Source organism: Perca fluviatilis, chromosome 9 (genome assembly GCF_010015445.1).
Source record: "Perca fluviatilis chromosome 9, GENO_Pfluv_1.0, whole genome shotgun sequence".
NCBI lineage: Eukaryota > Metazoa > Chordata > Actinopteri > Perciformes > Percidae > Perca > Perca fluviatilis.
In genome coordinates this window covers 13,775,233-13,839,222 of record NC_053120.1, presented here as the reverse complement: position 1 = coordinate 13,839,222, position 63,990 = coordinate 13,775,233, and the positions used below count along the sequence as shown (strand labels likewise).

Here is a 63,990-nt window from a genome sequence, read left to right as displayed (position 1 = left end):
TCTAAATTTTTCACAAGACTTAGACCTACTGCTTGCCTCAACTCCATCCACACAGCAGTGCCAGTCACGTGTTACTGCTGGGCCCAGATACCTAAAATATTCATAGTGTTCTTGTCAGAACACATTTATGCAGCCTTACTGAACAAATCTCTGTAGAATGAAAGAATGAAGGGGGCGCCAGAGTTTATATCTCTTGATTTTACTGTCACATGTGTATGATAAACAGAGCCATACTGACTGCTGTGGAGTAAAAATGCTGCTGACCATAAGGCACTGGTTCAACAGCTGTGCTACTATCGGCTATCCTAAGTTTAACTACTCAAGGTCAATGCCTAACGGGCTGCTTCGTAGGGCAGGTCTTGTCTAGAACTGCAGTGGGATCCATAATCCATAATAATAATCCATAACACATCCCTGGCTCCTCCACTTGCCTTCCTTCCTCACATCTTAGTTCGTCCCACGGAGGAAGCATAGGAGAGACGGAGGAAATCATGCGAGGAGAGAGGAAACGAGGAAATGTGTTATGCACTGCATCTCATATCGCTTAAATTGCATCCTTGACTCCTCCACTTGCCTCCCTTCATCACGTCTTAGTCCCTCCCACCGAGGAAACACAGGAGCAACGCAAGGAAATTATGGGAGGAGAGAGGAAACGGGCAAATGTGTTATAGAGGGATGAGACGTCCTTTCCTCTAAAGCATCACATGAATTCGTCAGCTGTATGGGCGGAGTTAGCAACCCTTTTAGCTGCACGGCTTCCGGGTAGGCTGCTCTAGTGTGTCCCTCTATGATGCTCGGTCCTTGGGTATACATAAGGGCTTTGAGATGGGGAAAGAACCACTTCCGGTTCAGCCGAGGAGCTAGGAGCGAGGAGCTATCAAGTAAGGGACATGGGATGTACCCATAGAGGGATGAGACATCCTTTCCTCTGAAGCATCATGTTCATTTGTCAGCTGTAAAGACGACGTTAGCTCAGCTGCACGGCTTCTGGGAAGGCTGCTCTCCTGTACCCTCGCTGATAGTTCCTTAGGAGACCCCTTTTCGATGCTCGCTCCTCTAGGCATTAATAAGAGCTTGGAGACGGCCTTCAAGAAGGAGGGGCAGAACAACTTCCAATTCAGTGGAGGACTGAGGAGCGAGGAGCTATCAAATAAGGGAAGTGAGATTCAGCCTATATTAGCTGGCTGATTCCAAGATGGCTCGCTCTCTCTCCCTCCTGGAACGCTGTTGCCTTTCTGGCACCCAACTTGGTTTTTTTTGGTTTGAAAATGTTTAGTTTATCCTTTATTTATGTTACAGGTGTTTAGTTAACATTTAACAATAATCATGTGTTTGGCAATCATGTAAAAGTTGCATAATGATGCATCAGTGATGGCATGCGCTGTATCTTACTTCAATTTTTTGTTGAAAACTTCTTTGGTGATATGACCTTAGAGCTGGTTGGTTTCCTGGCCCGTGTTTATACTGGCTCATTACTCTGCAATCCAGGCACACATAGACACAGCTACAAAAAAAATAGGGGTGAAATACAGTATGATGCAGGTGACCATCCTTGGAAATCAGCCTTTCATTTAATTGCCCATGAGCCAGCAGTAACTTCTTTCACCTTGTCAGGAATGTCACCCCCGCATGGATGGGGCTGTTATGAAGAGATTAGGTTGTGTTGATTGTGACGGCCCTGGGCCGTATGACTTCCTGATTTGGCCTGTCTCTGTTCCCTTTCTTAGTCGCCCCTGATTGACTGGTTCCTCCTACCTTGTTAAGGGATTGGCCTCTGTATATGAGCTGGGTGATTCCAAGATGGCTCGCTCTTTCTCCCCCCTGGAAACCTGTTGCCTTCCTGGCACCCAACTTGGTTTTGTTTGGTTTGATTGTGTTTAGTGTATTGTTTGTTTATGTTACAGGTGGTTAAGTTAACATTTACAGTTCAATACCTGGACGTAACAATAAGCATGTGTTTGGCAATCATGTAAAAGTTGCATAGTAATGCATCTGTGATGGCATGGACTGCATCTTTTTTTAATTTGTTTTGTTGAAAACATCCTTGGTGATATGACCTTAACGCTGGCTGGTTTCCTGGCCCGTGTTTATGGTGGCTCTCCCTCTGCAATCCAGGCACACATTGACACAGCTACAAAAAAGAAATAAGGGTGAAATATGATACAACGATCCTTGGAAACCAGCCATTTATTTCCTTGCCCATGAGCCAGCAATAACTTCTTTCACCATGTCAGGAATGTCGCCCCCACACGGATGGCAGCACAACATGTTGGGGTAATAATACCAGCACAAGAGCTGTTATGAAGAGATTACGTTGTGTTGATAAACCTAATCTGCGTTGACTGGACCCCTGGCTCTGGTTGTTAACACTTTGGTTCTCAACACAATGGTCACTGTGCTTTTAAGGCTATATGGCTAAATGCTCTTGCTGCTGCTGGAGACCATCCATGAGCCCATCGACTTCACACACACACACACACACACACACACACACACACACACACACACACACACACACACACACACACACACACACAACACCACACACAACACACTCCACTGCTCCATTCTTAATGTAATTACTGACGTACTTAAGTAGTACTAAGCTCCATTCAGTCAAGGCAGGTGCATGGGTCCTTCTTCCTAGATGACGTATGTGCAGTAGTGGAGAGGGTTTAACCTGGATGTACCTTCTTAATGGACATCAAACGACTTATCCCGGTATGCTGTCATGACTCACAGACACATGTACAGGAGAATATGACAAATGACGAGTAAATGTGGAAAAGTGGCAGCATAAATTGAATGGCTAATGCATTCAAAAGACAGGAGACACAAAATAAAAGATCTCCATACAGACATAAGACGCAAAAGGCAGAGGAGCCATTCTGGCCCCAGGTTCGACCAGGAGACTTGGTTAACTCAGCAAACATCCACCCTGCTGAAGTAGGTAGGTAGGTTTTTTCTTGTGCGTGGAGGATAGGTCAGGGCTTGTGCAATTTTCTAGCCATAAAGACAAACATGAGGGGAGGAGGTGGAGAAGGAGCCCCCTTGGGAGGACTGAAGGCAGCATGTGACCAATGTTTCATTTATTTTTTATTATAGGCTATTAGCAAAACAGAAAAAAATTATGTTGAATAAAATAAAATGAGTAGCACAGATAAAATAGATAAAATAAAAGAAAGCTAACAGAACTGAGCAAGGAGAGGCCTACATTGGTTATGTTGGTGGGGGGCGAGGGAGTGCCTGGCAAAAGAAAGTAATTAAATAACTGGATAAATAGATGAAAACACTGAATAAAATAACAATAGATGAGGTATGTAGAGTGGAAATGGGGTGAATGGAATGGCGTTAAAGAATGTAATCGTGGGTTGTAAATTGGCATTCTGATGGCTACGGTGGTTTGTTTTGGAGGATTATCGGGTGTTCCGGTGGCCCATTGTGCTTCCTGGATTAGCTGCGTCATTGCTGGGATGATGACTCTCTGAATGTAGTTTTTTGTGAGGATGATGTTTCTCTCTTGGATGAGTTTTAGTCTGGCCATTCTGTGGATGTAATGGGTAGGCTACTGTGGGATTCTGTACGCCATTTTTAATGCCTTGTTTTGGATGATTTGTAGTGCGTTGAATTGGTGTTATGAGGCTTTGGTCCAGGCTGGTGCTGCATATTCAAAAATGGATCTGATGTATTTTTGGTAGACCTTGATTTCTAGTGATGCTCTGTGTTTGTGGTTTCCTTGTTTTTTCAGATTATTGATGTGGAGGGTCCATGACATATGACCACTCTTTTTGTCATTAACTTTATTGTTTATATTCACACATACTGAATGTACAACTTGAGACAAGCCCATGAGCCACTCGTACACTGTATCATAGAGTCTCTATTAAACCCTCTCTGACTGTATTACATCCTGGATTTCATCACTTTCTGAGTAGGAGTAGGCGTTGTAGGACCGCCCACTGTTGGTTGCGTCACAGGGCGGCCGCACAGTTCTTACAGTGAGCGTGCTTTCCCGTCACCACAACCAGCCATTCTGTCAGATCTAGTCCAAACTAGACTGAGAGTGGACGTGCTATTTCCACAAAGGGGGAACAGACATCTAGCTACTACTAGCCTAACAACCCGTGCCTGTAGCCGCGTTGCGTCTTTGCTTTAACCCAATCCAACCAACTCTGAATTCGCATTAAATATGTCTAATATCGTTTGCTGTCAAACGCCTCAGGTAAGATTTGTTCTGTCTTCAAATCAAAAAGGAAATGCTGCTGTTTAACGTATTTGTCAAGTAACGTTAACGTGGCTGTTAAAATGTGGAGAAATCGTTTTTTTTCAATTTCAACAAATCTTGAGCTATAGCTAGATATTTATTTTGCGTTTAAGAATGAATGGTAACGGTAGTTAGCTGCTGTCTCTGTTCAGGCTGCGTGGAAACTGCTGGAAATACCTCGCTAGCTAGCTAGCTAGCTATTGTAACGTTAACGTTATTGGCGCTGACATATCACAAACCGTTCCCGCATACAGTTAGCGTTAACTATAATGACGCAGGTATTTGGCTCATATTACCAGCTAACGAAGTAACGTTAGTGAAGCTATTTCTCGCGTTGAGCACGGACGCTGGCAGACGACCGAATGTATTCAACAAGGTCCAATTTAATAAATCCAACTGGTGTGGCTGTCTCATGGGTTCTCATCCTAGCTAAGCAGCAGGTTGTCTAGCTAACGTTAGAAGGCTAACGTGCACTATCTTCCAGACCTTTCCGTTTCTCTTCAGGTTTCTAACTTTAGCTTGACACCAACTGGATGGCTAACATATTTCTGCTTTTGTAATCCGTGTACAAATCGAGCTAGCTAATCGGATTCTTCTCAGTTCCTTTCCCAGCTTCTGGTGGCGGGATGTAGCTATGTAACGTTAGACTAGCTCGCTGTAGTAAAGACTCCTGGCATCGCCAGACGACATGGCCCTGGTAACGTTACAGTACTCCACCAGAGGAGGCAGGCAGATGAATGGCATTGCTTTGCAGCGAATAGACAAACACAATATACTGGGTGGCAATTGTAAGACTTGCCCACTGGGCTATGGCATGATGTGGGTAACGTAGCATGGGTACATCCTGTCCTTTACTCAGCCTCCATTTAGTTCCGTATTGTGTCAGATTTAATGGTCTGTGACCAGTCTCCTTGGCCTAATATTGACGCGCCACTGTTTCTGTCGACATGGAGATTTATTGGTTCGATTGGTATCGATTTTCTAGTTAAAGGAAATTGCTTTAGTGTTATAACGTTATAGTGTCAGTCGGCTGCATGTTGCCTTACGCCATGCATAGTATTTGACCTACTGTGCTTTTAATCCGATTCTGAGGCTGGCAACCACGTGGGAAATTTCCAAATGACACACTGTAGATTAGTGATTTTATGAAAAGGGTGAAACAAACTATTTTAGGTATTATAGTATCTGAGTTCTGCTAGTGTTTCGATCAATGTTTGTATCTTTATAAACGCACACAACACATACAATATTCACTGCCTATTTAATTTTTTTTTATTGTCACACCCGTAATAGATTCCCTTGTTCAAGATGTGTTAAATTAAGCAGTACTTTACATTTCCGAGTGTTCCACACATAGACAGTAAAGAACTGGGTGAAATATCCAGCAATGCCTCTCTTCACCACTGGAGGGGTGTCTAACAGGCATTGATTGTTCAGTGTCAGGCCTGCACTTTTGTGACTGACTAATCAGGTGGAAAAATGGAGAGAGAGAAAATACATTCAGGGCTACCCTCTGTGACAACGTTGTGAACAATGTCACTTGTTCTCTTTGATGCCTTTGTTCTCTCTCCTTTTGTTGGCTGATTTTTAAGTGTATGACCCAATATCCACATTTGCAGCTCATGTCGGCCTGGCTTTTTTTTTTTTTTTGGTCTATACACAAATTCCAGATAAATAGCCAGACATCATTCCTGAATTGCTATTTGCAGGTTCCCAGAGTAACACTGGCCACGGCGTGAGATTGTCTTATCAGTTTACAGAAGATTATTTAATCACAGCTGTGATTTAAAACTGCTCTGTATTAAAGAATTATGCAGAGAGCTCAGGGCGTGGCTTGCCTGGCAGAGTGTTGGGTAAGTGTTAGGTGGAGAAATGAGAGGGGAACAAGGCAACAGGCGAGCACGGTGGACCCAATCGTGGAGGAGTTTTGGGCTTTTGTTCCTTCACAAGGAACTTTCTGCTAGATGTTGCATCACAACTCAAAACTGGGTCAGTGTTTCACACACACACACACACACACACACACACACACAGGCACACACATACAGGCTGAATTATAGCTATCCATGCTGTTCGGTACAATACAAATAGACCATATTCTAGCATGTGCCAAATCTATGGCACACCTCCCATCTGTCATAGCTTGGTAGTTTAACACATCCGCCTACACACCGCTTTGCCAAACCCGCAACAGTCGAACAGCACCTTATTGTTCCTTTGCATTGTGCTGTTTTTTTGTCAAAGGACCAATTTAAACAAAAACAAAAAACAACATGCAGTCTGAGGCTGCTACTGAATGTGCCACTGACAGCAGCTAGAGTCAGTACATTATATGCACAGCAGTTGCGTAAATCACAGCCTTTTCTAATGAGTTACAATCATTGCATGAGAGTTGGATACAGAACACAATCACAAAGCTGGGCTACCCAAGAAAGCCATGTCACATAGACTGTGGATACATTTTCAGACTATGGGCAGCTGCTGTGGTCTGTCTTGTCCTCTCTCCCCATATATGTATAGTAATAAAGCTGTTGGGACTGCAATTTATTTACTGAGCTTCAGATTGCAGATGGCATCATGGTTAGGCATGGGATTACATCAGTTGTGTACATTTTTGCTGTAAATATCGGTTTGGTACAAGTGAGCTCTGTTTTTGTTTGGCTCAGTATGGGCTGCCACAGGCTTTGCGGCTAGTGAAATCTAAACTCAGTAGCAGAATACATTCTTAAGATGGAGAGCTATGGGATGATCTCTAATAGCTGTGATGTGTGGGGGTGGGTGGGTGGGGCCTGTGATATATGGAGAACTATGATGGCCAACCACAATTTATAGCAACATATAACAGACCATCACTGTATCTCCGCAATTGACTGGCTGTGGAAACTCTTGTCACAAGATGTTCCCTCCTGCATTTTCCTTATAGGCCATTGCTTGAATGAAAGGGTTCATATAGGGAGGAGCCAGTCAAAGGGACTTATCACATAAGAGAGTTGGAGTGGCCTTGCTTCAGAGAGTGGAGACAGAGCTCAAGGCATGAAACGGATTAAACGGTTTTGCTCGGCCTGGTGAGACTGCATCAGCAGGTGCGGAGATTTAAAGCGATAACTGGAGGGTGTTGTAAGGGACGAGTATCAAAGACATGGGCTTAGCTACCAACACTGTATGCCTTTTGGTTTACAGCATATTGGGATGCTTAATTCCAGTTTTCTTTCTGATTTTGATGAGGATAAGCTGAATCAGATAATCTATTCTTGAATTTTGTATGCATGTGGGTAAAATGGAAACACTGTACTCTACCACTGCATGTTTTAGAAAATGGCTTGTGAAAAGGACGCTGGAAGAGGGGGTGGGGGGTGTTCTCTACTGCCTTCCCGTGCGCAAGTTTGCCTTGATTTACCACGTGGAACTGACTCATGCTAGCATTGCATGGGTGCCAAGAATAGGTCCTCTCTCCACTTAAAAGTAAACCCTTTTTTCTCCTTTTCTTCTAGGTTATAATGTATGACCAACACAGAATACGTACAACTCTATAGCCAACGGGATCCCGAGGACTTGATTACAGTCGCTTCAAGCCTGATAGTTTGTCCGTGCGGCTGCTCCCCTTCTCCCTGCTGCTCACGGCCATTAAGTCAACTGGCATTTCTTCTAACAACTTCCCATCCCTCTTCTTGGGTGAAGAAAACTTGAGTTCCACTGTGATCTCAGTCTGCTTTGCCTATTGCCTAACTTCGGTTCTACTCTCAGCAGTGTTGCTTCCCTGGATTTGCATTATTCTCTATTAGGTAAGGCCATGACTAATGCATAGGACAGATTATAATACACAATGCACATTACAGGCACCTAATCCTCTTTCTGGTCATCAATTAATAAAGACAGCTATAACAATGTTGCATGGCTGAAAGCATGTAAGAGAGGGCAAAAGACCAGCATGCTGGGTATTATTGCTTTACTTTTTTTTTTACCTTTCCTCTGCAGGCATAATATCAAAATTCACCAAGATGATTCCAAACGGCTATTTGATCTTTGAGGATGAGAGTTTCCTGGATTCCACCGTGGCCAAAATGAACGCTCTGAGAAAGAGTGGTCAGTTCTGTGATGTTAGACTGCAGGTATGGTTAATGCAAACACACACTCACATTTTTTCAGAGAAGCCACAGAGTCACTCTGTAAAGCATACAAGGGTATGGTGCACTGTAAGGGATAAAATGACAAACGTGTTTATGAATACGCAAAAGTTTGAGAGGTGCAAGATGTCAGGACAACCTGTAATTCTTGTAATTACTTTAGAAGTGACACGGCTAGGCATGGGCCGGTGACTGGTTTCAAGGTATACCGCGTTTAGAAAAAGTCACGGTTTCAAAACCACTACAATTATCAGTCATACCGTTCCTAAGGTATGAGCTGTTTATTATTATTATTATTATTATTATTATTTTTTTTTTTTTTTATTTTTTATTTTTTTGCCTTCAAGGACAGAGTGCACTTTAGAAATCCCACTCCCTGCCAGTGTGCAGTGTGTTGATGAAATGCATTGTGTTCGATGTTATTATTTTTTTTTTACCCAGACCTTTTAATTAAAATTAATAAATTTTAAAGCTGTAATTGCGAAACTGTGAACCGGTTCCCACCATTTTTTGTATAATACTGATCTCGGAGAAACCGGAATTGACATTTAAATATTGCTATTGAGGCACAGGGGAATCAAAATGGCTTTGATTTTTAGCTATTGATCATGTTGCTTTCATTATATTCTGTCAATCAATATTGTGTTTATTTCTTTAGTTCACTTGATGCTGAAACACTAATGTCATGTTTGGTAGTAGTTTCCCTTTTAACAAACTCATAGACCTCCTAATTGCTTGTCTTCTTCTTTCTCTTCATTTGTCCAGGTGTGTGGTCATGAGCTGATGGCTCACCGTGCTGTTCTGGCTTGCTGCAGTCCATACCTGTTTGAGATCTTTAATAGTGACATTGAGACTCACGGAGTCTCTCATGTCACTTTCCAGCTCTATGGGAGATGTCAGAGTTTTGGCCAAGGTGGATGCCTTCATCCAGGAACATCTACTGGAAGTGTCTGAACAAGAAGACTTCCTCAAACTTCCCCGCCTCAAGGTACTAGCTTAAGTTTGCACACATGCGATAATGTTTTTAAGTATTATATAGTCCGTTAAAGTGGTACTAATAAGTTATAGATGATTTGAAAGAGTTGGTGCCATTCTCTGATCATGAAGCTACAAGGCAACACAGGTTGAGAGTTGTCTATACTAGTCCCCCTTGACTCCTGCACTAAAACTAACCAGCGTTGGTGGTCTTAAATTGAAGGACACACGCTGGATTAAGCTTTTGTATTTTTAACTTTCTGACTTTGACATGAGATTGACAATACTTAGTATGTACGTGTGCATCTTAATAGATTTCCCTACTGCTAAAGCCTGCTGAGAATGTATTTAGGGCATTTTAAACATATGCAACAGTAAGGCCTAGTAGAGGGAGGTACAGTGTATAGGTTTTTATTCAACATGAGGACTGCATTAGGTACTTTACGAGATTAACTAGTTGAGGTTGTTCAAGTCAGATAAATTGAATGAAGTTGTTGGGTTGGTGCATGCTGTTTGGCCTTCATTGTGCATCAAACTGATTTAAGTATTGTACAATAGCTGGGAGTAGGTCTAGTGCTAAAATGATAAGTTGGTTGGTATGCCATACCATAAATCACTATCTGACAGTGAACTACTTTATCTATTAAATACTAAACTTTTGTTAATTACAACTTCTCAAAAGTGAAGATTTGCGAGTTCAATGTCATTGTAACATTAATACCTTGAGGCTATATATATATATATATATATATATATATATATATATATATATATATATATATATATATATATATATATATATATATATATATATATATATATATATATATATATATATATATTTCTCACTCACTCTGTTGGAACAATCGGTTAAATTCTCCTGAACTACAAACTTGACCTGTGCTGCGCGTTATCAAAAAATATTGATGGCTGGCAGCTATTTGGTCCATTAGCTAATTGCTGTTGTCCTATTTGAGTCACCTGTAAAAACACATTATTTAAGACAAGACATGAATTCAGAAAAGCAACCTGAGCCTTCAATATTTCTGTTTTTTCAAACCCATTTCCTGATGAATCCATGATTAGTGCAAACATGTATAAACACACCAGGAGCTTACTGGTTTAATTAGTGGTGTGACTGTTTCCCAACCAACTCAATATGATACAAAAGGTGAATCCTGCCATCATGGCCACATTAAGGGAATATACAGGTAATGAATCACATGTACCTAATTCTAAAGTAAATGATAATCAGCCATTAAGATCATGTTTTCCAGTGAACAATAAGGGTCATGGAATTTATTTTTTTCAGTAAAGCAGTCACTTTATTCCTACTGTGTGTAAATCTAACTCCTGTTCCATCCCCTTTGTGTGTTTACAGTTAGAAGTAATGCTAGAAGACAACCTGACCCTGCCCAGCAATGGCAAGCTCTACTCGAAGGTGCTCAACTGGGTGCAGCGTAGCCTTTGGGAGAATGGAGACCAACTGGAACGACTGATGGAGGAGGTCAGTACCAGGGCGTGCAGTCTAAACACTCAGACTGATCTTCATTCCCACCATGCCCCTTCCTTTCCCTCCGACTCCTGTTTTTGACATTAAGAAGTCATTAGGCGGGCTGAAGTAGAAATGGCATGACATTGTCATGCTGCTATATCAGGATTGTTCTTTTTTTCCCTCTGGTTTGTTGAGGTTTTTGCAGTAAGAAACTCTGTACCCCTGAACCATACTACAAATTAGAGGTGAGCCAAAAAGAGCTGCTGTTTGCTCTTGTTTGTTTCCACTGTTCTCTTTGGGTATGTGGTTGGTTTACATTCAACCCCATCTGAGTATTACAGTGCTCTTCTCCTCTGAAACACAAAAACACAGGTTCTCAAAGGTGTGACCCTTGATTCTACTGTCTCACTGCCACTTTACTATCTATCTGAACAGGTGCATGTTTTTTGCTCCAGCACTAACAGACACTCCTCCCCGTTGATTTATCTCTCCTGTAGGTTTATTAGCAGCAGCAGGAGACCAGACTGAAGAGCCGGGACTGAGCCGCCAGGGTAATGAGTCAGAGAAAAGAGAGGGAGGAGAGAAGCACTACTGCCTCTCAGCAGCCTCTCTTTGCAGCCAAGCAACCCTGTGCTCCCATCTGTCCATGCCACATATACAGATGCACCCCATTTTTTGCATTTACCAGAATACATTGCTCACAAACCTTAAGCAATAAATACATCTAATTGAATGCCCTTTACTGCACATAACAATATATCCTCATACAGGCATACTTCCACTGGCCATTCAAGAACCACTCAAATTGGGCATTGGACAGAAAACAGCATTGCACATAAGCATAGTGATTTGCTCAGTACAAATATTGAATTCCACTGGTCTATAAATTAATGATTAACCATCCAGGTAAAATTATAATTTTCAGCAACTTTCTATGAAAATTATAGCAGCCTTTTTTGCTTTTTTTTTTTTTTCTAAAATTTTCCCATCAGATGGGCAACTGAGTTGACTTGACTTCAACACATATTCCCATTGTATCCTCAACAGAACATGTGGCTTTGATTTCTTGGATTTAATCATATTAATGGGTAATGGTTAAGATTAGCTTAGCTTGATAGTTGTTAAAACAGCGCTACTGTCTTTAGTCATCTGGATTTGACTGCCCATTGTGGCTGCCATCACAAAGACCAACTTGTTTAGCTAAAGGACCGGTTTCCAAGCAGCAGAGGTGGAAAAAGGGTCACATGCAACCCCTCCTCCTCCTTCTCTTCATTCTTCACAGAAGAACTTTCCAGATGCAGCCTCTCATTCTTCACTGGCTCCCTCTTATTTTTATTTTTTTTTTTTTAAACATTTTTGTTTTTTTAGATGCAAATTAAGGAGAGCCACTGTCCGATACCTTCTTGAGTTCAAACACTTAAACCACTCTTTGCAGTGGCAGCAGCGTGTGTGTCTTTTTTAAAGGAAGCTTTCCATCCAAGTGACTGAAGATCCATGCTTTCGTCCCCCCCCCCCCTCTTCCTCTTCACAGCACTGCCCTCTTCTTCCTCCTCCCTCCCTCCTCTCCCCCTTATGCTGGGGTTCTCAGTGTGTTGCCATGGAGACAGCCACATGGGTGTGTTGTTCCTGTTTGTCTTTCAGGTGCAAACGCTGTACTACTCACCTGACCATAAGCTGGTGGATGGAGGGCTGGTGATTGATGGGCACAGTGAGATGTTTGGTGGCGAGGAGGACCACCTTCAGTTTGTGCAGGTACTCAACAGCTTGTGCCTGGCTTCACAAGTCTCTACCACATTTTGCTTGGCAGTGTGTAGCTTTATTGTACTTGCTGAAAACTTGTGCCTGGCCATGCAAAAAAATACTAAACAGCCTGTGCCTGGCAATAAGTACACATGGCTCATTTAATACCACAGTTTAGCCACAATGTAAAGACCAATGTCAATAGATTAGCAAGACGTGAGCTATGTTGCCTTCCTGGCTATGCTGGTGAGCATATGTTAAAACCGCACTTGGATTTTTGAAGCTAATCTCAACCAGTTGAACGCGTCCGTAATGGCTGTCTCAGCGTTTTACCCTCTATTTTGAGTTGTGACTCAACTGCGTGCTGTTAGATCTGACAGAGTGTGGTCTGAGACTGTAGTTTGCAGTGCTGTTGGCTTCAGATGGCGTGAGATTTCAATACTTACTCAATACAAACGGCTACATCAGCTGGATCAAAGTGTAGTTTGGGGTATGATTAGCTGGTTTTGTGGCCACTGGTGGGCCTGTGGTGCAAGCTTGGCTTCTGTAGCTGCACTGTGCTCTTGCAGAAGAAACCCGTACGTGAGAGCACCCAGAGACAGATGAGCTGCAGCTCCTCAGGAAGCCTGTCACCCTCCAACCAAGCAGCAAATGCCCAGAAACAGACCGGCAGGAGAGAGTGGAAGTACATCGCCTCTGAGAAGACCACAAGTAAGTGTGTGCATTAGCTACATACAATACAATCAGAACTATTTCTATTACAATATATTTAGTGCACACGTCTCATATGCTGCCCAATAAGTGTGAGATTTAAGTCAGAAGTCTGGCAGCTTCAAGACTTCAAAACTAACCCACTTTACTTGAAAGGACATGGCATCTGAATTCTGAGCTTAATCGCAAAACTATTTTTATTTTTTTTTTTTTATCCTCAACTCCAATGCCTCCTAACAATCTCCAATCTTACCTCTAGACAACACCTACCTGTGTCTGGCTGTGCTGGACAGTGTGTTGTGTGTGATCTTCTTGCACGGTCGCAGCAGCCCTCAGACCTCTCCCTCTGCCACCCCCTGCCTGATGAAGAGCCTCAGCTTCGAGGCCCAGCCCGAGGAGCTGGAGGAGCAGCCGCTCTCACCCATGCATTACGCTCGCTCTGGCCTGGGCACCGCAAGTTAATGGAAACATCATCGGCAGCGTTAGGTGTGTGTGTGTGTTGTGTGTGTGTGTGTGTGTGTGTGTTTTTTTTTTTTTTTTTTTGTGTGTGTGTGTGTGTGTGTGTGTGTGTGTGTGTGTGTGTGTGTGTGTGTGTTGTGGTGTGTTGTTGTGTGTGTGTGTGTGTGTGTGTGTGTGTGTGTGTGTGTGTGTGTGTGTGTGTGTGTGTGTGTGTGTGTGTGTGTGTGTGTGTGTGTGTGTAAGGAGGTTGGGATACACGGGACGCTACATGCTTCTGTCTTGGCTCAAGAGACAAAAATTACCTTCGAACGCTGAGTTTCTTTGTGTAGCCCAAGTACCATCAATGTCTACGCCAAACTTATCTGGACATTAGGGTCTTAAATACTTAATGTTTAAAATGGAGGTTGTGTAAAAAGGAAAAACCACAGAGCTCCACTGTAACCTTGATGTTTCTGCAGGAGGGTACAACAGAGAAGAGTGTCTGAGGACTGTGGAGTGTTATGACCCCAAAGAGGACCGCTGGACCTTCATCGCTCCCATGCGGACTCCAAGGGCTCGATTTCAGATGGCTGTGCTCATGGTACGGTTTACTCTTTATCTGATTTCTTTGACTCTACAATGAAATGACGTGTTGGATATTGGCCTAGGACGGCACCTATCCAGGTTTCAATAGTCTTGTGCAAATACTTGGGTGTTTCCCTATTACCTGTCCAAATAATTGGGTTTCTAAAGTCTGTTAACTTAATGTCAGTCGGTCCTTGTAGTTCAAAGTGTATGAGTCAACCAAAAACATAAATTAGTGTTTAGGTGTCAGGTTGATGCATCATCATCTAATGATTTGTCCATTTCCACCTTACAGGGTCAGCTGTACGTGATTGGAGGATCAAATGGACATTCTGACGAGCTGAGCTGCGGGGAGACGTACGATCCACATGCTGACGAGTGGGCTCAAGTGCCAGAGCTGAGGACCAACCGCTGCAATGCAGGTCAGTCCCTCCTGCAAGGATTAATAAGCTGATTATTGAATTTAAAGTGCTGCTTCTTTTTGGCTTATGATGCCGAAGGAAGATGTAACAGAAGTGAGATGCCTCACTCTGTAGCTAAAACTGAGAGCTCAACACACAACGTGAAAAGAGGAGCTGCAGCAATGTGCAGTACAACAAAAATATGGCTTTTTTAAAATTAAACCATGTAAACCTATTCTGATATAACTTCTAAATACAATTATGAACTTGAAAATGAGCATAATATGAGCTCTTTAATGATTTTTATCCAGGAATACACTTACATAAAGTAGCATCTGTTACCGACTTCAGGCTATTTTGCCTTTTTTACAGTAGCTCATTCCTGTCCTCTTTGTTTAAAGGTGTCTGCTCATTGAACAACAAACTCTTTGTTGTGGGAGGGTCGGACCCCTGCGGGCAGAAGGGCCTGAAGAACTGTGACGCTTTTGACCCTGTGACCAAAACCTGGTCCAACTGTGCCTCCCTTAACATCAGTACGTGTCCACACAGTCCCACATACACTCAGAGCCTTCCCTTTGACAGTTACAACATGGTCTAAAAGGCATAAAGCTGAATAATATCTTTTTCAGCGAGCTAACCACGATAGATAGATAGATAGATAGATAGATAGATTTAAATATATAAATAGATTTAAATATATAAATAAAAAAAAAAAGAAGCTTTAATTATTCCCTCTGGGAAATTGGATTGTTGGAGCAAAGAGTACATTATGCTTAAAAACGAGACCGAAAGTAGGATAACTATTCCTCAGAACAGCTCTTGTGATATTTGCAGCCTGGGGGGGAAACTAGGAGAGTTGTATTCATCAAAGCAAATTCTATTTCAGGGAGGCACCAGGCAGCAGTGTGTGAGTTGGAGGGCTTCATGTACGTGATTGGAGGGGCGGAGTCGTGGAACTGCCTGAACACTGTGGAACGCTACAACCCTGAGAACAACACCTGGACCCTGATAGCCCCCATGAATGTGGCTCGCAGGGGGGCCGCCGTTGCTGTCCATGCAGGTAAGCCCACAACCACAAACGGGGGTGTGAACGGTGCAATCAGCTGTGTGTATGTGTGTGTGTATGTGTGTCAAGAACATGAAGTTGTGTGGGAAACAAGATGTTGACAAGAAGCAAACTGTTATGAATTTCAGCGATTCTGTTGTCCTTCTGCTGATGAGGTCTCTCACTCTGTCCAGGCAAACTGTTTGTTGTTGGCGGCTTCGATGGCTCCCACGCGCTTCGCTGTGTGGAGGTGTACGACCCCGCCCGCAACGAGTGGAGGATGCTGGGTAGCATGACCTCTTCCCGCAGCAATGCGGGCGTGGCCATCCTGGGAGAAACCATCTACGCTGTGGGCGGCTTCGATGGAAACGAGTTCCTCAACACGATGGAGGTGTACAACCTCGAGACAGACGAGTGGGACGACTGCACCAAGGCCCTGTCTCCCCTCTCCGACTAAAGAGGGGGAAGACGAGGAGGAGGAGGAAGGGAGTTGGGGAGTTTCACAGTGCTTCACCTTTTCCAAACTAACAGGCTTAGTGACGTAATCGTGTTTCGTGATGTTCTGTATGTGTGTGTGTATGAGCGGATACGTGTGGGTGGGGATAGGGGTTGTTGGGATGAGGGGTCTTCAGTGAAGGCTGGCTTATATTTGGAGGGTGGGGAGTAGGGGTGGGGGTGGGGTGGGTTGCCCAGAGCAACATGAAGCCTTTGCATATTGCATACAATGTTTTTCGTGCTGTACATATTTTATTTCTTCCTCATTTTTTTGTCATATGCCAACATTTAATACACTTAGTGCTTTTCTTCTCTAGAGTTGAAAGATTTGTCACTTTGAGGGTTTTCAGATGAGCTAGCAGTTATTGGTCACTTGGAATGTGGCAGTATGGAGTGGTGACAATTGACTTTTAAAAGTTAAGTTTTATTTAAGAATTTTCTGTTGTGGAAATGTAATTTTGCTCACATATTTAAAGGTCAGTGGTTTGAAGCCTTACTCAAACTTGATAAACACCTCATGGCTTTTTTTAGTGTCATTTTTAAACCAGCTGGATTGCTTTATGAATCTTAAAATGATGGCCTTTTTTATATTTTTTTATACACTGCTGATTTACTGATAAAATAAAAAGTAGTAGCAGACAGCTTCAAGTCAACGAATCTAACCAGTGCCAGTTTTAGTAACTTTTTTTTTGTGCACACACCACACGCACAACCATGCTTCTGCTAACCAAACTTTTGTTATTGTAAATTTAACTAATTAATGTATGTAGAGATGCAGTTTACTGAAAATCCTTTTTTTTTCTTTTGTGTTTTTAAAGTGTCAGGCATGGGCAGATTCTTCTGGAAGAAATGTTGGAATGAGAATCACATTTATAACATTTCTTAATTAATAAATCATTTAAATCAGCTTTTTGTCTCCATGTATGTATTGAGTAATAACTGGTTTTACACCGTTAATGTTTAGATTTGTACCTTTTGCCACGACTGATTAACGGTTTTAACCGAGGAGGGTACTTGGAGAAGTAAATATTGAAGAGATGTCTGGCTGTGACAGCAGTGTGTCGTAGATCAGCAGCTGAACCAGGTGCTTCAAGCCTGGACTGAAGTTTCCAACAGCTGATTTGCTGACCCTAAATTTAGACTTTACTGCCACACCAACACCCCTCCCCTCCCCTCCCCTTCGTTCTGCTATTACTGTCGAGAAATTACTGCGCCCTGGTCACTGCTGTCCATTTTTCCCTGGGACTACCACACTAAGCTCCTCTAAGTGTCTTTTAGGAGAGATTATACTAAGCTGGCTAACAGACCTGTGCAGTAGGGGACGACGCCAGTCACTCTGGGAGTGTTGAGAGGGGACCAGCTGCATCTGCACGACCTCAGACATCCCTGACTGCCGACAATTTATTAAATCCCTACCCTGCACCCCTTCACAAGTTAGTCCGATAATCTCTGCTGATGCACCTGACAGTCGCAGCAACAAAAGCAGCAGATGGGCCATGTGCTACAGGAAGCAGGGACTACTAAATACTTGGACATGGATGAGTCTGTACTCTTAGATTTGCATGGCAAAAAAAAAACTACGTAGGCAAAAGTCCAATCCATTTTCTTTCTTGCACAGTTAATTGGGAACAAGTTTTGTTGACTTCCTCTTTGGATTTATACATCCTGTGGATGACAGACTAAACCCAAGAAGTGGTAAATTAACAAAGGCAAGGGCATAATCTATTGTCAATACGTTAAGGCGACTATGCATGCAAATAAGAGTATAAACATGTTTTATTTAGTCATTTTCCTGTTCACACATTCACAATTTACAACCAGCACAGGAAAACTATTTCAGACAAAAGCTTTCTGAAAACAAAAATGTAAGAGGATACAAAACTGGTGTTTTTCTTTTCTTTTTTCCTCTGTAGAAATTGAGAGACATTTCCATCACATCAACAATCTGGAATGAAAGCTGTTTCACTTCAGCCAAGCATTTGATTATACAGTATCTGAAGACAGAAAGGGTCTCTTTGACTCAAGGTGAGCTTTTAAATTGCAACCAGTTCCTTTGGCACAGACTGCTCAGGCAGGAAAATGGTTTGAACTTAGAAATGAAGTCAAATTTAAAATTCACACTTTTATAAACGATTACGTGGGAAAATGTATGATGCAGGAGACACATCAGGAACAAAAAGCCAAAGGTTAGAGTCCACTGAACATGTTCAATAACCACTGCGTCTGCGTCGTGTCCGACTCTGTGATGACTTAATGGGACAGGAAGTTCAGTGACCTCAGATCGTCGTCGGCCCTCGCAACCTGTTCTCCCTACACCTGCATGGCGGCTGATGCTTTGTCCTCGCTGTGCGTGTCACAGCAGCAGGTGTAATCGCAGCCAGTCTGCTGGCGTCACCTGCACTCTAATCCCCTTTGTCACCACACACACACACACACACACACACACACACACACACACACACACACACACACACACACACACACACACACACACACACACACACACACACACACACACACACACACACACACACACACAACAAACAAAAACACAAAACCGCGGACCCCCATGAACTCACACTCAGGCTGTCAATCACAGCACACATACCAGATTAGCCTGTCCTAAAAACTGCAGTAAATACCACAAGGAAAGAAGTTCTACAAGATTAAGTTAAGTCACTAATAACTGAGACTACATTCCTTTGGAAATCACTTATGAATCATAGCGTAAAGTTCTGGGCAGGTCACGGAGTCAAGCTCAGCTATCATCTCAGCCCATAGCTGACCGTTCCTAAACCAGCACACCAGCTGATGGCTCAGCTGTTTCAGCTGCTTTCCAAATAGCGCGCTCAATTTAAACTGCACTGCTGCTCTCCCCGCTTAAGGCTTTCCATACATGCACATGGAAGGGCAGGGGGGGGGGGGTGGTGCTCTCGATGCCTCATGCTTGTGTGGTCCTGACTTAACTACTCAAAGATCAGTGGAAGCAAGAAAAAGAAATCTCTCATAAGACAGAGCTTCAAAACATTTAATGTCTTGTTGTAAACATTCAAGTATGTTACATAAAATATATTTTGTGTTCTCAAATTATTTACATTTCTACTTAAAAAAAATCAACCAAAACCAGCAAAATCTGAGCACTCACTGGTTTTCCAACTAGACTCTATTAAAGTTTTGTTCTTTATCATTTATGATTATGCGTGACAACTCCACCAATAGCTTTAGTAAAAATAAATAAATAGCCATTTGGTTTCAGCTTCTCACTGGGACCGTGAGACAATCTGTCGGCTTTCAAAAATCATGATTTCGAAAAGAAGAAGCTCAAAAGATAGCCAGGCAAGTCAAACCTTACTCTCGGTCAGGTGTTATTGCTTTGGTTTTTATGCTCTTAGCTATATTTGCAGTCAGTTGTGTAAAGTCTAAAGCATTAATTTGGTAAAACGAACATGAAAAATATGAAGATGGTTAGCTTAGCGTAGCACAAATACTCTGAACAAGAAAGCGAATAAGCGCTATTTACCAAAAATGACGTACTATTTCTTTAAGCCCAGTGAACTGAAGCTTTCGGTGGAGTTGAACAATCATAAATAATGGGAACCAACTGCTAAATAGGGTCGGGGATGAAAAATAATGAAGAGACATTAAAATATAGTTAACTATTGTCATTAAAAGAAAGCTGTCTGTCAGTTGTCACAGTGGCCTGAGGGGTAAACCTAAAACTTCAGACATTGTTGCATCACCACACATTCATATCGTCTAAAACTATCACTAAATAAATATCTCAAAATTCTATGTTTGCACACTATGTAACAAACTGTGTTTCAAAAACAAATTTAAATGTTTAAATAATAATAATAATAATAATAATAATAATAATGAAAGCCAGCGCTGTGATTTAACTACCGGTAACAAAATAATACAATATGTTCTGTGCATAAATGTTACACTTACTAAACTGAAATATAAAATGATATATAAAATGCCCTGTGAAGGGTGAAAGGTGAGAAATCGCTGCTCAACTGTGATTTGGCAGGAGATATGACAACCAGGTGTAATGTAGCTGAATGAATATTGGAGGAACTCTAAACTCTTAATAATGTAAAATGTCAGATACAGAAAATACTGTACAAGCTCTGTTTAGCAAATGTAATGACAATGACGGAGAACATCCATACATGGAAATTAAAAAAGGGTAAACAGTTCCAGTCACCAGAGGCACACTATGAGCAGCAGACGTGCTTCAAATTCAAGTGTTTTACTTCAAGTAAAGGATATTGTTTATTCAGCGCATCTGTTTGGCTGATGTGCAGACTCCCTGATTCGGATCCAATCAGGGCAGCGATGTGGTAAAGGGGATTTGTTGACCTGAGGTCCCGACACAACGATCCAGGGCCTCTTTCAGCCCCATTAACTGGTTCCCTCCAACTCGCAGCTTCTCCCTGGGAACACAAGTCAAGAGAGAACGCAAAAACACAACAGTGAGCTTGACCAATGGACAAATGGCCTTAACGGCCCTAAAAATTACTTCCTCAATCGTCTCGGGGTCCTACACGAACACAAACATTTCTGCACAAGTTGGAACTCTGTATTTGTGTCTTTTGCTGCGGTCGATTTAAAGTGGGAGGAAAAAGGTGTTGTCACCTGCTTTAACCCTCATGTTGTCCCTGGGTCAAATTTGACCTGTTTTCAAAGTTTTTTTATGTTAGAAAATATGGGACATGCATAAAGCGCCAATAATGTAAAAAAAAAAAAGAAAAAACATTGAAAAAGTCACAAAAACATTGGGAAAAAAATTCAGAAAAAGCAATTAAAATGTTGAAAAAAGTGGCCAAAATAATGGGGGAAAAAAACACTAAAATGTAAAATACTAAACATTGAAAAAAGTGACTGAAACATTGTGACTAAACACAACATACACTGCCACCTACAGGTCTGGCATGCTCTTGACTGCATTGACGGCATATATACACGGGTACATATAAACAAAACGGAGAGGCTGAAATGTCCGTTTATGAAAATAGCCGGCCACGTGTAAACGTAGCATAAGCTTGCCACAGGACTGTTGTGTTTAGCACAAATTCTCAGGTACAGAGCAATGTTGGGCCTGTTTTTTTTTTTGTTTTTTGCTACGGCCCTATTTGGGGTGTTAGCAAAAGCCACAGCCTGTTGTTAGGGTTTTATATACCCTGGTTTTAGTTCAGTTTTTGTTTTATCCATTCTTACTAGCAGCTAAATGTTTTGAGTTGTGCAACCTCCCTTTGTGTGAACCTGGACGACTCCACACAGACATCTCGATGAGTTAACTTTCCACGTGCTGATCATGTTCAGCACAGAATGTCCCAAACAGACAAAAGAGCTTCTGTGTAGGCGGCTGCTTCCAGAAGCCCGCTGACAGCTTTTATTTCACACACTTTCCTCCAGTTCATTTACATGTTTCTGGTTACGACACTGCATACATCCATGCAGTTACAAATGCACAGACAAAAACACATGACCAGTTTTCACCGTGAGCACAAACAACATGCGCATATTGGCTGTCGGGGGTGTCTTGGCAACAGCTGCCTAGCAGCGGAGACACTGAGGGAGCTTGTTGCTTGTTTGTGTCCTCATCTGCTTTGTTTCCATTGGAACATTATGTAACTGCAGGGCGGAGAGAAGGAGGAAAGAAAGAACAGTGTTTGCCGGTTGTTGACGCCCCCTGTTTTCACCCTACATCCATCCATCCATCCACCTCCCCCTTCTTCATCCGAAGGTGCAGCTGTGTGTTTTTATAACCCATGGAAATCGCAGGTTGTGTTACGGACTCTTCACTCTTGCCAGGTTTAAGCTACTCCCAGATTGCGTTGGTCTGTCACAAATGATCTGGTTCTACATTCCAGCATGCTGCGTGGACAGAGGGACTGTGTGAAAGGCTTCCTGTCCCCGTGTTGACTTGGCTACAACTACGGCTTCATTCATTAGTGTGACACAGTGGTCTCGACAAAGAGCATGGAGCTCTTGCAGGAAGGATCTCTCAACGCAGTCACACAAAGTCAGTGACGCAAATGGATTGTGCAGAGTCACTGACCCAGACCCACAATGTACACACACAAAAGGGAGAGCTGTGCTGCTTCTGTGTGTGTGTTACATAACAGTCTATATGTGTTTGATATAATTAATGGATATCCCCAGGAGAGAGCAACGATTTGCACCAAATCGAATATAGAACCACATGATGCATTAGGATGACATAACTGATTGCTGTTCTTCTCAAGCCAATCACATTATGCTGCTATGGACACATGGATTATCTCCATGGTGACCAATTCTTGGTCTCCACAATCTACTTCTTAATATCAGAAGAAAAAAGAAGAACAATAGTAGGCCAATATGTGCAGGAGGGTTGCCTTTCTTTTTTTAATTAATGATTATTGATTATCTGGAAACATTAGCTGTATATTTTTTATTTCTTTTTTTGGTTGGACACATGCTTTGAGATTTTCTCTTGACGCTGTTAACATGAACAGTGTTTCCCTTCTTTCACCGTACACCAATTATGCTGTAAAGAATGAATCCTGTTGCACACGTTGACAATATGAACTAGCTAAGGATTTCTTTTAAGAGTTTTCCCGTTTGACGTTGATTTAAAAGCCTAAAAATTGACCTGACGAGTGTAAGTCAGTCGCACAGAAAGGCTTACAAAGGAAAGCCAGTTAATGATAACAAGGTGGCCCTGGGTTTGCTTAGGAAATGTTTGACCTACAATGGTTTGTGAGGGCTTTTGGTCCAGCCCAATTAGTAAATGATGAAACAGTATTATACTTCAGTAATATTATGGAATAGAGGATGAAAGAAAAGCTCTATTTCTAACATGGCTATAATCCATGTATAATTTAATCGTTGAAAAACAAAAAGATTGACTTGGTGAGAAACAACTGAGAGTGAATGATCTGTTTTTATCAAACACAAAGCAGTTTCTCTTCAGTGTAGCTTTCGAATCAAAAGAACAGAACATTCATTAATGAAAGGCTTTAGGCTTTCTTCAAATGTGCTGTTCCCCACAGGATGGTTAGTTTTATGAAAACAGCAGTACAGTGTTTCCCCCTGGTCATTCTGCTTAACTGAGTTATATAAAACCAATGTGTAAATATTATGATAGAAGACAATGCTGAAAAGGGCTGACTGCTATGGATAAGGAGCTGGTGTTTAAGGTTGTGTGTCTGAGTCAATTTATTGTACGAGAAATGGTATGCATGTTAAACACTGATGGTAACACGCCAACTTGACTTCACACACATACAATGTAAGAGAGAGGCGATATCTTACAACTGAGGTATTTGCTCTCACCTATTGGCTGTGATCATTTGTAGCGAAGCCTTATTAAAACACTTCAGGCATCAATACTGACACACAAGCCACAGGTGAGAAGCAAAATCAACAGTTTCACACAAATAAGTCCACAAACACGTTTCCTAACAACACCAGGGAAATCACAGACAATTGGAGCACCACACACACATGCATAGAAAACATCACAAGCAGGTAGAAAGAGATGCAAGGCTGCATGTATTCAAATATTTCGTGGACCTGAATGTATTCTAGCAGAAGGCGAGCTGAGCTGAGAAACACAGAAACCTGGGAAACAAATTTGTTTTGTTTGGTTCCATTTCCAACCCACTCTCTTAAAAAACAGTAAAATCGAGATGGCATTCGGAAAAGAGCTTATGCAAACACACAAGTGCACTGTGTGTCTTTCCCAACTGGATTGCAAATCATTTCTAAGACCACATTAAAGCTCTCCTTACTGTATGCTCACACTCTTCAAATGCAGCAGCAAGTTAACAGCTAAAAACGGCAAGGAACATGCACATACATGACAAATATATATGACAAATATATATATATGTATGTGTATGTATATATATATATATATATATATATATATATATATATATAAATTACAACATAACACTGGACCTGTTTGAAAAGGGATAGGTAGAAGCCATAGGCTTATCAGGTCCTACTCAGTCTTTACCACAGTCAAACTACTCCAATTTAATTCCTACTTTATCTAGCTATTAAAATAAAGAAAACCTCTTCCTTACATCTGTACTTTTTTTTTTTTTAAATAAATCTTTTGTACCTTTCTTGAAATTGCAACATATTTAGTATTTTATAGTCGTTTTATACTTACATTTACAATTTACCTCTCATTCACCCATTCACAAACACCTGTGTCTTGCTCAATGAGACTTTGACATGTGGACAGGAGGAACTGGGGACTGAACAGCCAACTTTGTGATTACAGCGACCCACTGCACCTCCTCAGCCACAGCCATGAAGCCAACAGGTTTGTGTTATCAAGAATGATAAGGAATACAGAATTGGACATTTCGAAAATCTTATCTTCTGTTGAGGTCTACTTGTACTGAAAGCTGCCTGTCAGTGACCCAACATGCTTCTAGAAAGGGCCTCCTTAAGGCTTTATATAACGGATGACATCATACTACCGCACTGAGCACCAAAATCAAATATTTAACGCCATAGATAACGCGCCACTAAGTAAAAGCCTACATCACTTCCCAGTGGATGTACCAAATCAAATATTTACAATCACATTCAGCTTAAAGGTATCTCTCAGTGGTGACCTGTTGTAACATAAGTTGGAATGACGTGACTGGAAAGAACTGAATAAACCTTTGGTCTCATCACGGTTTCAAGTCATTGTTCCAAGTAAGTAAGTAACTCCTTAAAATGCAGTAAAACATTCAGTTATCTGATGAGAACACTTTTTGGTTATACAATAAGCATTATCAATATACCACAGTAACCACAGTCCAAATACAGAATTATCTTTTTTCAAGTGACCACGAGCTATAAAAATCACTTGTGCGGTTAGTGAAAGTCAATATCTTTTTTGGGGTTACGAAATCATCAGAAACAGCTTCTGACAGTCAGGCGGCGGCTTTAAGAGATAACTAAAAATGGCTGGAAAACAAATAATCTGTTAAATACCTAGAAGTCTGTTTCCATGAAAGCTGTTGTGTTCAACCTGCAGTAAAAAAACGCAGCAGCAATTTAGCGTCGGAAGCATATCATGATGGACCTGGAGCGGCAGGGATACTGATTCTGTTCATCTCAGTATGTGTGCATTCTGTTGCTCATACATGGGGGACTGAGGGTATAAAATAAAATATAGCTTATTTACACAAAAATGCAATGCAAGGAAATATTTAGAGCTGCACCTATTTTTTTTATTATCAATCAATCTGTCAATTTGTTTTGATTAATCGCTTATTACTTAAGTCTATAAAATGTCAAAAATACTGTGTGTCATGCAACCAAGATTCCAAAACCCACAGATATTACATTTCTATGACAATAAAACACAGAAAACAACAAATCCTTACATTCAAGAAGCTGGAATCAGCATTAGCTCTATGCTTTTTCTTGATAAATGATTAACCGATTGTTAAAATTGTTGGTGAATAATTTTCTACTACCCAAAATGTAACTAATAATTTCAGCACTAAAACATTTGTATTAACATTTCCATTATATTGGTTCTAAAAGTAGCAAAAGTAGCGTACAGATTATGTTAAAATACGTCATATTACGAGTGACAAGCAGGAAAAAAAGCAGCTAAGGATAAGCAGGATAAGTAGGATAACTGTGTGCTTGTATGTGTTAATAATTTAGTCTTGAGACAGGCAAGATCATCTTGGAGAAGGCGTAAGAGTAAAGCTTGTGTTACATGAGCGAGTGAGAGAAAGGGTGGAGGTCACTTTGTAGACCTAAACGGCAGCTCCTCTTTTTCTCAAGCTGCAGCAAATACCTGCGCAGGTGAACCTTCATGAAACATTGTTTTATCATTTATTCGGGTTTTGATTACTGTGACTCTGCTCACTCTGTTTATCTGGAAAGATTGTTCATTGAGATCACATGTTTGCTGATAACTGAAAAACATGTCAGATGGAGATCATATGCTTTGTTGACGCTACTTGTATCTCGGTTACATTCTATATTGAGAAGTCAGATGCTGCACACATGACTGATCAGCCTATGGTCTCTTAAAAGGTCCAGTGTGTAACGTTTTTAGTTGTTCATTCTCAAAATCTGTGTTGACCGTTCACAAACTTGTCCTTTTCATGAATATTTACCACCACCATCAATTCCAAGTGTTGCAGGATATTGAAAAGAGCAAGAGACCGGCGTCATCAGAAAAAAGCGCAAAGGCTACCGTAGCTGTAATATGTACTTTGAACTGCGTGGCGCGAGAGAGTTGATTGCGATATATGATCTCAACGCTAGATGGGAGAAATTCCCACACATTGGACCTTTAAGACACTCAGGTCTTGTTTTGGGAAGACTATAAATGATGCATTTTCTTTCTCTCTGATCTGGTCTGAAGACACAATTTTCCTCCTGAGCCATGTGTCTCTGTTAAATAATAATAATAATAATAATAATAATAATAATAATAAGAAGAAGAAGAAGAAGAAGAAGAAGAAGAAGAAGAAGAAGAAGAAGAAGAAGAAGAAGAAGAAAAGAGAAGAAGAAGAAGAAGAAGAAGAAGAAGAAGAAGAACTTTATTATAATGGATCTTGAATCCATCAGTGTTTTTGTGCATCATTTTAAGTGTGTTGGAGTGCTTACAGATTTCCACGAGATACGTCCTTCCCAAAGATACTTATAATTTTCAACTTAAACATAATCATAAATAGGCCACAGGTTATAATAAGGTGTGTAGATAGATGGCATAGACAATAGCCTGGTGAAGTGACACATACCTCACTTCAGCTATGATCCCAGCTACGCTTGCTAAATCAACACTTGCTTTACTCTTAATCTCCATGGTTCAATCAAACATGTATTTCTAGTTCTCACTTCCACTTGAAAAGGACATCTTAGTACAGAACCAGCATCATTCTTGTCAATGCAACAGATACATCCACAAGATAACATGGGTGCGTGTTTCAACAGCTAACGAATCAACTGATTTGTGAGCCAGGTAACTGTATAGCAGTCCCATTATATGCCAGCCTGGTGGGTAATAAAATTTCACTGGAATTGTACCTTGTACGATTCCATGTGTCAATAAAAATGAGTTGATTGAATGTGGTGTGCCTATTAGATTACAAAAGTACAAAGACCTATGAAGCTTTCTTTCAAAGATATGTTAATAACACACACACACACACACACAATTGTTTGAAACTGTTGACATGGCCACCGTTGTTGTCAGAGCTCTGCTGGGGATATCTGTGAGGAGGGCAACTATGACAAACTAACGGTAATGACACTGGATAAACAACACACACATACCTGCCCGGGCATGCTTCTACAAAGAGCACAAGAATTCGGAAAACTTGAGAATGTTTGACTTGCAATCAGACATTGTCGTTCTGGTCAGAAGAAAGTCGTTGCTATACACATACATCAAACTCAGTGGCTACATGTTAAATCAAGGCGGTGCTGGGTCTATTTCACTAGTTTTAATGCACCTAACCTCCAAAGGAAAGTGACAAAAACGTATTGTAAGCTCATCCTGGATGTTAAAACATATGGAAGCGATAAGATAGGCTTGTAGCAAGTACAAGTTAATATTTGTAAAAGATTTGAGAAATCTGCCGCATTTGTCAGCGAATAGAAATGCTGAGAATCAAATCAACCATTTCCTCAAAGGCCAGAGACGAAGAGAACAAAGAACAAGGAGACGCAAAGGACAGTAATGCATAGTTAAAGCATTTTAAGCTGAGAAAAGAACGTTGATGCTGATGAAATCTTTTGAAACTTAAGTTGAATCACTGGACAAGAAAATGAAATCTCTCTTCTCCGACTTGCACAAGCAAGTAGTGCACATCAATTCACAAGAAAAGAGAATTAATTATATGGAAGAACAACTTGAATATTTGGAGGTTGAGTGGGATGCCCAAGGAAACAGAATGAGATGAGATGAAACAACAAAATACGACTCCTCAATCTATCAGAAGAGGGAGACAATTTAACTATCTATCTGGTCATGCTGATATCGGCGGAATTAGGAGTGAATAAGTAGTGTATATATTGAGAAATCTATATACAATCTTAAAAAAAAATCTGTAGCAACTGTTTAAGTTGAGTCAAAATAAATCCATCTGATTTACCAGACAGACAGAAGTCATAGTGTAACAGCAACAATTTAAATGTATGCTCTGTATCAACAATATTTATGCAATAATCATTATTATTGTGTTTGTTTGTTTGTTTGTTTGTTTGTTTGTTTGTTTGTTTGTTTGTGTGGTGTGTGTGTGTGTGTGTGTGTGTGTGTGTGTGTGTGTGTGTGTGTGTGTGTGTGTGTGTGTCCTACCTGTAGTCTTGTTGTGAGAAACAATCTAGAAGTTCTTTGGCTGTCAATCTGGAATCCACATCAACAATCTGAAACACAAGGCATATGAGCTGAGCTGAAAATGAACAGGTCAAGGTGTGTTCAACATGACAAAGGACACATTTGAAAAAGGCCAAATGATTTAATTAAAAAAGGCACCCATCTAATTTTATAGCAATAACTGGGAAATGGCACCAACCTTATTAGCGTGGATGATGCCGAGCAGTGTCTGGACTTCCTCTAAACCAGGAGCTGAGGACAAGACACTGGGATGAAGAAAAACACACATTTTAGAGAGGACTTCTCTTTCAGGTGAAGCCTGAAAAGGTATGATATTTTAATTATTACCTCAGTGCAGCGTTTGGTCAGTGTAAGTGAATCTGAACTAAATCTTTTGCTTTCACTACTGTAAGAGCATTTAAACAGTAAATTAAAACTACATACAATAACACTTTTTCGATGTATTCTGTCCTGCTACCCCTTTCTCCAGATTCAACACTTTCTTGAGAGTTTTTAAACATCGAGAAGACAATGATAAAGCACATACATAATTCCCTTTTTAGTTTATATACAATCTTTTGGCACAGCTGCAGACACAATGAATATACAGATAGTTGAATGCTTTCTCTACCTATTCATCCATTCATCACCATGCACTTAACCCAATTGCACACATGCAAACACACATTACTGTCAATAGCTTTATTACAGAGGCCTACCCTGAAGGCCTAGGAAAAAAATAAAGTAACAGACAAAAAGAAAGCAAGTAGAGGAGGGAAGACTGAGGAATAGAAAATGGAAATTTTAGCAGAGACCTAAATTATCCATGTCTAGTGTCCACAGAATGAGAAAAATTAGTGAGAGGGAGACGAAAAAAAGATAGCCTGTATGAAATGAGTCATAGCTCCGCTCAAACATGTGGAAATTAGTCTGGCTGTCTCCTAGGCAACGGTACTTGAGCAGCCCAACACACACATGCATGTGTATAGATAAGCATATATAAGTGTGCTAAAATAATTCAAAAGAATTCACCGTTATCGCAGAAAAGTGTTTATATTGAGTGCATGTGTAAGCATCCATCCCTCCATTAGCTATACTTGCTTATCCTTTAGAGGGAATTCCAGCAGACATTAGGTGAGAGGCGGGTGTGTAAGCATAATGGCTGTTATTCATAACTAATAGCTGAACATTTAAGTGAAGTTTAAAATAAACTCAATGTGCTTCACACCAAAGGGGAACTCCATCACAAACATGTACAACTTTCATAATATATCTACAAAAGCCACACAACTGAGCAAAGCCACACACACACACACACACACACACACACACACACACACACACACACACACACACACACACACACACACACACACACACACACACACACACACACACACACACACACACACACACACACACACACACACACACTACAAGCTTGAGAGAAAAGAGAAAAGATCTAAACAAATCTACTTTTAAAACAGGATGCAGTTGTGGTAGAACTTGTTGAGGTTGTTTTGTGCAGAGTGAACATCTGCACCTTCACCTGATTTAGGTCTCGATTGTGCACTAGCAGGATATCATTGTCAGAGTGCACACTTACAGCTCCACATGCAAAAAAAAAGTATTATCTTTACAAACTTTTTGAGGACACTGCTCCTCTTCAGACTGATTAACATCCCACAAAGACAGACAAAGGCTGGCAAACACAATAAACAGGGGAGCTATAAAGGCCTGGTGGGTGGAAGTGGTAATAAAGTGCACCTGGGACACATACTTAGGAGTTTAGTGGATAATGATCTAAGAGGGCTATTTTGTCTGTTTTATAGCCACTGAGCTGACAAAACACTGCAAGAGCATAATTTTTCTTTTCTTCATATCTCACCACAGAGATAAATAAAAACACACTTGTCTAGTTGTTAAAAAACATTGTCCAAATTCTTATCACTGCTTTTACTGGTTGTACAGGTTCTGCTCTAAAAGATGTTTCCTATATGAATCAACAAGTTACAGATTCAGAGGGGAGCACAACCAACCGAGAGAGAACAAAATAATGCACAGCAGAAACAAAATACAATTTGATTTCATTGGCACACACATTTTTAAGGTTATTTTCAGGAGTGTGTGTGTGTGTGTGTGTGTGTGTGTGTGTGTGTGTGTGTGTGTGTGTGTGTGTGTGTGTGTGTGTGTAAGAGAGCAACTGAAAGTGAAAAAATAATAAATAGGACAGATACACTGTGAAGACTTGAGTGACCAAATTATTAGCTAACTAATATTGTAATATCCTATCTAGCCATCTTTCTAAAGTAGTTGGATTATATTAATGGAGCTGAAAGAATTCTAAATTGTGGAATGTGTTCTTGTACTTGCCATGACAGCAATGTTAATCATCACTAACCTAACAGGAAACAAGTTGACTGCAAGGATGTTGTGCAAGTACAAATATTTTGAGATGTCACTGCATGTCTGAGTATACTGTGGGAAAGCCTATAGGAGATGAGGACATCTCAGGCATAACTGTTAGCATTTTCCTTCTCCTAGGCATTGTGAGAAATTAAGCACTGCTACAGTGTAGCGCTTTCTGTTGCGTCATGGCAAAGGTGATAAGGCGAAGCTACAAGGTTAAGCAGATTAACACTACTAATACTACATGCCAAATAGGGCCTGACAGCTGAGAGCATACAACACATACACATAATCAGGACACAGGAAGGCGTAGGCTGGTTAAGGACAGGTGAAGGACAGTTTAAAAGGGGCTTCTTAGAGGGAATGGTTGTACAGACAAAGGTGAAACACACCTGTGAAGGCATGAGGAAAGTTAAGTCAGAGGGTTCAGTCGGTACGATGAAAAGAGATTGAATAGTTACGGAGGGTGTTGCAGGAGAGGTTTTCAGAGGTGCCACAGAATTCCTGCTCAGAAACCTCATTTTTGGCTCTTTAAACCCACTGAGAATTAACAAGGGGTCTGTAACACCTTTTGCATATGGATACAGCTATAGCAATCAAGTTTAACTTTGGTATACAAGGCAGTCCTTTTAGCTCTGCATTTGTTCTCCACCATCTCCTGAGGGAAATGGCTGTTTGGCTGCTAATTGCACCACAATGTTACTACCAGACAGTCTCTAAGTTTGCTGGGCAGACTGGGTAGTATGCATTTGGTTTTTAGAGCTTTTTCGCTAAAAAAAATAAATAAAAAAACACTACGAGAGAGAGACAAAACAGTAAGATTGCGGGCTGGAAAACTAAAACAATGAGCTACAAGTCACTATAATACTCTGTAGAGCTGAGGGGAACTGCATAATAGAGTGATAAATCTTTGTGGGTTCATCAACACAGGCTACCTCCTTTCACATACAAGTTGTACAAAGTGAGTAATATAACGTTAACACAGTGGACATAGTGGCTAACAGGGAGAGAAGCAGAATGTTTAGTGGACAGCAGTGATATGAGTTGGCTGAGATACCTGCTGAAAGCTTGGAGCAGCTGTGAGACCATGGAGGACAGTTTGTGCAAATAGACCAAGGCGTCCTGTGGTGGTGGAGGGCCTCCCACTGACTGAGCCCTCTGCATGGTGTGAGGGTCAAAGCCCAGAGCTTTGAACACTTCTAAGCTGAAACATGACAGAAACAAATGACCTTAGCGGTCAGTGGAATGGAATAAAAAACAAACAATAATATCAAAATAAACAACCTCCAAATTTTTTGGTTCCTGCTAATTTTCTTTCTACTTTCCACTACACGTTCTATTAGCAGAAGTGTTGCAAGAGACCTCGTTCACCCTCTAGAATGGTGTCTTCTTGCAGCAGGAAACAACAACTTTTGAATGTAAGGTGACATAAAGTCCAGGTAAAAATCAAGGCATTTTTTCTTCAAATCTGTAACATATTCACAAATGTCTGCAGTAGAATCGTCCCAGTACTGGATCAGTCAAATCCATGTTACACCCACCTTAATTGGAACACATTAGACCAGATGTTCTCAAACAGGGCCCATACTTCCTGGTGAGAAACCTGAGCAGATGTGGGTTGTTTGTCTTCATCATCATCATTCATGACAACATCACAGGCAGGAGATTCCCACTACACACACAAACACACACATATGTAGATATAAAATCCAATAGTGTCAATTAAAAACCTGTGTATAGCATGATAATGCATCCTGCTGTCTGGGTAATTATCGTTGTGGCAATCAACGCTTTGAAGTCTAAAAGAGAATAGATTTTCCCCACTTGCTATCTGGGTATAAACACAACACACGATACAAACAGGGTATGCAAATATTCTGTGCTTCCAAACCACCACAATGTAAAAACAATTCAGAGTGCAGTCCTAGAAAAGGAGGTAACTATTTGAACTGGAAGTGGAATACTTTGAGGTATCTAATTTGCTCCAAGCTGACCTGCGGTTGTAGCTTATTGTAAATGTTGTCCATTATGGAGATGGCACTGGGAACACGGCTTGAACTTTTTCCAAACGCTTTCACAAGTTCCTTAGCTTCTTGGAGGGCCGCTGAGGTAGCGCTACAGTCCGCAGTTTCACCTGGGTAAACACATGATAGATAGATATCACCCATCATGTGGGTCAGTGCCAGTAGATGCACATAGATGCACTTCAACATATACAGACAATCAGTTGCCAGTTTTTTGGTAAACCTAGGCAAAAGGAAAGAGGATGTGTTGTGTGTGTAGCCTTGTAGGAAGAACAAAAGAGTCACGCTGCTAGACACTGTGGCCAAAAACAAGTCAGCTGAGAGACTGTGAGCATATGAATGAGACTGTGAGCGTGTGTTATGTCCAACATTGTTTTTGCTATACTGAATACCTGAAAGGACATTGTTTGGACTTTCATTAATTCTCTGGGACCTTACCTTAACGATAACAGATACATACCTTTCGGGAACCCTTACCCTGACCGTAACCTAAGCAGTTATCAATACACAGTAAAATGTGCCTAAAGTTCCCTGAGCATCCCTAAATTATTCTGCTTTTGTCACTTTTTAGGAGGCTGTAAAAGTTCTGTTCTCACAAGTGTAGCTACAACTAACAACAAACACACTCGCAGTACTTTTCCACTCCTAGATTTGCTCTTGTTCAGTTTATCCCTCCTTCCTTTCCTCCCACTCCTCCTCTCACAGTCCTGGCACAGAACCAGGCTGCGTGGTCCCAAGAAATCCAGAATAATGTTAGTGTAAGGACACACACACACACACACACACACACACACACACACACACACACACACACACACACACACACACACACACACACACACACACACACACACACACACACACACACACACACACACACACACACACACACACACACACACACACACACACACACACACACACACACACACACACACACACAGTTAGTGTAATTTAATTGGATCCAGTGATGAGATCCAGAGTAAGAAGTGCTGCAGTGGACAACTCAGCATCTTTCTGACACACATTTGAGCGTTTCAGCAGATGACCTGATTCTGTATGTAGTTCTGTAGGATTCTAGCGCAGTGCAGGACAGACCACGTCATACCCCAGTGGAAGGTTTTATCTGGGGGATGACTCAGTATCTCAACACCGCTGTCCGGAGAAGAATAAAAAGGAGAACAGAAATGCTTGGCTTACAGTCTTAAAACTGTTACTGTTAGTGGAACAAATAATATCTTTGCATGTATACACCTCTGGGAGTTCAGCTTGGTCGTTTCCACAGAAGTAAAATTTTTTGCTCTCGTATCTCATGTAGTATCTCAAATTTGTTTGTTTTTTTCTAAATATATTGTTCACATCCAAAGGAAGATTAGAATACACCAAATAAACAATGTCAGAGGTACACACTTTGAGTTGATGTACTGCGCACAACGTATGCCATATTAGAAACCTTAAGGCTGCACAGCTAAAGATAAAAGCTAATTTCTAAACTGACTTGATTTAATTATTATTTATTTATTTATTATCTGTTTTCTATATTATCTGTTTGTAGACATTATTTATCTATGTCTGGTATCAACAAAAAAACTAAGACTGTACTGGATCTTTAATAATCTTTAACTGGGGTAAAAGAAAAAAAAAAGCATTTTAAAAATATGTACTCATTAGAAGACTGTTGACTATCACTCAAATACATCATAGCCCTTCCCCCTCATCCAACTACATACCTGAGTTGAAGAAGTCAATGAGGTTTAAAACTGTTTGCTGCTTCCTCCGTGGGACAATGTGCCCAAAAACAGCAATCCAGTGTTTTTTTAAACAATGCAGGACATCTTGAAGAGTCCATGGTGGTTTCAGGTAAACTATCTGTCCACAAAAAAACAAAACAATCAAAAGCCAACATGAAAAATAAAAAATATTGCAATTTTCAAAATGTCAGTCAATCTGGCGCATCTAGACACCTGTAAGGCACACAAGAGATTTAAATTAAGATTCCTTAAACTCATGCAAAACCAAATTCTTGCCTTTAATCAATTAATAAATACCTGTAGGGCGGCAGGATACGAGGAAAATGCGTAATTGCAATTATTTTTGACTGATATTGCGATTAATTGTGCAGCACTAAATACAAGACACTAGTTCTCTAAGTTTAAAATGCAAAACAGTATTTAAAATATCGTCTAAAAGATGAAGTGAAACACAATTTTACCTCTAGCCAAAGCTCTTGGTAAGCCGCCTTCATCTCTACCTCTAACACATCAGACAGCACCTCTCGCAGGCAGTCTTCTAGTTCAGAAACACAGCTACAGTCCCATTTTGTCTTCTCTTCATCCTCTCTTTTGGTCAGCCGCTTGTCATCTGTGATCAGTTACATACATACATACATATTGTATATTAGTAGATACACACAATTAACACATAATGCAGGACTGCAGTTATTCTTTACATTACATTCTATGCATGTATGTGCAGTAGGAGAGAGAGAGAGCAGGAGCATATCATAATTATTTTAACTCTAACACTAATTAAAACTCTATCATATATCCTTTTTTGTTTGTTAAAACGTCACCTGAATTGAACACAGATGGACCTGAAGTGAGGCAAAGAAAACACGGAAATTGGAAGGGCTGGGAAGACATGGCAGGTGTATGGATGGTATGTGCTGTTAACTATAACACTATGATGGAATATGGCCAGTCATTTGCAAGATGCGCACATTAATCCCTGACTCACCTTCCTCTTCTACAGAAATGCCTGTTGTCTCTTGACAGTGTGGCTGGACTGGTGTACAGCTCCTGCTCGGCATTGGTGATGAGACAGGAGGGCTGATGTGAGGCAGCATGGGAGTCTTATTGTTTTGCACAGGATGAAAGCCATGTCTGGATCTTCCAACCTCTGCCTCTAAATCACTCTTGCTGAGGGCCTTCACCCCACTCAGGAGGGCCTTACTGCATAGGTTCTTATCATTACTAGAGAGAAAAGAGGGAATTACATGTTGTTGTTTTTTTGTTTTGTTTTTAAATCAGGCAATTCTATATGGCAGTGATCACACAATCAACGTTAAAACACATCTATTTTACAGCAGCCTGGAGGTTTGGTGGGTAAAACCGGATCCAGAGTAATCTGACCTGTTGCTGTGCAACGCTAATCGAATGTCTGCCCACTTCTCCTTTAATTTAGCAAAATGATCAATTACAGTGTCTGGAAATAGTGGCAGTCAGAGAAATAGGTTAAAAGGAAAATGTAGGTGAAACAACACAATGGCCACCCCACTATGTAAGCCGAAAAATCCCTGAACTAAACTCTCCCTGCTCAGCACATCTATTCTTGCCTAATTACTCTGTCTGGCCTTCTCTTTCTTTCATTCCAACTGGAACTATCTGGCTGGACCCACTGTGTCACATGCATGTGCATTATTTGCAGAGGACACAGACTCTGCAGCAGCAGCAGTATACCATAGGGGGAGGGGGAACTCACGTGCATAGAATGTGAGCACACTCTGGGTAGAGACTCTGGTATTGCAGGCAGCACTGCAGCACCCTGTCATCATTATTCTCAGCATTCAGACCATCTGGGGACAAGGAGGGACAAAGAGAAAGAGTAAGGGACAGGAAGACAAGAGCGACAGAGAGAAACAGTCTGTATAAGGACAAAGAGACATGTTTAATTCACGATACTGATAGCTCATGGTAAGCGTGTTACCACACTGTACAACAACAGGGTGTCTTTTTTTCTTTTAAAGACAAGGGGGAAGATGAAGAAAACAAGATGGAGATCTCAGGCCTATTTTTAGGAGATGCAATAAATCTCCTTTTCACAGATCTTTTGGAAGATATCTTCATACCACTGTTGAAATATTGATGTCTGATCAATATTACATACAGCTAAGAAGTGGGTTACCTTATGCATGGCTGAAACCTGCCCTTGAGATGCTCACAATGTATGCTATGAAGATGTGGAGGAAATTAGTGCTAGTGCCACCTAGTGTTTATATTAGTGTTGGGCAGGGATGCAAGGCAGCTCTGTTGCTGTTAATGTAATAGCTTACTGTAAAGGCAGAAACGCTCTATAGAAGGAATAACATGCTGTGATCTCCCACAACTTAGACACTATACCATGCTCAATAATAAAATAAATCATGCAAACCCATCAAAGTCAATGATCAGACTCTAATAGAACTAAAAGAAATGTTTACAGCCAAAAATCCCACACTTGAGCATTGATATGAAAGATACATTATTATATTGTGATGCTTTTACCCATAGGAAAAGCATAAATATTCCACGTAAGTGCTTATTGTTTTGCCTGCAAATTTCTGTAATGTTTGATGTGGGATCTTTTGTAACCACAGGTGACATTTATGTATATTAGCCTGCTCAGCCATCATGTTAATGTCTAAGATAACACCCAACAGTCCCAAGTAGAAATCTGTTATGGGCTCATGGACAGCGTATGAAGACGATAACCACTCTTAACCTTTAGGTTCCATACCATGTTGTGATAAATTCATACTACTTTCAGTGCACCGAAAATTCCCATATTGTCCTTAAATCAGCACTCACTGCTGCTCTCAGCGGCCTGCTGCATAGACTGCCCCCAGAGGTGAGGTTCCCGATTCTTCAAAGAGTTGTAAATGTACGAGATGGCGGGAGTTGCCAGGTGGGCCACAGAACCTGACAGGCCTTTCCCCCTTTTTAGGGAATCCAGCTCCTGAAGCACCACCCAGGGGATCAGGACAATAGGGAAGCCCAGGGCTAAGAGAGCATGAAGTGGGGAGAAAGCAAAGTAGTGATGATTCCATATTTCAAATTTTAAGTGCATTTCATAGAAGAATGAATAGAAGAAAATCCCCAAAATGTGGAAATCATACTTTCTTTGGATATGTTTGTTTTTATTTTTATGATAATGTCCCAATGTAATGTACTTTTACACTTTTTTGAATTGGTGATGAAACTCTTTCTTTATGAGCCGATGCATGTTAACATGGTCTCCTCTTTGCATACCTATGATCATTGTATCAGGACTTGACATTGTTCATTAGTCCTTAAATATAACTCAATTAATTAAAATGATACGGAAAATGTAAGGGCAAGGAATAAGGGTAAACACACAATTAAACAAAGAGGGTTGAGGACAGGTAAACATGTATTGCTTCTTTCTATTAGAGATGCAAACATTATGTTGTGTTTAAAAGGGTGGGGACATCTCTTGATGATGTGTAATGGTAGTTTAGCCACTGCTGCTGAATAACTTAATTTACAAGTATTTAGCTTACAAGTGGACAAACTTGGGAGTGAAAACTATTTGGATACCTTTTATAATGGCATGTGTTAAATTATTATATAACATATAAAAATTATTATAAATCGGTCTACAAGAAACATCAAGTATGAAAATAAATGTCAACACCTCCAAGGCCGTGATATATGATCTTTTTCACATAATCCAGGTGACTGAGGAGAATGTTGGTGTCCAAAACAAGGATAAGGTCTTGCTGAGGAGGTTGTTTACCTGTAAAAAGACAAGTTCATGTTCAGTGAATTGTTTGTTGCCGACTGTCAAAAGTTAACAACTGAATAAAAATCGCACATGACAATTTCAGCATAAGTTTAGTGCCTGTGCAGGTTACGGGTCAGAATTGTTGTTTTCATTTACCTACATGGCACTATTATCTTTTTCACATCTTCTGTGGGGTTACTCTATAATCTTAAAATAATTACAAGATTTTCAAGGACAGGAGGAGACACTAATCTATATTCAGAGACCTGATTCCAGAAGCCAGTGAAGAATCTAAAATTGTAACTTGACAGGTCTTATTTTGTAAATATCTTCATGTGTCATTCTGAGGCAAACGTTTTTGTTTTGCTTACGTATCATGTTTCAGGTAAATCACACTAAATGTGAGGCCAATACAATGCATACACTTTTGAACTTAACATATAGCGCCTGCATTTGGTCATTTGAGACATTCCAAAAAGAGTTTATATTTTACACTTATGAGTGTACAAGATGTCAAGCGTCTACCAATAAAACAATAAAACTTACACGTGTCTGCAGCTCCCTCTTCTGGAAGGTCTATGTCCATACAGGTTAATTCTCCATAGCTTTGCATTACATTCACCTCCAATCTCTTCTCAGAACGGGCAAGATGTAGCTCTTCAACCACTTGCATCTAAACAAAAACACATTTTAAAAACAATCAATCTCTGCCATTTTGAACCATTGCAACAACGAAATACAATTTTAACATACTAGCTAGAACATTTTTATTATTTGAATCATTTTTGTCAAGATAAACAATAAATTTCTTGTTCACATTAAATGAATTATGCTTTTTATTACCTGGTCATACCACGGCTCAGTGACGGTATGAGACGTAGCTGGGAGTCGATCTGACAAAGAGGACCTCTTATCTTGTCCTTCAGATGAACAACTAGGTGTAACATCCAAACAGCTGTGAGCTTGATGGACAGTTTCCTGCTTGGAGTTGCTCCTTGAGGCCCCAGAGACTGAAATCTCAGTCCCATGTTTGAGATTTCGGTTTGTAGAACTAGCATCATTATCCCTACCGGTGCTACCTAATGACCTTGGTTGAACCAGTTTTGGTATCTTAAAATTAGGAGGCAGAGGTGATGCGATAGAGCATTTTTGTTGCTGAGCAGATGATGACTTAGCTGTCTTATGTGACACTGATGTGGCATTACCTGGGATTGAAGTGACATTCTTCACCACATCTGAGCTACTCACTGAGGTAGTCTGCTTGGCTGAAGTGGAGGAATGCTTTGTGGTAGAGGAAGAGGAAGTTTTGGCTTCTGTACACAGACTCCTTTTAGCTTTATTTTTTTGATGCCTTTGGCACATCTTCTCGAACAGTTCGGTTCTCTTTTGCCGCGAAGTATCCTTGGAAGCGGAGGAGGTCTTGACTGGTTCCCTGGTCTTGATGGTGTTGCTGTCATTTCCAGACCTTGATAGTTCCTCAGCTCTGCGCTCCCTCTCCAGGACATCCTGCCTCTGTTCTTTCTGTTCAGCAGAAACCAAACTGGGACTCATTAGCTGCTTTTTTCTTTTGGATGGGGTCCTTTGGGAAGACTTTTCATCTGATCTTTCATTAGATGTCTTGTCTGTCCTCTGAGGAACTGTACCTGCATTGTTCGAGGATTTTAAGTGTCCCATTTTCACAGTCTTATTCCCACTGACAGTATTTTCGTTCCCTGAAATATCGTTTTTTGCTTTACTAGAGCATTTTCCCCAATGGGATGGCACTAAGACACTTTTTGATTTTGTACATTCTTCTTCCTTATTAACAGCTTTCTGGTCTGTTGCTTGTGTTTTTGCCAGTCTGTAGACAGGCTTTTTGATCTGGCGGGTGCTTTGGGAAACATCTTTAACGGTAGAAAAAGCACAATTTTCCAGTTTTGCTGCACAGCTACATGTAGAAGAACAGACGAAATATCAGTCAGAGAGAATTAACAAACATATCAATTACGTGAATGATTTTCAACTACATAATATCAATATTAATTTGTTGTTAAAGTCAAGTATACTGTATCTAACCTCGCCTGACTTTTTACATCTTGCTTTCTCTTGCCATGTTTGCACTTCTTGGTAACATCTCGTTTCTTGGATGCCTGAAAACAATTGAAAAAAAATTATTTAAATCTCTTGGGAGGACTTTATTGTGAGTACAGAGTAGACCCTTGATGACATAAACAACTACAGTTGGTTGTTAGACAATATACAATATATACGGTACGGTGAGACTAGAGCTGAAACTATTTGTTGATTCATTAATATTTCATTAAGAATATTAATCTGCAACAATTTGGGGATTTGATTTATTAGTTTTAGTAAGTTTTCAAGCAAAAATGCTAAATATTTGCTCAATATTCTCAAATATCTATTTGGGTTTTGGACCGTTGGTCAAACATAACAATCAATGTGCAGCTTTGGAAAATTGTGATGGGTATTTAATATTTAAAATATATTTTTTAACTTTAAAGACAAGACTATTGAGAACATACAGTAATCGTCAGATTAATTGATAATGAAAAAAATAATTACAATAAAGATAATACATAAAGATGTGAATTTATAATATCTCTGGTTGTAGTCTATCTGTCTGCAAATCAATGAGGACTAATTCATGGCAATATTAGATTTTTAGCACAAATTATTCGTCATTAATTAAACCTTTATTTATACTCAAAATGTGATGAAGCATTTTGATTTGTACAATATTTGCTGGACTAGCCAAAAACAGACATTTTTTATCCATGAATACTTTCTCAACTGATTTTCCCCCGACTTTATGTGACATTATACCACCTACATATTGATATCATGGTATAAAATAACCTGTATCCAAATATAGTATTTTAGCCACATCAACCACCCATAGCAACAATAGTCAACACTGTTGAATGCCTTCTTACCTTCTCATCTTCTTCACTTGAGGATGACAACTTCTTGCGCTTTCTCTTTTTTGACTTTTTTGACATTTTCCTATGAAAAGTAATTTTGAAAGCAGGTCTTGAGTGACTATGCATCATCCTTACACATCCATCCATTTTGATCTTCAACAAGACACCCCTTCTTTGGCTCTCGACCTCAATATAACAGGAAAGCGTGCCATAGCTATGTCTAACTAATACAGAGTTAACTTCTCTTAATGAGGACGAAAACAAATTTGAAATTATATTGGCAATTCCACCTAATATTAAATGATTAAATGCCCTGTCTACAAGGCTGCATGTAAAATATTTCCATAATATGCCACACAAACTGGTTAGTCCCAGTTTGTGCCTCTCGTGTAACTGGTAGAAGTCATTGTAATCGTCAATTCAAAAATACAGAACAGTTGTTTTTAATATCTATTATTATCAATTAGACAGCTGCAGCTGATTCAGAACGCTGCTGCTCCAGAGTATATCACTCAGACCAACAAAGTGGATCACATCACTCCAGTCCTGAGCTCTTTACACTGGCTTCCTGTCTCTCATAAAGCACTGAACAGTTTAGTGCCAAAATACATTTCTGACCATCCAGAACTCTCAGGTCGTCGGGGACTTACTGCTTTCTGTCCCCAGGATCCGAACTAAACATGGAGAAGCAGTTTTCATGCACCACAGAAAGAAAACTGCAGGTCCGTTGCAAATCTCAGTTCCTATAAATGAAGGCTGAAGACTTTTCTGTTTGACACTGCCTTTTAGGAAATCAAGTAAATGTTCATTTCTAACACTGCACTGTAACTTTTATTTTTCTATTGTATACCTGTCTTTTTATATTTTAGCTTTTTTTCTATTTTCTTTAATAAATGTTTTAATTGTTGTTTAATTGGTCTTTAATGTTTTATGTAAAGCACTTGAATTGCCTTGTTGCTGATAAGACTTTATTACGGACTCATGGTCCAATAAAATAACAGCACAATACATAACGTTACAACACTTAATACATAAATAATCCCAGAGGCATAATACAATATTAATAATATAATATAATATAATATAATATATCAACTATACTAAATGTAAAAAGAAGCATTTGTGCCAGTGTCTCCATATGAAATGTGCTACCGTCATATAAAGTTGCCTAAACCCTGCCTAACGTTACATGAGGAACAAACTGGGGCTAACACCATAGACAGTATATAAAAGGGCTAACACAGGGTGAACTGTGTAATGACACAAACATAACTATATTTAATACATCTAATATAAAACTAATGTCTATGGTAACACTGAAATACAAAGTGTTGAGCCGATTGTTAGATACACGACACACGACCAAAAGCTAAATTAAATGTTACTGTTAACGTTAGCTAATTTAAGATGACGCTGCTGACGAAAAATAACAACAGAACCGCTACAGGTCAAGCTAATTGTCTTATTTGATACCTTGAATCGTTCGCGTAGCTACACTGATTCGGTGAAATAAAGCACACATGGTAGGAATACATCTACAATTTACAACCAAGTAAATGTAAATGAACTTACTGTAAGCATAGACAGTATATAAGCCGACAGATCAAAACATCCGCTGCTCTTCCGCTTCTGTCTTCTTCTACTACGCCTATTTCTTCATGTGGTTGCTACATTACCGCCGCTGCGCCGCAGACTGGACCGGGGTGGAGAACTGCGCGTGGTACAATCTCAGGGCATATTACACACAAATATTATGTTAAAAAGTCATTTAAGTGTTGAATAAAAGTTTCAATATCAATTTTTGTCATAATCCTAATTTCATGATGTTATATTTCACCCCAAGGTTTGGTACAATTAACCCAGACCATGGGGTAAATTGTAACATTTTCCTCCTTGTGTTTGAGAGTAAACCGTGCATTTTCTGTTTGGGTTGCAGAGATAACCGCTACACTATGTAATAGCAGACACGTGTAACTAGTATATATCACATTTTGAACACACTGGCTTCAAAGAGCTCCAAGATACAGACAGAAATGTCAAAAATGTTACAACTATCCCCGGCCTCCCCTACAGTAACCATTCACCAGTATTAGAATTAATGCTAGAGTGAACTCAATTTAGCCTTGTTCTGGCCCCTGCTTCCTGTGTGGTAGGCTACTTTTAGTGCTTCCATCCCATATAAATGTGTATATAATAGTAGAACAACAGTTACTGTTGGATTATCATTGACAGGATAAGGGATTAATCAATCTGTAAATCATCTGTAAACATGACAGGCCCATTCATTTGTAAATGTATTTAAGGTTGTGCTTGCTCTTGTTCAGGGGCTCAACTCCTGTGCGGTTGCTGTGTATCTGTGCAGGACTTGTTCCCCTACATGCACGTATGAAATAAACCAAACGAAAGAGAGGTTTTGTCTCACATCCTCTTTTATTCAGATCTTGTTCAGATTTCCACCACAAATAATGAGAATGTGTCTTGTGATAAATATACAGTCTTTGTCCTGAATGAAAAGATACCACCACCACAGCATGCAAATACTGTACATAAGCCCACTAAGGAGAAAGACAAATGCAGTCATTCATAATGGGTGAGTAGATAGTAGGGCAGACGGGAGTCAGTATCTGTCTGAGAGTGTGTTATCTTGACCGCTTTACACAAACACATTATTTTCACCAAGGTTACACCACTTTTTTTTTTTACCCAGACAGGGACTGTGCTCATAACAATCATAAATCATATATGTTTGGATGTAAAATGTATGTGCGTGTGACGAGGGACAGGTGTGTCAGATGTTTATATTGTATCATGTCTTTTTGATGACTGCTGGAGGATGACCTTACAGATGTTTTTATGTTGTTTTATGTTAGTCTGTCGATTGTTGGAGCATGTGATGCAAGGAAACTTTCCATGTGAACGGACAATAAAGTTTTATCTTATCTTAAGGCTCTGCAGCAGTTAGGTCAGTAGTTTTCACCTTTCACATTTTACAGCAATACAACCACTCAGCAGATGGGCAGCATGTTAGACATGCATGAGGGAGAGTTTTGGAGATTACACTGAGTCTGTTAAATTCCTTAACAATAAAAATCAAGTAGTTTGCTTCAGGAGCAAGACATAGGAACTGTATTGTATTGTTGAACTGCATTATTGCCTGTAGAAGAGTAATTGAACACAGTCTGCATTTCTGTGTAATCAGTAACCTCTTATGAATTTAATATCAGCTTCTTTTGTGATGTTACCTTAAATCCTCACCATAAAATATTCTGTAAAAGTTTACTACTGTGCTCTGATAGAAAATAAAACAAAATCTACAGGGAAATTCCTTAAGCACACCAACATTACTTTAAGTTAAAGACTTTAAACTTGGAATTGCATGATTGACAATCTTATTTTGAGGATTAGCTTTTGAAAAACCATTTAGGCATTATGATCGTGGTCATTTGCAATATTGTTTTGTCCACAGTCACATTTTCACTAACTCCATAATGATGCATGTGATATATTTAACTCATGCTAGTCTTCTCAGGTTAACTTAAGTCGCTGAAACCACTGGTTTATACAGTATTGTCCTTTATGAAACCATACTAAATTAGCAATTGCTGTGATATGCCACATAGTGACACTGTAGCTCCATTCACAAACCCCCTGCCTTCCCTTACTCTTGACATACACAGACTGTGCTGAGTATTCACTATGAGCCACCTTTGGGTCCCTGGACCATGGCTTGAGAAACAGTTCTGTTGAAGACTTTGAAGGTGACGGAGATCAGACGACTAACAGATGAGTGGTGAGTAGTACCAGCTGCAGGGAATAATCTCTGACCACTTCAATAATCTTGGACAGGAACGATAACAACATGTACAAATTGTGGCAGAAACAGTTTAAATGGATTGGGATTCAGTAGATGACACAGTTTGGATTTGATTGGTGACATGTTAAATACATAGAGATCATATTTGAAAATTGGAAACAGCTTCTCTGTTTTGTAGTTCATAGAGACGGTTAATTCTGCTGGGTTTAGTTGTGAAATTGTGTTTATGTGGTACATTGTGAGGAAGGCCTAGAAGTCAGATGTCAAACAGACCGGTTCATAAGATTTCATCATCAGAGAGCTACACGTAGCAGTATAATAGCATGAATCATGAAACTCAATCTTCTCTGTGAACATGAAAAGCCATAACACAATTGGAAATATGTCCTAATTTTATTCTTAGTGAATAAGATTAGACAGTACAACTGTATCACTCTCCACACAAACTTCATTACAAACTGGTTTACAGGGTTGTAGGACTTTAGAAATACTTAGGTCAAGAGTCCAAAGTCCCTCCAGTGCAGCAACCCCAAGACATGTTTCAATAGCCATCCCAAAAAAGTCTGTAAAATGTTTCTTTTCCACATAACTTTATGAATTTAGCTGTTCAAATAAATATTTTTGCTAATTTGATCTCCCCCACAATGGCAGAAATACATTTTTGATGGAGAAATTCAAACTATCTTGAATGGATTGAATGATTAATTTCTGTATAAATGTAGATTGTAAACTCCTCCTCAAGTCATTAAACCTCCCAAATTCATTGAAATGATATTCAGGACACAACTTTGGAGCTCAAGCACTTAGCCTGATCATTAGACCGAATAAAGTCATTTCCGTTTTCACTTCAATATCTAGATCTAGATCGCTGAAAAAATAAGATAGCAGGCATTGATTAAGAGGTCTGAAAACAGGCCAGAACTTTCTGTTTCTTTTTCTTTCTTTCTTTCTTTGGTACTTTTTTCTTTCTTTCTTTCTTTAGTACTTTCTTCTTTTTCTTTCTTTCTCTTTCTTTCTTTCTTTCTTTCTTTCTTTCTTTCTTTCTTTCTTTCTTTCTTTCTTTCTTTCTTTCTTTCTGTCTCTATCACTCTGTTTCTCTTCTCTCTATCCCTCTTCGTCTCTCTCTTTTCATGAAATTTGAAGACATTTGGCTTTAATCAATAAACAGATTTGGACAGACGGTGAATGCTTCTGTTGTGATGTTTTAGTATGTGTTGGGGAGGGTCTTTACTCCACTAATGGTTTATTCAGAAACCTGAGCAGGGTGTTTTATGAAAATATGAACATATCGGTCATATAGATAATGGGCAACTACTGTGTGTGTGTATGTGTGTGTGTGTGTGTGTGTGTAATAATTGATTTCATGCTTACTGATTTAAGGACTGCCTAGGTTCTCTGAGGTCAGGTGTGCATGTGCACACATACTGTACACGGCCTGTAAAAGTCCTTTAAATGAAAGAATCTGAGAGGAAATAATATTATTTGGTTCAACTTCTCAAAGCTCATGTTCATGGTTATACACACGATGAGGGGATCACAAGTACATATTATAGCTGATATCTTTAGGATGTAAATCACTGGATTGTACTATTATACCAACCTACAGTATGCTGTCCTTTCTATATGAGGACAGAATCTAGTCTGGGTTCCACTGCAGTGCCAAGAACAGTCCTGCCAGTACTTACTAAATATTTATACGTTTCCATTTCCCGTAAATCAAAACGTAGGTGATTCTTTCTACATCTTATTGCCAACAGAGATGACTCCTCTGCTGGGTTATAGTTTTATGTAAACAAATAGGGCTTTTAAACAATGTGTCCTAAACATCTTGACTTGGCCCTGGATCTAATAAAACCCATTTGGCTCTGCAGTTGCTGTTGAAAAGTGGTGACTAACACACTGACTGGCTTCGCGACAGACACCTACCTCAACACATTCTTTAGGTCTCTTTCCCATTAATAAATACTCTTTTTATGAGTCTGCTCTAATAATTACCAGGGAGAATTACCAGACTATAAAGGGAAGTTTGTTTTTCAGAATAGTAATAGTAAAGTGTTAATAGGCTCAGAACAAAAGCCTGCAATGCAAACCATTAGGCCATAAATGCCTTCTCTTGCTTCACTGCACTGCATCTCCTCAACTTTTTTTGATTTTCAACAAAGTGTTCCTTATTTACTTACTGAGTTGATAGTTGATGGATCTGTTTATTTGTCAAGTCCCCAGGGCCCAGGGCCATACAACTCCACAATGCTTCACAAAAGGGGAGAGGAGAGATAGACTTCTCTGCATAGTCTGTCTGCCTCTCCTCCCTCTCCACTACTTCCACTACCTCCTATAACAATAGTTATGTACTGACTGTCCACTGGCCCACTGTTTACTGCTTACATCGTATACACTGTTTACTGGCTATATTAGCCCAAATGCACAACCCCTCCCTCCCTCCTTCCCCCAGCATGGACTGAGGTCTAACTTAATACTGAAACAATGGCTGTAACCCTATTACTTCAAACCTCTAACATTGACTGTTGATTTGTGTCTATCCTACTGTCTACTTTATTCTCTTATAATGCCCATATTTAATTCTGTCTTTTTTTAAACTTCATCCTTGCACTGCTATAGTTTTTATATTACTATGTCAACATTATTCTCTTATATTTAATGCTGGTCTCTAGACTTTATCCTTGCACTATTGGACTTATTTGCATTACCACCATGACACACACTCTCATAGAGCACCTAGCATACATACTGAATCACATTGTCAGTCCCTGCCCTGTCACTGCAAGCGTTTCATGCTTATACATCCCTTAGTACATTCATGTGGATTTTTTTATTTAGTATGTTTTCTTTTATTGTCCGTATTATTCATGTGGATTTGTTATTATTATCATCCTGTTTATGATGTATGTGTATGTTGTGTGTGATGTCTTTAAGCTACTGGGACCTTGAATTTCCCCTTGGGGATCAATAAAGTATCTATCTATCTATCTATCTATCTATCTATCTATGATGGCGATGAGGAAATTAGATGGTGGATGATTAAGATGATAAAGGTTAGGCAAGAAAAAAAAAATGATGATGAAGCTTAAAGTGAGATGGCGAGGTAATGATGATGTAATGACGATTACTGAGATGATGATGCAGTAATGAAGATGAAGATACTAAAGATCCACATCATGTTGGAGGTGAGGGTGGTGATAAGAAAAAGGAGAATAAAGATGATGAACATGATGATAATGATGCATAATTGCATGAGCACCAGTGAAGTAAGATAAAAGAAGATTATTATAGGATTTTGATTTAGATTTGTTGGTATGCAGGGTTATAATGGTGATGATGATGATCATGGTACGTTACCAATGTCTTTGTTATATTCAAGTGTCACACTAAGTCATGAAAGTGTGACAGTGAGCCCTATCAGGAACACTATCAGGACCTGAAACTGAAGCAGCTAAATGGAATTCAGCCATCATTTATTTTATCATTCACACCTGGCTTTTCCTACTGTGACATCCCAAAAAAAGTCTTCTTACGCCAGGGTGCTGATCTCTGGTTGACCCATGAGCAGAGTGATATTGACAAAATAAATGGATAACTCGATCCTAATATTTTGGGGATTTTAAAAAAAAATAAAAATAAAAACTGCAGTGTGGATGCTATCAGAGAAAAGAGACAGTTGATAGTGGTGAAGAGAAGGGAGCGTTTGAGTGATGATAATAATAATAATAATAATAATAATAATAATAATAATAATAATAATAATAATAATAATGATGATCATGATGAAGAGACTAATTGGAGGAATACGTTATGGAAATCGCAGAGGTGATGAGGATGATGATGATGATGATGATGATGATGATGACGATGATAAGGATAATTAGGTTGAAAACCATTATAACTCCGCGTGGGCGCACTTGTAGCCTACCGGTGGTGGGAGTGTCCGAGAGGAGGGTAGAGCCGCTCCGCTCACTGCTCGCGCGCAGACAGGAGCAGCGCTCAGATGTTTTCATTCTGAACTTATTAAGGGGTCGCGAGAGCAAGACGTTGAGGAGCCGGACACGAGGAAGGAAAGTCTGCCGTTTAATTTATTTGTGCGTCCCTTTATTTCGTGTTCTTGTATTTCCGCGCGGTGCAATGTGTGTTTGTCGGGCTGTTTTGGTGCTCCTGTGCGCGGTGCTGGCGGTGACTAGTGCCCGCAGGAGTTCCCCCGAGCAGGGTGATGTGCAGGAGAAAATCAACAGCGCCAGATGCACGTCCAGGTGCCTCACTCTGCATATGACTCAGCTAACCGCCGCCTTCAGACACCTCCAGGTATCTAGCCACTTTGTCCCTTATTTGAGAGTGTTTACCGACCCTCAGGTCAAATATGACCTGCAGTCCGCGGTCAACATGACCAGTAGTGCATACAAAATAAATGAGAAGTCGTAACATAAAAAGACACACAGCCAAGACTGAGGGTTTTCGATGGTATTTACCACTTACATCCTAGTCTAATTACATTAGTTTGATACTTCAAACATGTGACCCTCAAAAGTGAGTAAACTGTAGGCTATTCCTCAAATATAAAGACTATTAGGCTGCACACCTTTATACTGTTTTACCCTCTAAACTCTTTCTTTAAAATGTGCATTACTGCTATTTTCTGTATTTGTACAGTTGCGATCACGGCATGTGTTGTTGACAAAATAGGCTACTGTATTCTGCAACTGTATTAATCCATATGTGAGGTCATGAATTTCGTTTGTGGTATTAATAGTCGCTTAACATAGCTTTGCTTAATGCAATTTTATTATTTGATTGTAGGCTATTTGCTTAAATATTCAGAGTTATCTATCTCCCTGAAATATTTCACAGGGGGATACTGAAGGACGAAAGGAACAGAAGCGGTGAAAGGCATGAGCGACTTCAGTCAAATTGATAGGCTTAATAAATCAGAAGGTCGAAGTTTGTACTTTTTCATAACAGGACATAATTATCTCTCAGTGAATTGTCAGATAGAGCAGTATGCACAAATGGCTGAATGGCTCTTGGATATGCATGCAACAACAGACATTAAAATTCAATTACTCTAACTTTAAATTGCATCATGAAAGATTATTACAACATTAAATACAACATCGATAATTATATTTGGTCTGATTTGTAAAAAAGCCACACCAGATATTCCTACACCTCTAACCCCCATTCACAGTTGTGTCACTCTTGTCACTCTTGCTGGAGAAATATATTAAAACAAATTGTAGTTATCATCCAAATATTTTAATAAAGCTTGCCATTCTTTCCTTTTAAGGGAAACAACATGGCCACTAAATTCCATGTTGTGCAGATATTTTAGATCAGCTTACAGTGTACACTTGCTGCCTAAATAATTAATCAGAAGAAACTGTGATCTCACTTTAAATAGTGAGTTGTTTCCAACAGGGTTTTCATCAGGAAAGATTTGGAGAAATGTTTTGATGTTGCTCAGATCATAGTTGCCCCGTGTCAGTACTCAGGGCCAAAGGGACCCTGAAAAATGTTGGGTAGCCTACTAGTTTATAATAGTTGACAAAATTACTCATCTCAGTGAAATCGCTGGCCCATGTTCTGTGGCCTTTGTAGTGAGGAATGTGAGATTAACGGGGACATTAGGACGTTACCAAGTTCGAAAAGCCACTTATCGTTAACAGCTTCAACATGTGCAAGCTGTGTAGTGGGTGGGAAAGTCATTAACCAAAGAGTTCAGCCCCAGTGGCTCTGAAGTGTGTAGAAGAAAGATGTGTGTGCAGGTTTGCATATGTTCATGTATACAACGAAGGTTTGGTCTGGTCCTCGTCCATCCAGAATAGACTCCTGACACCTGTGCATTGGGTAATGAGGGTGGCCCCTGGATGACTCTCTGGCAGAGTGAGATGTGTGTGTGGTGGGGTTTCTGGGAATGGAGGTGTGAGAAAGGGAACATTTGGTTAAACTTTATGTAGTGGAGTGCAGTAGTCAAATGTTGAGCATCAAACAGCAGCGATGGAAATGAAACCAACTGACTGGGAGGTAGCAAACAGGCCAGACGTTCATTTTCTAATTGGGTTTTTTTTTTTTAAGTGAACAAAATGTTGCATTCCATCCTGATACAACTCCTTAATTGCGTGTGTGAGTGTATTTTCTGTCATACTTTTGCCATTAGTTGACATGGATATTTCTCTTGTTATGGATAGTTCTCAATTGTTGAGAAAATATCTCATAATCCAGAAAGGAAATAAATATTTAGTCATCCCACTTGATGGATGTGGTGGATCTAAGATAGTTTTATTAAAACAACTGAAGTTATTCGACATTTCTTACACTATATACTATATTTGATTTGTTTCAGGAAGATTTTAAGAGTGTCAACATCTTGAAACAAAATAGGCCGATCCTTTGCTGTTAAGAACACAGAGGTTGATTCATGAAACTTCTTGAAACAAGTAGTTTTTAAAGAAACTCACTCGATTAGTCCGATCCTTAATGCACTTTTACTCACTGGGGAACAATCCATTGGATTGGAAGCAACCTGCCGCAAACAGTCTTGCGTTAAAGTTATAGTATCATTTTGTAAAAGCAAAACATTGTTTAAGCAGAGCAATTAAAATTCTGTTAAAAAAATATATATATATTAAAGGTCCTATAGCATGAAAATTTCACTTTACAAGGTTTTTTAACATTAATATGCGTTCCCCCAGCCTGCCTATGGTCCCCCAGTGGCTAGAAATGGGGATAGGTGTAAACCGAGCTCTGGGTATCCTGCTCTGCCTTTGAGAAAATGAAAGCTCAGATGGGCCGATCTGGAATCTCCTCCTTATGAGGTCATAAGGAGCAAGGTTACCTCCCCTTTCTCTGCTTTGCCCACCCATGAGAAAGAGAGAAATCATGGCTTTCAAACGAGAAAAGTGGCAGTTGGTCAAGGCCACACCCCCACCCTCCACCTTGCCCCCCCCCTCTCCTCCTCAATAGCTACAGACACAGAAATGACACACACTAAGGAAAGCTCATTGTGGGACTGGCTGTAGTGGCTGTAATTCTGCACCAAGGCTGAATTATGGGAAAGAGACTTCAGATACAGTATTAGGGGACCACTAAAAGCATCCAAAGAGCACCATGTCATGGGACCTTTAAACCTGTCAGTTTTTGACCTATTTTTCTCCCTACCTTGCCATCCACCTATCAATCTCTGCCATCTGTGCTGTCTGACTGACTGACAAGTGCGTTGAGGTTGCTTCTTCTTCTTTTTTTTCAATTTTAATGGCAGGTGGCAACCAGTGTTACGGTGCATTGCCGCCTCCCAGACTAAGGTCGCCAATCTGCTAGGTAGAAACCCATGGACAGCAACAAAAAGGAAACCAATTACATTTATGATGTTTGCAAGTTCTTTCATCACTTCATTTAGGGCTATGTTTCCTACTGAGAAAAGTATAAAAAATATATGCATTGAAGATGTGTTGAAGTTTTAAGTTAAGCGTCCCCTGATAGGAGAGTGTAGGCCTATGTGCTGGTGCTGAGCCCCGGACAGCCGTGGCCCAATTTAACCCTTGCGTGTGACTCAGAAACTCATTTTAGTATATAAAGGGGCACTGAAAACTTTGTGTGCTTTACCAAATTAAAAAGAGCCTCTAAACTTTGAGCAAACAAGGAAACAAGTTTCCTCTCAGCCACATCCTGGGGAACAGCATCACTCCCTAAACCTATTATAGGACGGTGTAGCAGAACACAGAGTGATTAATGGGCGGGAGAGACTGTGTGTCAGAACATTCATTCATTTAAGGAAAATTACGTAAAAAAAAAAAAAAAAAAAACTTTTGATAACAGCTCCAGTAACTATAACATCAGTGAGGGCAAAAAGAGCTTTACTCATCCTACTCTGTCACCACACTCAGACACAAAGACACAAACACACACATTGCTTCCTCTGGCTTCATTTGGGTGAACCCTGTGTTTTTGGCTCTTTCTCTCTCAGAGTGTGTGTATGTGGCTAGTGTGTAGCCACTAGAATGTGAGTCACCAGTTTTCTATTTACACCTCTCTTACGGCTTCTCCTCTGGGTTTTCCACTACTTTTCCCTTGTGTTGTGTTTTTTTTTTTTTTTTTTTTTTTTTTTAGATTGTTTTTTTTTTTTTTTTTTTTTTTTTTTAAAAAAAAAAAAAAATAAAGGTTTTTTTTTTTTTTTTTTTTTTTTTTTTTTTTTTTTTTTAACACCTGATGTGCTGGATTGCTGTTCTACATATCGTGTAAGATCAGATTAGACTGCGTGTCTTAAACACTCACAGGTCTGTGGGGCTGATGAGCGGATGGTTAGCGGTTCGAGCCAGGGCTGAGGGCCAGTGTGAGGCTGAATGAACTGCCTGTGCATTCATGTTTGTGTGTGTGTGTGTGTGTGTGTGTGCATGTGCGTGTGCATGTGTGTGTGTCCCAGCCGCTCTGCGGTAGGTAACTCTAATCAGCCCAGATGTTGGTCAGCCAACCAGTCACGCTCTGAAAAAGACCAGAGACAACGGTCAGGTCAGGTTGCAAAGAGACAGACGGGGAGATAAAGGCAGGTAGACAGACGCGGTCAAGCACAAAGACAGACAGGTGAGATAGAAAAACGTGAGGGTGAGCAGCCAGGTTGCCGCAAACAGACAGGTGTAACAAACATACATGAAGACGGACAACCTGACAAACTAATACACTGCCTAAAAAAGTGTGCTCTGACATGCTGGTCAGCAGATAGGTAAGCAGAGAGACGAGCAGAAGGGTGGGTGACGGCAGGAGACAAAGACTTTGATTCACCTCAGAGATAAAGCATCTACCTCTTTCTGCGGCTTTGTGACTGCCCTGTCATTTGATCAGCAGAACCAGAGATAGATGGTGATAAAATTGTGGCAGCGTAGGAGTGACTCTCACCTGAAACCAGGACAAGAAATTCCAAGACCATAAATTACAGCTGGAATGGCAAAGCATTGAGCGGCAGGGCTTTGTTCTTTTAGCTCCAGAAAGCGAGAAAGACAGAAAGAAAGACTCTTTTACCACATCAAAACCATGACGGCATATTCTATCTGATACGTGAGCAATTAAATCCATTCTTCTTCCCACTGGAAACCACTCTCATTTCTGCAATATGAAGCTACCGCCGGCAGCAGGTCAACTTAGCTTAGCACAAAGACTGGAAACAGGGGGAAACAGCAAGCCTGCCTTTTTTTCGCTGACCGGCACCTAAGCTCACTAATTGACACCTTGTATCTCATTTGTTTAATTTGTACAAAACAAAAGATAAAAAATTACAAATCACAGTTTTATTTCTCAATCGGGACCAATACCTTCTCGACGTCTCCGCTGGTTTCCCCCCTGTTTACAGTCTTTGTGCTAAGCTAAGTTATCTGGCTTCTGGCGGAAAGAAGGAGAATAAGCGTTTCCTATTCCTTTAGTTTGATCATTTAGAGTATTTCAATTATCGATGGAGTTTCATCATTGCTGCTGTTGGAAGTGAACCGAAACAGAAAGACGGATGCCGACGTAATTGTCGGATAATGCAAAGTTCGGGACAACCACAACCACGTTGTTGTGACTCTTGTTGTTTACAGGATGTGGGGCACCACAAACACATAACGTTGACACACGTGCACGGAAACACACACAGGCGCACGCACGTAAGCTAATTAGGGGCTTCTTTCGGGAAGGTTCAGACCTCAATATGGACTTTGTTTGGAAGAACTTCGTATTCTGTAGAGTGGAAGTTAGTCATGATGCATTTACCACACACACTCACACAAAACACACACGTTTGCTTCTGGTCATCTGGGTGTGATTAGCAGAGTTAATGCCTCATGTTAAAAAGACTTTCTACTGCGCCTCACCACAAACACTGACCACAACACACACACACATAATATGTGCACACACTCTCACTGCCCCTGTCTCTCTCTCACACACACACACACACACACACACACACACACACACACACACACACACACACACACACACACACACACACACACTTTTTATCGTTGCATCTGGCAGAAGTGTGATTTATATCTCACTCTCTTTCAAACACTGAAGGGTGTGTGCAGCTGTGCGCATGCATGTTGACCGTGCACGTTTCTGTGTGTGTGTGTGTGTGTGTGCCTGTGTTTGTATCCCAACCTCTTTCCTGCTGTTGCATCCAGTGATATCAGGTTGTTGTTCTTCAACAAGGATTACTGTGGACCCAGCAGTCATCAGAGCCATGTGAAAGTCCTTAAGTGCAAGTATTTCTAACTCCTTGGGTCAGTTCTGGTTCTGACGGGTCTCTAGTGTCTCAGGCTCAGACAGATTTCTCTTGCAGATCCCAGGATAGAAAAAAGTTTTAAAACCCTGTTTTTAGTGTTGGTATTAAATCTGGCCATGTGGAAATCCATAATTGAAATGAACAGGGATTTATGCAACAGGGAAATCCTCCTGATAATTTTCATGCAAGGCTTCTTGTGAGCAACAGTATTTTTGGTGCATGAACCATAAAATGCACATAAACTTTTGGACCAAAATGTTTGTAGTTCTTTATATGGGTTTAGCAAATAAATAAATATACTTTTGTAAATAAATACATCACATACAATTTACATGTAATCCATAACCATCCATAACTCCTTTCCAGTCTCCTCTCTAACTAATATTCATTTTCATCTCTCACCTTCTTTTGTCTGTCCCCCTCTGCTCTTTTCAACTTCCTCCCTCCCTACCATTTCCTCTCAGCCTTCCACATCCAACTTATTTTCACTTCTTCCAGTCACCTTCTTCCAACCCTCCCTTACTCTCCCCTGACTTTTTCAACATGTGCAGCTGTTTTGCCGCAGACACACACACACACACACACACACACACACACACACACACACACACACACACACACACACACACACACACACACACACACACACACACACACACACACACACACACACACACACACACACACCATCACACTGAGACCCTACGAAACCCCACTCTGACCACCGTTTAATAGCCATACGGCACACAGGCCCATCTCAACTGCCTTGATTGGCTCTGACAGCAAATATGTCCCATGAAATTGACTTGGGATCAGTGTGTGTACGTGTAAATCCATGTGTGCATGCATTAATGTGTGTGTTGCAGAGGGGGCTGACGAGGAGTGACAGAAAAAGGGGGATGTTATGGCGAGGGAGACAGAAAAAGAAAGAGAGCGTGAAAAATATTAAGATAGGGGATGAAGATGTGAGGCCAGCAGCGGGGAAAGCAGCTTTATATCTCCTAAGTGAAAATCTGGAGATGTTTAACTGTCCTCAGTTCTTTGACTGGAGCATCTACAGTATATCATCACTGTCATTTTTAAGTCCTCTCCTGACTTTTTTACAGAAGTTGACAGCAATGTGGAGAGACTAAGAGGAAGAGTTGGGTACAAATGAAAGACACAAAGAATGTTCAACCCAGGATGGAGCAGAGCAATATTGCAATCAAGAATCACAATATGTCTGTTGAATTAATTCCACAGCAGTGTATAATGTTTCCATTTTGTATCATGTTGTTCCACTGTTCAGCAGTCATACAGGGACATATCTATATATATTTTTTAAAGCGGTAGAAACATTGTTCTCTACTAGCAACCTTATACCAGATTGCAATGCAGCTGTAAGACTCTCTCACCAATACACATATTGGTCTTTCACCTTACATATTAACCCCACTAGTCCAGGTACATGCATTTGGCAACTGTTAAAGGAAATTTTGGTAAATGTGGGGAATTTGTAACAGAATCCAAAGTAATAAAATCAGTACGTGATATCACTCCATCATAAAGAATTCACGGAACCTCACAAACTGATGCTGAAAGGTAGCCTAGAAATCTAGATGCACCCTAGCGGCAGCAAATGTAATTTGGGTCTGGCTTGTCAGGCTAGCTGAAAGGGGATCTGAGGGTGGAATTTGCTTCACCGCTGCACCCCCAGCATCCCAATTCTGCAGTACTAATGCAACTTAAAGGTACCCTGTGGAGTTTTTGACCACTATGAGCAATGTTTTCATGAGTGGATCCCCGTTTTGTTTGTCTGTACAATGCAAACACACAATCCCGCCAATGTTTTCACATTATTCCACTGATCCACAGGTGGCGGTTAAGCGCCACAGAAAGCAGCAATGCCTTGACAAAGGCAGTGAAGAAGAAGACTGCCAGCAAGTAACATAAAATGTAAATGGTGTAGGTTTGAAAATGTTATAAAACATTGGATTTGCAAATGTTTTGTGAGGAATGAAATTCAACGCTTTGTTGGGACCTCAGAATATGTAGAATATCCAACAAAGCTTGTAACGCTTAAATGTAACACTTAAACCTGCAAATGTTTTCATTCTCTTAAACCTGTTTATGTCCTGAACATGTGTCCATTTACAGTTGTGTTTTTTAATGTCTGCAAAAGTTTGTCTTTGAAAAAAATAATAGTGGATCCAGAAGTGAAAATGGTGAAAATTCAGAGGGAGACTTGGTGTCAATAAAAGTACAGATTAGTTATATTATTCACAACCGTGTTTTAATGTTTGAGAGAGCTAACAACCAGTGTAACTCCCTTAAGTAGTGAGTTACACTGCTACTATAAGACCTGCATCCATGTTTTTCATGCATTCAGTAGACCCTTGAGAGGTCAATCAGTTATGCGTAGTCAGAAAGTGCCTCGAGGACAGGAGGAAAGAGAGAAAATGGGGGGCAGAGGAGGAAGGTGTTTCTCTGTCTCTGTAGTGATACCATGACAGCCATTCCTCTGTTTCTCCTCTCATCTATTCCTCTTTCCATCCATCCTTCCCCACAGACTTGTTATCTATGTTCATCAGAGATTTAACCATTACTTTTATGCTCTGCTGCTTTCTTCTTCTCTCTCTCATATCGATCTCTATAGAGGCTGGTTAAGCAGCAGCCTCAGCATTATCCCCCCTTAACAACTAGCACAGATTACTGTTAAGTCAAAGGTGTCCACCCCATCAATACTCATTTAAGTCTTGAAGGCATACTAGCATGGGCAAGACATACCTTTGTATTTCTCCCAAGGTTATGTCCAACAACCATTTCACAGACAGAATTTCAGTTTAAGCGTTGTAAACTCTGAATGAAATTGTTGCGGTCTTTGTTCAGAATTTGATCCTGATTTTGGTTTCACTCCTGATTTCTCCTCTCTGGAAAACTAACCACCTCTTCCCTGCTGCCAACAGCTGGTCAACCGAGGCAACAGTAAGCAGCTGTAGCAGTGGACAAGGGTGAGAGTATGAGAGGAATGAGGCAAATAATATTTGTGGAGAACTTGGAGCTCTGACCATTTTCACACATATGCTCAATGGCCTGTCTTTTGTCTCTGCAGAAAGCAGGCATGACTGATGGTTTGTCAGTTTAAGAAATTTACAAAAATTGTGAGAGGCAGCCCTCCCCATGCTACAGTCAGAAAGAAGCTTTTAACTGTACTGTCAGACCAACACTTCTTTAAAATTATGTCACAGCCTTAATCATGTCCTCACTTCAGGAAAAATCCTCGGCCGTTCTAGTGACAGTAACTTCTTTTAGCTGCTACATGCAAGCATCTTTACAGGCCTTATGAGTTAATATAATTAGTCCTCATATTCAGACATCAAAGTGCAATTTAGTTCCTTTAGCAGGTATTTTACCATAATAGTCAGTATGCATCCGTTTTGAATGTTAAGACTGAATGAGTCAATTCAATATCTTCTGTACCGTGAAAGCCCTTAACCCCTAATCTCTCAACTTTAACCTCTGCACTGTTACCCCAACTCTAACCCCTTAACCCTCATCATACCAGCAGCACAAAGACTACTTAAAAGAGGAGAAGCCCTGAAAAGTGTGTGTGTAAAGAGATAAGCTTAGTTCAGGCTAAATACAGCACACTCAGGAGATGGTTTAGGAGTCGTTAAGAGGGCTTATCCCACACACACACACACACACACACACACACACACACACACACACACACACACACACACACACACACACACACACACACACACACAAACACACACACACACACACACACACACACACACACACACACACACACACACATGTACACACACAACCACACACACACACACATGTACACACACACACACACACACAACCACACACACACACACACACACACACACACACACACACACACACACACACACACTAGAGGCTCATATACTCCCTGGAGGAACACACACATGACAATAGACAGATACACAACTGCACACACATCCGTATTGTAATAGTTGTTTTGATGTTGGATGATGGCATCATGATTGTGCTGATGATGACAAAGCAAAGAGCAGCAGTTTTTCCACACTGACTGACTAGCTCACCAATTCAAGTTAAAAACTTGATAGGGTTTTGAGTCTGCACTTAAACTATTTACAGTAAGTGATCCAAAATGTCCCAAAGACTGTTGAAAAAATTAAATAAAAACTTAACTTTAAATAAAGATAAGTTTTAATGTAACATCCACACTGTGAAACCAACAGGCTTTATGGGATGCAGTGCTTAAATAATAGTTGATTACAATAAATAATTACTCAATTGACAGATAATGTCTTCTAAAACAATTTTGATAATCGGTTGTTTGTTATTATTTGTTTATGACATTTCACAATTACTTAATAATAATGACAAAAAAAATACCTCATGTAGCTCAGACATAAATAGGTAAAAGCAGGTCTGCGTGGCCTTGTGCGTTCAATACCAAGTATGGATGATTACAAGTTTATTTTAAAGAGTTTTTCTTGGATGGAAGAACATTTTGAAAAGTTGAAGGGACTTTAGGATGAGGGGTTGGATGGTTATGAGATGACGTCTCCCTCTGTCACGGTGGTTATAGCAGCCATGTTTACTGGTGGTCTTGACTCACTTAGCAGCAACTGTACACACACACACACACACACAATAAACATACATCTCAACCAAGTGACGCGGTCTCTGTCTGGTTCAGCAACCACAAACACAGTGTGTTAAGTCATTTTGCACCCTGAGGATGATATGTAAATAAGAAAAAGGTTGAGTGTGTGTCTGTCTGCATGTCAGGTTTGCTCTGGTTATATGGTGACCTTTTATGAACAATATTTAGCTTTCTGTCTCCTTGTATGTCAGACAGCAGTCTCACACAAATAGGTCAAGTGTGGGCAGAATGTGTCAAACGCAGGATTTGTCTGTGAAAGATTTATTTCTCTCTCTCTCTCTCGCTCTCTCTATATCTCTGTTTGTTTTAATCCTCATCCTCTCCGTCTCTTCCAGAGTGACCAAGTTCTGGTTTGGTGTGAAAACCACAGACGCTGTGCGCAGGTAAATACTCATACACACAAACTTGTACTGCTTCACTTCTAAAGATATTTTATTGACTTGCATTCAATTCCCTGAAGGCTTACCCAAACATTAATCCATCTGTGCCTAACCCCAACCCTAACCCTGATTTTAAGCCAGTCATAACCCTAAAACCGAGTCTTCAATGTAGGAGTAAAGACCAGGGTTCAAACTTCTGGCAACATTACCCTAACTCTGATTTGGTAGTTCATTCTATCAAACACAATTGGCTGTCTTCGGGTTGTAAGACGTTGTAAGCCTGTGAGGGTTTTTGTCATTTTTGCTGCACTAGCAACTCCTACTGGTTGGGGAGGACCATCTTCATGTTACACCTAGTGAAGCTCATTGCTTGCACTTGAGAAGAAGCGGGTGCAGCACTGCCAAAAAAACAGTAGAGTTAGCAGTGAAAAGGGCAAAAAACTGTGCAAAGTTTTACTGTAACTATAAAATAAGTTGTTGATCTTGAAGGGACAGAATTTCAAGTCTTTAAATATGAACAAAAATATTCAATGACAAAGGGGGCTAGTTCTTCTCCAGTGATGTAACAAAACTTTCCCAAAACTACAGCATAATACCAGACAACAAGAAGGTACTGGTGGCAAAAACAGCAATGAAAAAAAATCAAATGTCAGATGTTTTGATCTCTTTTCATTGACTCAGTGATTAAAATTATGAGTCTGGCCAAAGGGCTGTCGTGGAACATTAAACAGAACACAGGTATGGCTTTTTTTGGACATCATATTGTATAAGGGGCCATGGAAAATATGTGTTTCTGACTAGCTGGCACATCTCAAACTAATTTCTGTGCAACAGTTTAAATCAGTGCACAAAAGTACATTAAAACGCAATTATTCGTAGTAACAACAGTATGTTTGCTTTGTGCTACATTACCATCTAACTGTCACTGGTGTATTTAGTAAGTAAGTGGATATAGTATAATATGGGGTTCCGATTGTGCCAAAATTAAGTCAACATGCTTACATTCTATGTCTATTTGTCAATGTCTATGTCTATGCTTACTGTCAATGTCTATGTCTATGTCTGTCTGTCTATGCTATGTGTTGTCTTCCATGTCTATGTGTCTTATTAACTGTCTATTTCCATGTCTGTCTGTCTATGCTATGTGTCGTATAAAGGCCTTTTTATGGTTCTGTGGAGGCTCCACGCAGAGCTTTTGCCGTAGCCTACGTAAGTGGTCTAATGTTTATACTTGTGCGCTGGTGTGTGCGTCAAACCAGCATGTGTGTGTGTGGGTGGGGAGTGGGTGATAGAGCGAGGGAGAAAGTGAGATAGTGACGGCGATTAGCTTTGGAGTGAGTACTGACTCTAGAGTCATAGTGAGAGAAACAAAGTGTCTCCCCTGTGCTTTCTGACCACGGTGGGAAATCTGTAGCAGGAAAAGTTAACCCTCTCCTTGATTTCATGTTGTTTATGGAGAAGGAGAACCAGGAAATGAGTCGGGGGAAATGCAACGCTACCAAGCCACGGCAGAGCGACGTGCGTCGCTGCAACGTGTAGTTACATTTTTAGAGAGGTGCACGTCAGGCTACGGCATAGGGTCCGGCATATACGCAGAGGGGTCTGTGGGGGTACGCCGTCGATTCGACGCACAAACATAAAAAGGCCTTAAGTGTGATAACACACAACGAGGTATCCTGATATGACAATGCTGACACAACAACAGTAAAAACAGAGTCAGAGTCTCTGCTTCGAGAGGCAAAGAGACCGAGAGAGATTCTTTCTCTTGCTTCCCTTGTGTATGGAATCTTTACACCCACCACACGACTCCTGTAATAGCAAAGGTGGTGTTTGAGTTAAAATAACGTCCTCCCCTATATCCCCATTATCCATCCACCCTGGAGCAAAAATTATCCACTGTTTATTCACTTAACACTGCCTGCCAGGAGGCTTTACTGTGTGTGTGTGTGTGTGTGTGTGTGTGTGTGTGCTAATTCATTGTTTGATTCAAGAGGAGTTTCCATGCCATGTATTTTTAGCTGCCAGTCTGTCCACTCTGGAGCAGTTCCTGCTTGTTACAGCTTTCTGGACATTACTGTGGGTGATTTAGACCGCTGGTCCCAAATCAAACACGCAGACAGTTTGTGGATAAGACAGAAACGGGGTCTCCATATTTTGATGCAATTCATCATGTTTTAAATCAGACAGGCCAAAAGATGAAAACAGGAAAATATCTTCAGTATTTGGAGAAAAAAAAAAAACAGATAGGAGAGGAAAATAAAAGTTTTGATCACTAAACAAAGTATGTGAGATCAGAAACTATTTTATGGTTTAATTAATTATGTTGTGTAAGCCACAGTCCAAAAATTGTTTGCAAAATATCTGTCCACCATGACCTTTCACTTCCTGACATTAACTTACTCAATATTAATGACTTCTTTTAATATTCTGTCTGGTTTCTTATTGATGTGTTTTCTGAACTCTCCGTTCAGGTTCACACCTAAAAACTTCATCACAGCTGAAAGTGCGCCTGAGTCGTATTTTAGTTCTTGCAACAGTTCCAAGTTTTGCTACAAATGCACAGTTGGACAAAGTAGAGAGAGCAAGAAACAGGCGTGAGAGCGAGAGCGTTTTCTTCTTCTGTACAGTGCGTAGATCAGTAGTGTGAGTATGTTTAGGTCAGCTGGGGTTAATGTCAACAACAGACAAGAGCATGCCCCCCTCCAAAACTCCCACTGACAGACCATTGCAGTGGATACCGCAACAAACAAAACATCAGACCTCAACCTTCGGCTATTCCTAACCCCCCTCACCACCTCAAACATGCACAGCTCCTTTGACCTTCCCCAATCTTATCTATATCCTTCCTTCTCTCCCTTCCTTTGTTTCTATTCCTGACGTTTAGAGTTCAACAAACACACAGAGAATGAGAACAGAAAATATTTTCTAGTTTAATACCACATCTAAACTTTATTACCTTGGCTTTGTGTCTTGCTGTTGTACATGTGTGAATACCAGTGTGGCAACCAACGTCCAACAACAGTCTCTGAAATTGGCCAGTGGGGGCTGACTCTGTGTAAACCACAATTTTCCTTTTAGACAGGCTGATACTGCACAGACATGCACAGTGTCTCCTCTAGCTTGTTTGAATTGCAGAGTTATTAATTCTTACCGTTTTACAGTCTGTTGAAAGTGGACACAGCCCAATTTGTAAAAGTCACCAGGGTAGGCCAACAAAAATAAATTAGAACAGAAAAGCATCTATCCCAGTCCTCAGGCATAATTGCCAAGATTAATCAAAAATAATGAATTATGAAGCAGAGGAAGTCGAACACTGTTTAATGCTCCCAAGGTGTGTATATTTGTTAACAGGATATGTGGGAGATATTTTAGGCTTGCTATTTGTTTT

The 63,990-nt window shown here is 40.3% G+C and overlaps 3 protein-coding genes across 4 annotated transcripts in view; 2 read left to right on the top strand and 1 right to left on the bottom strand.

Annotated features, from left to right (window-relative positions):
* Nucleotides 1-4,012: 4,012 nt before the first annotated feature.
* On the top strand, nt 4,013-17,181 carry ivns1abpa (influenza virus NS1A binding protein a). The gene is given in 14 exon segments (XM_039810902.1): nt 4,013-4,222; nt 7,756-8,046; nt 8,240-8,373; nt 9,154-9,266; nt 9,268-9,376; nt 10,745-10,870; nt 12,500-12,610; nt 13,168-13,309; nt 13,569-13,766; nt 14,197-14,348; nt 14,628-14,754; nt 15,135-15,266; nt 15,620-15,793; nt 15,973-17,181. Coding segments are annotated over 12 exon segments (1,758 nt in total). The 5' UTR covers nt 4,013-4,222; nt 7,756-8,046; nt 8,240-8,262; the 3' UTR covers nt 16,236-17,181.
* A 2,033-nt stretch (nt 17,182-19,214) lies between these two features.
* Nucleotides 19,215-43,129, bottom strand: swt1 (SWT1 RNA endoribonuclease homolog). 2 transcript variants are annotated; one of them, XM_039811498.1, is made up of 17 exons: nt 43,048-43,129; nt 41,488-41,557; nt 40,610-40,683; nt 39,398-40,481; nt 39,101-39,227; nt 38,465-38,566; nt 37,618-37,809; nt 36,533-36,626; nt 35,789-36,024; nt 35,265-35,413; nt 34,783-34,921; nt 33,023-33,162; nt 32,570-32,700; nt 32,086-32,232; nt 28,819-28,885; nt 28,602-28,669; nt 19,215-20,712 (listed from the first exon to the last, which is right to left on the bottom strand). In XM_039811498.1, exons 2-17 carry the CDS (start codon nt 41,551-41,553, stop codon nt 20,604-20,606), a joined length of 2,925 nt encoding a protein of 974 aa, XP_039667432.1. In that variant the 5' UTR covers nt 41,554-41,557; nt 43,048-43,129; the 3' UTR covers nt 19,215-20,603. The 2 variants fall into 2 exon arrangements, with proteins under 2 accessions (XP_039667432.1, XP_039667430.1); XM_039811496.1 differs by lacking the exon at nt 43,048-43,129 and adding an exon at nt 42,949-43,010.
* Nucleotides 43,130-49,231: 6,102 nt separating this feature from the next.
* The window catches only part of anos1b (anosmin 1b), a 43,762-nt gene continuing 29,003 nt past the window's right edge, over nt 49,232-63,990 (top strand). Inside the window, exons 1-2 of the mRNA XM_039811837.1 lie at nt 49,232-49,603; nt 60,558-60,605. Of these exons, the coding sequence (XP_039667771.1) occupies nt 49,427-49,603; nt 60,558-60,605 (225 nt within the window). The 5' untranslated portion in view covers nt 49,232-49,426. The remainder of the gene's footprint in view (nt 49,604-60,557; nt 60,606-63,990) is intronic.

Coding starts and splice junctions, on each gene's coding strand:
- swt1 (XM_039811496.1), bottom strand. CDS start 43,010: ATGTATTCCTACCATGTGTGCTTTATTTCACCGAATCAGTGTAGCTAC. Junction 36,025..36,532: donor TGTGCTCACATTCTATGCAC/GTGAGTTCCCCC, acceptor TTTTCTCTCTAG/TAATGATAAGAACCTATGCA. Junction 28,886..32,085: donor CTGCTCCAAGCTTTCAGCAG/GTATCTCAGCCA, acceptor TCTTCATCCCAG/TGTCTTGTCCTCAGCTCCTG.